The sequence below is a fragment of the Thunnus albacares genome, chromosome 20 (assembly GCF_914725855.1).
Source record: "Thunnus albacares chromosome 20, fThuAlb1.1, whole genome shotgun sequence".
NCBI lineage: Eukaryota > Metazoa > Chordata > Actinopteri > Scombriformes > Scombridae > Thunnus > Thunnus albacares.
The window spans coordinates 3,053,487-3,125,575 of record NC_058125.1 but is presented as its reverse complement, the minus strand read 5'-3'; the positions used below and the strand labels follow the sequence as shown (position 1 = coordinate 3,125,575).

General features: G+C 39.4%; 1 long non-coding RNA gene across 1 annotated transcript; it reads left to right on the top strand.

Annotated features, from left to right (window-relative positions):
* Positions 1–31,272: 31,272 nt before the first annotated feature.
* LOC122971853 lies at positions 31,273–54,184 on the top strand. Its single transcript, XR_006399575.1, has 3 exons — positions 31,273–31,287; positions 36,144–36,150; positions 53,845–54,184. It is a non-coding gene; the product is annotated as an uncharacterized LOC122971853 (long non-coding RNA).
* The last annotated feature ends 17,905 nt before the right edge of the window (positions 54,185–72,089 follow it).

Genomic DNA, 72,089 nt, shown 5'->3' with positions numbered 1-72,089 from the left:
CTAATGATATTGCCATCAGCCTCAGCTAAACATGGTGTTTACTTATTTATTTCTTCTGTCGGTGTGTAGTCTTAAACTTCTGCCTATGCTGCCCACACCAGCAGCTAACTCCTAACCACGTTTGGTAACAAATGCTGTTTGGGTCTACAATTAAAGGGGCAGGTCAGCCATGGGTTTACAAAACTAGGCTCATGAAGGACTATAGCCTCAGAATGATTTGCCCTGCAGCTAGCATCTGTTAGCAAAATTACAGTTACAGCAATAGCTGTTTTAAAAGCTATTTAATTGGGTGATAGTTTGCTGAGTTTTGCTGAGTTGGAGTCTCAACCCATTTCAACAAGGACATTTTTGCCAATGTTTTTGTTTTTACTAAAAGACCTGTGCATACCAGCTCAATAAAATAAGTGCTGGTACTCATTTGGGAAAAAATCAGAGATACTAATATGTACTGGTGAGAGCTAGTCTAATTCAAGCACTAGTTGTCAGATATTTCAATTCCAATATCACTTTTCCACATCAAAATCAGGTGTACAAGGAAAGTAGCTAGACCTTATATCATAAAAGAACATCTGACCTGTGAATTTGCATGCCTGCTGATGGTTTAATTTATGACAGACTTTTTTTTTCTGTCAAGCAGCTCCAAGTTCAAATGAAGAGGCTGAGAATAAAGGTCAAATCTGATTTAAGATAGAAGTGGTCAAAGCAGAGGAAAGTTTCCTCTGATGCTCCTTCTCTGTGTTGAAAACCTTGAGGTGACAATTACAGCCTCTTGAGGGAAATCCCATGAAATGAGATAAAGAGATACAGAGCTTTGGGGCTCTATTAGATTCTATTCAAGAGGGACGCTGATATTAGAGAGCAGCAACAAAGACCGACTAACTACAGTTGGTTTGATTTAAATTATGTCTAAAACAATGGAGTTTGACATTTTAAAATTCTTGTCTGTGACACTGCTGCTCAGCCATTTTCAAGCCAAGTATTTCAAACACAAACAGAAATCCCTCAACATTTACCACAGCCCTCGAACTTAAGTTCTGCAACTATAAAACTGTCAGAGGTGACACTATTGTTCCTTGGATGTCAGTCAGCCATCAGATAAAAGCAGCAGACATTTCCTCTCCCTGCCAGACTGGCCTCATTCTTGACCTTCACAGCAATACAGAGGCTCCCCAGCTAAGGGATGCCATATTCTCTATAGGTGCATATCAACTGCCAAGACTATTTTCAAAGGTTCCTCCCACCCTGAGCCACCTAACCTGCAAACTACAAAGAATCAGAGGTCTCAGATATAGTGGCCGTAGTATCCATTGCCCCTGGGCACTCCTGCACATGGCTGACCCTTCAGCTCAGTGGTGGGAGCAGTTCAAAGCCGAGCAGGGACGAACACATCTTTCAAGCTCTCACAAATACAATCCCTTAATGTGCAACCGCTCTCAAAGCAAAAAGCAGAAAAGCAGGCCTGAGCCACACAGGCAACTCTGAAGATGTCTGGGTAGAATAATTACCCAAATTATAAATGGTGGTGACAGTTTTAGTCAAACACTCTCTCTTTGTTGATACTCACTAATGATGATTTATGATCATAGACCGTTAATGCGCATGCAGTGATTCATCACAGCCCTAAAAGCTGCAAGACTCACTAACTCAGATTATTAGATTAATATTTTATAACAGTAATTAGGGCAGCACGGGCTGGTTGGAGAGCAAAGACTAAAACCCTGCTGAGGAAAGGCAAAGAGAAGTTACACTTCACAAAGATGAGCATCATTTGGAGGAGCTGTCCCCACTAAACAATTAAGGGGTAATTCCGATTTGTTAGGCCCTGGGTCTTATGTTATTCGTTTTGTTCATCATTTTTATGATTGAATTGTTCTCAGTAAAGTATTTGCTGAGATGTGGTGACACGTCATCTCTTTAACAAAGACTGAGGGGTTAGGAAACAAGACGATCAGTCAGGTTGTAAACAAAGCAACACTTGACAAATGATCTAAACTGTGTTATTTTGAATACATATGGATATTGCCAACCACTTTGCTGAATCAGATTGTTTTGTTTAAGTCCAAAGTCACTGACAATGACATTCATTTTTTTCTAAGCTAAGTGGAAAGACTATTGTTAAAACAAGAAGACCTCCAAATGAAACGACAAAATACATTGCTGGTCCATGCACTCCAGAACAACTCATATGGACGGTTTCTGATCTGATGCCCCTCATTTGTCTGTATCTTCCAAAACCGTTCCAAATCTCCCAATAGTCAAATTGTTCAAAAATAGATATATTTCAGGTTTAGGCACAAAAAACACTTGGTTAGGTTTAAAGAAAGATTGTGGTTGGGTTAAAATAAGTGCTGTGTTAAGGTAAGGTTAGGGAAACATTGTGGTTAGGTCACTACTTTATGGTTAGGGGACCACTGTCGTCATGGTTACAGTAAAAAAAAAAAAACACGTGGTTGAGTATATTAAAAGCCTATTGCAGCTTATTTATGATTGATGTGTTAACAGATACTTGGTGGCTGTACTTTATTCTTTTTAATTACTGAACTCTAGCACTCGTCTCTATTCTCTATCTGTGTTTTTGTGTTTTTGTGTTTGTGTCTTTCAGTAGAAGAAGAGCTGCATGTAAGACACTATGCTCATGTATCCAGTGGACACTGGCTGAAAGGCATCTGCAACGGAGCTGTAAAGCAACATGAGTAATGTCTAGTGGACATTAGCAGTGACTGTTTGTTTCTTGTCCCATTAGCATTCTTTTAGAATTGTTGCTGTGTACTCACACCTCAGCAATAAATTTGCATCATTACCGATAGCAATGATGAACAAAAAATAAGACCGGTTGTAAAACCAGAGATGTCCTTGAACTTTAAAGGATTAGTCCAAAAGTTTGAGAAATATGCTTTTTTACTTTCTTTCCAAGAGTAAGATGGTCATATCTGTGTATTTAGTACAGAGCATGGAGGCAATTAGCCTAGCTTAGCATAAAGACTGGAAGCGCCAATATATTCCATCATGTTTGTTAAATCCATACACAAGTTAGTGAGCCTTAGCAGTGTTACTGTTGTACCGATGGACAGAGCCAGGCTAGCCGTTTCCTCCTGCTTCCAGTCTTTATGCTAAGCTAGGCTAATTCCAGTCTCAAACTCCATACTTAACACACGGACATGACAGTTATATTTATCTTCACGTTACTCTCAGAAAGAAACCAAAAAAAAAAAAAAAAAAGATTTCTCAAAATGTTTAACTATTTCTTTACAGATGGGGCTTACTTCAGATACAACTTTGATCTTTTTCAGTGTATGCTAGTAGGTTATGGATTGTGGAACTGAAGGGTTAAATAAAATACCAGTTCTTTCATGTTGCAGAAGCTTGCATCTGAGCAGCTGAATCTAAAAAGCGGATTCTATACAACAAGCTGACCCAAAATAGCATATGAATTATTCTATTCCAAGGATTCAGAGCATTCAGCATATTTTTATTGCATAATTGTATTGCTGCCATATACACCCCCCCCCCAAAAAAAACCTAATTGTGCATACTTATATATACATCCCTCTCTTTTAATCTTGTTCATTTGCCATAATTATCATTGGTACGTGGCCTTATGAGGCGCTAAAGCAGGACGACATGAGGTTGTTCTCTTTTATTCCTTCACTTCCCTGGTTTTTATGGCCTAATTAGGATGGTCCCTGGGGAGATCCCTGTGCTCTGGCACACAGGAGACAGGGGGGGAGAGAGGAGGGAGAAAGAAGAAAGAAGTATGCAAGGTAGATTTGAAGTTGCGGGAGGGGCTGATACCTCAAAGACAGATAGAAGGAGACAGTCGATACATGAGACAGTGAAAGGAATGTTGGTGGAGGGAGGACAGCAGGATGCAAGGTTTTTTTTTGTGTGTTGGGGGGGGGGGTGTTACAGTGCCCTGGTTGATGTACTCTTGATTAAAGCATGAAAGAGGTAGATGGGGAGGAAAAGTGCTATTGAAACCTCCAGGGTGTGGCCGAGGATGTAAGATCATTAGCCACAGATAGACTGACAGGACCCTCTTCTAATATATAATTGTGCAGCACAGCTGAGGAGGAGGTGGACATATTATTGACATGAAAGCTGCCTGCTGCTGCTGGAAAGACAAGATTAAACCAAACATTAAAGTTGTGGGCAAAACCAAAACAATCAGCTGAAAGATGCTAAAGCACTCCATAGACCTGAGGGGAGCTGCAGGGTCAGGTTATAATTAAGATTAAAGTTAGCAGCCAACAAGTTAATCAGCAATTAAATGTAATCAAAATCTGTAACTACCTCTCTATGTAGTACTATTCAGTGTTAGTGGCAGAGTCTGCCATTCCCACACTGGATTTAAATTTTTATAATACATAAAATCCTGGGTTTTATGCATGAAGGATTCACAGGAAATAATTCATATAATCCAGAGTTATTGTTTTTAATTTTATGTCATTTATAATCAGCCTCTCTGTTTACTGTTCACTCTACTACAGCAAGAGTTATTATTACCTTACTATTAAAGCATTCAACTGGTGAAACACAGGATGATTTATTGTGAGACAGTCACAGGAAACACAATGTTTAACACAGCAGATAACACTGACAGCCATCATTCATCAAACATGCATCTACAAAACAAGAAAATGGTTATTTTCTGTATTTTTCATCAGTGGAGGAGTTTTAAACATTGTAGGAAGTATTTGAACAAGAAGGAGCTGCAGGCGACAGGCTGCACACCTACGATTCATCAACAATGTACCTTGTACTGTGTCCTGCTGTTGTGTGGGAAACTACACATCATGTGCAGAATGAAATCTGACAACAATTGTAATTATTATTGATTGACCTCTTTATCAAAACAACATGAGTTTGTTTTTCAGAAAGTAGCTGCTTTAGAAACACTTTCTGTTTCCATAGTAACTACTGGTTTTGCCCAATCAATCAGGACTGAAATCTGTTGGAGTATAACTTTAATGTGGTCAATGAGCGGTTCAGCCCTGCATGTCTCTGACTTTGTTTGGTTTGGAAATAATATGAAACTTGAATATCCAGATGTAATGTGAGGTTAGTAAACCGTACCTGCTTCTGTTTGTTTGTTTGTATGTGATGTTTCGTGCCAAAGGAAAAGTGGAAAGTGATAAAAGAAGCATAAGCTCTAAATGAGTCCAGCTTTCTCTGAATGGAATCCTTCTAGTGCTTATTTTGCTTTTCAGGAGACTTTTCCACTACGGCCCTATAATTGTAGTTTTGGCCATCATTTCTACCAGTAACAATAACATTTTACACACCAATTTTTAACTGTTAAGATCTGGGATCATGGTGACATCCCTACAAAGAAATTTGACAGGGCAAGACACACCAGACAGGTTGTTAAGAACCCAGCAGTTCATCCAGATAATCTCAAGCACATTATTTGGAGGTAAAACTACAAGTGGGCGCACCTGAAATGTCACTAATAATCCCTGACTGCACAAGAAGACAGTTTGGTATGAACAGTAGGTCAGAGTTGAATAAGGAAGTGGGTCTTTAAACTGTGATGGATGTTTACACTAGCATGGGTGATGAATTTAACATTTACCCTTGTTTTCTCTTCAAAATGAGTTTGTCTGTCCTGGGGGTTTGCTTTCACCTGTCTGATCGTTTGACTGCTTGACCCATTTTATATTCCCTTCTAGGGATTTTGTTGTTTCCCTGGATCCAAGCAATTAACTCTGAGTACAGTGTTTACCATTGTTTGTAAAACATTGTTTACAACTACAGTTACCGACCTGAGGTCAATTTAATTTTGTGCAGTACATGTAAATTTCAACAGAATTAGGCTATAATGCATTGAATAAAATAAATGTATTTTTCCTTGGCTGATCACTCCTTCAGCTATCAGAGGTGATGCATAGACATACACTTATTATTTTGAATGTACACCACAAACAACTGCTTTTATCAGACAGAGTGTTTGATGTTCAAAAGTTACACTTAGTTGGAGTATCAGTTTAAGGCGAGCAAAAAGGCAAATCCTTGATTCAGACAAAATCAGTGGCGTTGTGGACATTTTCATTCAGCTGTATCTTCTGCTTCAATGCAGAGTCCGACCACTGTGAGATCTGGTAAGGATGCACAGTGCCATTTTGCCAGTTAAAAAAGCAACAAACTTGTACTTTCAAAATGTTATCTGCCAACATACAATACTGAGATTACAGCATTTCCCAGGTTAGCAGAATTATTATGTCAATGGAGACTATGATGAAAAAAATTGGTTGACAACCTTTTTTTCCACAATGAAAATTAGACAAACTAAATGAAAAGTAACCTTTGTCAACTATGACAAAATGTGTTACATTATGTTAACGAATAAAAACTAAACCATAATGTGAAAGCTTCTCAAAAAAATCTCTTGTTCAGAAGTTGATTTAGCTGTTTGACCTAGCTGTCAGTAATGCTATCTGATGTTAGCACTTCTTGGAAGAAACAGCTGATGCTAATTCTAGGTGAGCAGGACATTTGGTTCAAACCACAGACTGTATATAAGGATGGATGTAGCGAGTTGTGACATCACCCATTGGTTTGCATTGGAGCTGGTTTGAAGGCTGGAGCTGCAGTTTATGGTTGGTGCCATCTTTCCGTTTTGAGCCAGGAGCTTCCAAATAAGGAGTGCTGGGTGTTGCCTTTCATGCTCTGCAAACACGCCCCGCTACCTCGGACCCAAGCTAACACTAGCTTACTGGGAACACCAAGTGCTGTACACTTGGGCTAACATTAGCTACTTTAGGTAAGTTGTGCTAACAGGGAAGGTATTGTTATCAAGTCACATTAAACTTAGTGAAATATTGTGACAATATTCCAACTCAGTATGAGCCCTGAAGCCGGTGAGAGCAGCAGGTGAGCCAACTGTCAATCACAGCAGTCAATCAACACCCACACAGCAGACATCAAAGCCACTATAAGTCTTCAAATCTTATTAACAGAGCACTGATTTCCAAAATGACCACCAGTAAACTTATTAGAGGGTCTGAATTTAGCGATTGAGAGTATAATGACTTGTTGAAAAAAATGACTGACTTAGCACTTCTAGAGAGAACTTCAGGCTTTATGGATGGGAGTCAGTTTGAGCATGGAGCATATTTACGCATTGGCTTTAGCGTCAAGCCGTGGCAGATGCCACTTGCTTGAACACACAGAGGGCCAAATCCAGGCGGCTTTTGCGGCCACTAAACCTGTGCAAATGAGACAAAAAGACAGTGTGTAATTCACAAAGCACCCACAAAGGGTGAAATGCACCACAAATTGCGCTGCCAAGCAATAGCAATAGCGTCCCTGTGCTCCTGTTCCATTTGCATGTATGTAAATAAGGTAATATTCATGCATTCAGCACAAAATTGGTGCCTTTCTGGGCAAATAGGCCTTGTTACAAACAGTCTAATTCACAAAGACCAGCGCTAATTGCCACACACAGTTAGGGTGGAGTTATTAGTGTCTTCAGATAGTTGGTGTTAAGTGCGCACACACTCACTCCTCACTCTCTCTCTCTCTTCAGATCTTCAAGTTTGTGAGGCTTGAATGATACTGAATTGATATTGAATGATATCAAGGGTGAAATCTTCCGTCAGACATTGAGGGGGATCAAGTGGGTATGAGGTGGTAGGCTTATCTCGGACTTTCAGCTATTAAAGATAAAAATGTCCTGACAGCTCTGGTGGAGCTCAGGATTCATCCATACAGTAAGAATCTGCTTTATTACAAACAATTCCACTGTATGAACCTGGAATCAGTGTGTAACAGCTGATCTGTGTAGATGTGTAGCAGAACACACAATATTAATTACCGTCAAATCCTGATTGATCTGGTGTTAATAAGGTTACCACTGCTCTTTCTCAGTTTGGAGACGGCGCTATTAGCGGGCCCAATCCATTCTTTGTGGATTTGGCCTTGAGTTTACTAAAGAGAGTCAGTCTGTTGGATTACAGAGGAACACAGTCACATGGACACTGTGTGTGTGAACAAGTGAACACTGACCACTAATCTTGCCATAGACAACAGCAACACCTGTAATGCACTGCAGATTAGCTGTTGTTCAATGATAAACATTGGAATGTACAGTATACTGAATGATTATGAAGCTGTTAGTGTATAAACACTGTAATTAAAGGCGACGGAGGCTGAGTAATTAGTGTGGGCACTGGGTCATTTTCTCAGTAGCGAGTCTTTGCATTCAAACAATCAATATTTATAAAACTCTGCTATAGTGGTGTCCATGCACTATCTTATTTTATTTTCTCATTTTGTGAAACCATGTGCACCTGCATTGAACTCATTGCACTCAGATGCAAATGGATATGGACAAACCTGCAGCTGGTTTGTACTGTGTAAATGTCAGGAGGGAATAACACTGTACTGATGATTTTGCTGTTCTTACAGTCTCAGCAGTAGTAGGGCTAAAATTATAAAGTTTGTCCTGACGGTGACTTTAGAGGAAAAAGTTCATCCCAGTTGTTTTTTTCTTTTGTAGTGTTCAATCAATGAACAGGAGGAATTCTGTTCATACTGACTATTAAAAGATCCCCTTCAAATGTGCTTTCAATGTAAGTGATGGAGGCCAAAATCCACATTGTCATTTTGTACAAATATGCATTTAAAAGTTTATCTGAGGCTTACATGAGGCTGCATCAGTCTGAGTTAGTCATATCAAGTGGATATCTGCCACATTTAGTCTTTTTAAGCATCAAATTTCCTCTTTGTGTTTCCTCTGACAGTGTGTCCCTGTTGAGCTGCGGTGGAAGTATAGTAACAAAAAGAGGGACTTTGGTAGGGCTGTAGTTTCCTGGTCAGACTGGTCCCACCAGGCCAAAAAAATATTTTTAATGTCAAAAATAACTCCAAATATCCATTCATTCGGAAATCAATAGTGTTTGGGAGCCTCTGTGCAGCACTGTTCCGGTACGTGAGTCAACCTCTGTGTCGTTACCTGGGAAACTATTGGTAGCGTAGCTCCATTAAGGGATATGGTATTGCATAATATGTTTGTGTAGTAATCGGGAAAGAGCAAGTGCCAGAAAAGTGATGGTGAACGCAAGCGGAGCAGAGGAAAATGTAAACAACAATGTACAGTGTGTCAATTAATAAATGCTGTAGCTTGTCAAGACCCTCAAGTGCTGCCTAAGTGAAGGGGGTTAGCTCCAAAGTTAGCAACAATGGGTTAGCCTAAACTGAAGACGCTAAACCAAGAACTAGAGAACGGAAAACTGTGTGGCTGCTGAGTTCACTCTGTCCCGTAACATCCAACAATAACCCCTCCTGACTATTGTTTAAAGAATTGACTTTTTTTCTTTGCTTTGTGCAACAGATGAATTTAGACATCTATCTGAAGTCAAACTATTAGATTTAAGCCATAGTAAAAGTCTTTTGTGAAACTTGCCCCACATTTTCAGCTAGTTTTGTTGGACTCTGAATTGGCTTGTAGAGGTGACTTGTGTCAAAATCTAGTTTTAAGACCAAGTTATTTAATTGTTCGCATATGGTGCATATTTCTAAACAAAGTTGTGTTTAATCAATAACCACAAACTGACACACACAAACCTTCAGGCCAGGTAGTATTATTCCAGTTGTATACAGAACCCACAGATGGTGGTAGGTGGAGGGTCAATAGGGCAAAACAGTCAATTTCTATCCAATTTTTAATCTGGCCATTAGCATGTTTGAATATTGTGCAATTTCCACATGAACTACTAAACGAATCAAATAACTCTGAAAGATGTATGCTATGATTGTCTATCACAATGTTCTGTAGATCATGATTGGGATTAAATATTGCTGAACATTTTCTGTTGTTAAGAAATAACAAATATAAAGGGTTTTTCACTCTGGTAGACGTGTGTGCTCTCTGAGTGCTTTCTTGTTTATATGTTTTATAGTGGTTTTAAGAGGTGTGTGTCTGTTTGCATTGCATCTGACCTCAGTTACTGATACTTACATACCTCTTCCGCATAACTGAATTTCAGTCTGTATTGGCACGGATTCAGAGAGCATATTAATAATGGATTTTTATAGAGTAACCATGCTCAGCGTCCTTTTGAAAAATTCTTCTCCCTGATTAGCGCGGATCACCACTCTCTCCATTCATTAAACGTAGCCTGCTTTTGGGGCCTTGAGTACCAAACTACAGGGACTCTTCACTGAGCATGGAAAAATTCAGATAGGATGTTGTGCATAATGAACCAAAAACAAGTCCACAAAAAAAACCAAAAAACACCCACTAATTCGCCATGCTTCCCCTCTCTTTACTACTCTGACTGTTAAATAATTCATTGCATTCCATTCAACTAGTCCTCCCTTGATAGCCATCATGTCAATCTTTAGTTAAGGCCTGAAGGTTATATTGGTCTGCTGGAGACAAGCGCTCTCAGTGGAACATCTGGGGTGTCAGGAGAAAGGTTATATGCTGTGTGTATGTGCATGCTTACATCCAGTAGGTACAGTACACTAAGAGATTCAGGCTTACAGGCTGCAGGATCAGTGCTTTTCATCATGTCCTGGGAAAACATTGATTTATTTCATGCAAAACTCCATGGACATCGACTCATATTAGGCAATTAGGGTTCAAGAGGGAAGAGGTAGTGTGAGTGCAAAAGGAAGGCACCCTAAGGCTCTGTCTTACCTCTACTAGGGCAGAACATATTGTAAAGGATGTCAGAAGATCCCACAAGGCCAAATGCATTGTAAATATTTTATGCATGCAGATGGCTAAATGTAATACCCCAGAACCCAAGTCAAGAGTACATGAACAAGTCATGTTGCAGATTACAAGCATTAAAAAACATCTGAATACGATTATTGACCTTCCATACTTCCTTTTATTTGCAACAAATACATGACATATCTTATTTAGGTCAACATTGTCATATATGCTGTATAAATGTCCATTATCATAAACTGAATTCATATTTACTACACATACACTATATGTATGGAACATGTGGTATCATGTAGATCGTTTCCAAAAAAAATTATCTAGCAAAGGCGGGAAACAGGTTTTTATCAGACCAACAGTGATTTAACTTCTTACCTTGCTGCTGTGATGTACACAGTATATATTTCTCAGAATTTCTCAGGAAGTACACCTGTTCCTGCTCCACCTATGACAGAACGCCACATTATCCGTTTATGCAAAATTTGATTTGCTGTATCGAAATAATGTCTCTATCTATGTAGACACAGAACTAACCGCATTCCATCGAATTACTGCAAAATGAGGGGGTGCCATCATGAAGCCAAAGAGTTTATACAATAAAAATGTCTTGCTTTTGGTTTCAGAGTTTTCTCTCAAAAGGAGAACACAGAACTAATGAGTTACAGTGCTTCATGTATGCAGTAGCAGACGAAGAAAAAAAAAGCAATTTATTTTCAATTGGACTTTAAGATCAGACCCCTCTGAGAGGAAGCTTGGTGTTGTGCTGTGCAGCTTTGGGGAACACTACATCAATGAAACAACAAGTTTGAGTCAAAAGACTCACCACTAGAAACAAACAAAACCAGACCAAAACCACTTACACAGCATTCACTGGGAAGAGGTCAAAGGTCATGGACCAGGAATCAGGGAATAGCCAGAGAAGGACCATGTCCACATATGATGCCAAAGACCATTGTTGAACAGAGGCAGGCGTTACCATTTTCCCCATATCTGACCATTTACTCTCATAGGACTGAAGTTTCATATGTACGTCATGTAATGACACTGAACCTAGACAACTGAGCAAACTCCATCCACTGATGAAGGCCATGAGATTCTGGAGCATTTGAAAACTCCAGATACAGCTGCTAAGTGGACCTTGAGTTATGTAAACATGTAAGACGACTCCCTGCTTTGCTATTGAACATAATATACTGAATGTTGTTTCAATAAATGATACCTTGGTATTAAATGGTGGTGCACTCTGATCTTGTGATTGACACCTCACTTGATCCAATAGCAGCCTCCATGTTCTGTCCACAGCCTACAATAGCCAATGAGAGTCTGCATTTAAAAGAATTGCCAAATCCCTTTTGTGTAATAATTCAGTGATTTCTGAACAAACCCAAGGGTTGTTCCTGTTTTTAACTCTGAATTTCTTCAAAAGGTGCATGCTTGTCTGTAATAGAATTAAATGTTTGCATAAAATAATTTAAAGCCAAATGCAGTAAACCCAATATCACCGTAGTACAAGTCACATAAAAATGCTTGCTCAGAAAGTTGTTTAGATCTATGCAGTTTTGTGTCTTGTATGCATACTGTTGGGCAATGGTCACTGAAGTCTAGAAGGAAAACACCACTGGATTTACAATGCTGAGGTCTGTTGGTTAAGATGGAATGTCTAAAAGTGTGGCCTTTCCTTTAATTTTTAGGTCCAGCCTGGTAATTGGTCGGTCTCACCAGACGTCAGGTGTTAAAAGCTTTGCAGGAGTGCGGTGTGAGTTCAATATTCATGGATAGGAGACAAGATCCTGCTTATTTTGGTTGGAGGCGATCAGGCTTGAAGAGGTCCACTCTTCTGTGTAATGCAGCGAAATTGTCCACGTATGGTATTCCTGTGTCGCAGCAGTAGCCCTTAAGCCAAATATGCAGCTGTCTAAGTCTACTAAACTTCACATCGCCAAAACAAGGGAAAGGTATTGGTCCTGAGACTATGCACTGTTTATCAGAGTTCAAAACATTATCAGTGAGGCAGACAAAATCTTCCTTAAATTTTTCAGATTGCTGCATTTTAAGATCATTAGATCCCAAATGCAACACCACAGAGGATAAAGATGGTTGACGCTGCAGCATCTGGAGAGCAGAGGTGTTAATGTCTTTAATGAGGGCACCTGGATTGCAGGAGGTGCGGTGCCTGTTGATCTGCACATGTCGGAACTTAGACGATCTCACAATAAGCACAGGGGGACAGCTGGTATGACTGCCCTGAGCAGCTGACCCGGTGGCAGGGACCTGACGCACCAAGGAATGATCCAGCGGTGCCAGAGTGACGTACGGCTTGGAGCAACAAGTACTTGGTGCAGTGGATAGGCCGGGCTTGACTTTGCAGAGGGCTGGGGGTGTTGCAGACAGTGGCGGAAAAGGTAGGTGTTGAAGTGTCAGACAGTGCTGGGAAATCATCATCATCATCATCATCATCATCATCATGTGAGGTGAGAATGCCAAATTTGTTTTCAAGTGGGATGCCACAGGTTGTGGGAGAGCAAGAGAGGGACACTCTCCTCTGTCTTGGATGACCTTTACTGACATCAGTCCAGGGCTCAGGATATAGTGGTATTGAATTAATAGGGACCTTGGGTTTAGCTAAAACTCGGAGGTCATTGTTATAGACAGAGGCCCGACCAGCAGCAGCAACAGCTGGAGGTGCATTGATGACAGCAGCCCCAGCAGCAGGTGAACCCAAGGCAGGACAGGGAACAGGAGAGTTCACATATCCAGATGTGGTGTTAGTCTGTGCAGAACCAAGAATGATGGTATCAATCATCCTCTCCACGTTCTGGATTTGAAGTGTGGATATCCTCCCCTGCAGTTCCACTATCTTCTGACTCAGACAGACACAATTCACATAGCCAGATGGAGCGGTGAGTGAAGCCATATAGAATCTCTAAGTTTGTTGTTTTTATGTTGAGGTGGTAACTAAGGAGACAGGAAAGCAGCAAAGGCCAGTACTGGGGTCCAACAACAGTATATTGCAGCTAGTAGGCAGCCAGAGACTTGTACCAGTTAGCAGAGGGACAGAGACTAACACTTACATGCAGGGGCTCCAATCCGGATATGGTTTTATCAGAGGTGTACCCCCAAGGAGAAGGACAACAAGCAGCAGACACTTGGTGACACAGGTCCAACAAGTGGACCCAGTATGTAGAGTAAGTCACGGTTGATCAGAAAGCATTATGAATGAAGAGCCGCTGCAGGGCCCTTGGTCTGGTCTCATGAAAACAACTTAAAATCTATGTCCGATGATTAAAATTGTTTATCCATTTAAAAGAAATAATTCAAAACAATCAAATGTCATAGACTGTCTTGTAAAATGCAGTCTATGCAGGTACACAAAGATGCCAACGCATGCATAGATGCCTTATAGAATGCATACATGCATCGATTGTACCTGCTATTGTGATTGTATCTTGAAATGGTTTGCATCAATCGAATCTCAAGAACTTTCCAAAGATATGTTGCATGAGTACCCACTTTAACATAAGTTGTGTTCATAGCACAGTTTGTGTATTTAACTGTCTGACTGTTAAGTGGAATGGAGCAGGTGTACCTAAATGCAGGAAAGTGCAGGCTAAGCGTGGCTGAAGAAACCTCTTTATTAAAGGCTTGCGCAGGCAAAAACAAAGCTGGCAGGTCAAAATAGAAACAGAATACAGAACAAAGCAGAGAAAATTGAACAAAGGATCCAACAAAACTGAACTGCAAACCGGGACTTAAATACAAACTGAGCTAATGAAACAAGGAACAGGTGGTAAGACACAAGGGTAAGCTGGGAGCTAATTGACTGGGGAAGACACAGGGTGCAGGGCAGGGCTAACGAGACTGAATGCAGGGCAGGTGTGGAGGGAAAAGCAAACACAGGAACACAGGAGGGAAACACAGAGCAAACAGAAAACCAAAAACCCAGAAAACACAGTAAGTAGGTTCAACAAAGCCTTAAATGCCAGCAGGCCAAATGCAAAAAACACTAAGCAGCTAAGTGGGCTGCAAGGTAATCACAGGACATACACAACCACTGATACATAGCCACTTCCTTGATAGCAATGAGACCGGGACAATACCATGACATTGATGGCCTGTTAAGAGGTTCAATGAGAATAGGAATACAGTACATGAGATAAGTGTCCTGTTTACTAGTGCATGTGCAGTTAGTGTGCTTGTAGTGTGTACAGTCCGCAATGTGTCAAATTTTTGGCTAAGAAAATAGGCAGGACAATCAATGTCACAGTAAAAAAAAGTAGAAAAAACACATAGTTGGAAATGGAAACGAACAGTGATCTCTCGTGTTAAAGTCTGATATTTTGTTGACCCCCCCCCAACTTCAGTGAGGGGCCATAGTTATATTGCAGAGCTCTGAAGTCGCACTTGTATTTGTCAAGACGGTCAGCTCTGATTAGTTTTATTACTCATTCTCACCACCTTCTTTCTCTACTTAAACATTTTATCTATTAGATAGCCGTGGGTGTGTTACCAGGTCGACTAATGTTGAAGACATTCCTCTCTTTGATACGGAAGGTCGGTATTTAATAGTTAAATATATATAGTTGTATACATATCCTTTATCATCAATAAAGGTATTTTCTTTCTAAATCTGATTATATTGTTTTTTTTGTTTTTAACTAGTTGTACCATCTACCTCTGGTGTTGAATCACCTTTGCAGAAGAGGGTGATTTTGCAGTCTCTAAATCCGCATACAAACGGTGAGCAGCATGTATATGCCGGTATTCTGTGTGAAACAGTGATTTGATACTTAATATGTCTATTTATCATGCCTTTAAAAATGTATGTGTATATTTGTGCATTTAAATCTGAATTTAAATCTTTAAATCTTTCTCTGCACACCCGGTGGCGGAGGAGCAGGACGAGGCAAAGCGTGCTGTTGAAACGCTCCTCAGAGAAGAGGGAGAGGCAAGCCTGTAGCTCGATATCCAACAAGCAGTGTCATTGCAAAGTGTGTGTGTGGACACTAGGGCAACTACAACTGATACACTGCCTACTTTGCAGCTTGGTGATTCGCTCTGTTTAGTTGATAACATAGACTTCACTGACACAACCATAGACATTTTTGAGGCATTACCTGATTGTGTGTGGCAGGGGGATGGCTTACAAGATCTTATAGCAGAACAGTTGGAAGTCCAAGGGTCACCAGAGTTGCTCGATTTGAGCAACTTTTATGATCTTTGTAACAGCAGTGATTTGGTGCGGACAGTGCAGTCAACAAATGGCCTGTGTGACGTTGTTGGTAATGGGGTGGTAAATAAATTTGATGGGGTAGAGGATCTGTGTAACAGTGTTAGTACACGCTTTGATCAATTGGGATGCGCTGTGGATGGCAAAATCTCTGAATTACAGTATTAAAGAATTAGAGGTGTACAAGTAAAAAAATTGACAAACTACAGTGAAGCAACAAAATATTATTAAACACGGTTAAAGCCCAAAGGAAATCTGCTGCTCTGTATAGAAGGATCCACGCTGCTGACACTTAGAAACTGCAAAAAAATATAGCAGTTTTGCACTGGTTGCATCATAATATAGCTGGACCTCTTACCAACCTTGTGAAAGCGTTATCAGAGTCAAAATAGTATTGTTTTTTTCATACAACAGTGACGCTGTTTTGACCTGTGTACAGTTTCCCATAATAGTAGTTTATAGTGTGCATCTTTCCGTCCAGTAACATGTAACATAATTCCCCCCCCCCCCCCCCCCCCCCCCCCCCGCCGCCAAAAAATTCAGACATGACCCTGAGACATGGTGTGATGCATGTAACAATCAGAATGATGATGTTGATACGCCGTGTGGATCTAACATGGAATATGATTATCTTGCATTGAGACGGCTGGTTTAAAAAACAAAATACAATAATACGCAGGTTTACAAGAAAGGTAAAAAAAAAATGGGCCAAGCGTATTGCTCCTGCTACTGCTGCTGATGCTAATGGCTCAAGGGCGTGTGTAAATGGCGATGATATACCATCGTCCAGTACTCACATCAAGGCTTTGATAGATAATCCAGTGGTTTTTGGTGCTAATGGCTCAAGGGTGTGTGTAAACGGCGATGATATGGCATTGTCCAGTACTGAGAACAGGGCTTTGATAAATGTAGGTGTGATTCATGTGAATAATCCTGCAGAGCTTGATGTTGGGGACTCTGCTGTGTCTGTAGCTGAGTGTGAAGTACCATTGTCAAGTCGTCCAATCAATGCTTTGATGAATGTGGGCATTCCTGTTGTCCCTGGTGCCGGGGTGTCGCTGTGGGTGCCACTGAGTCTGTATGAGTGTGAAGTGCCATTAGAGTGTGTTAGACAGTGTTCAGTAGAAATGTTGAATTTCCACAGACTGGTGGAGGAGAATCTAAGGTTGTATCTGACTCTCCTTCTACCAGTGGTGGAAGTCATGTGCATGCCAGGGACATATCTGCTTTTAATGCTTTTGAACTGCGTAAGCGCACTGATTTTAGAGACATCAATTGTGATAATATGGAGCTTGTACCTGCCGGATTTAGAAATAGTCTGTCAGGTGTAATTGAGCGTGCTTTGGGAGATTCAGCACCCGGTATTGTTTTTAGATGTTGTGTTGAGAGGCCCCTCCCTAGCTTGTGATGTACAGACTGTTTTTAAAATCTGATGATGAATACAATGTGGATTTGTTCATTGAGGAGGTTTCACAAGTTTTATAAAGTAAAATGCATGATGCATCTATAACTGATGAGTTGGAGTTTATAGTCACAGTGGCACAGGGCAGAAGTGGTGGTGGTGTGTGATTAAAGCTGGGGTCTGTTCCTTGTGATGAGATTTTATCCAAAAAGACAGTTTCTGTACAGTCCTGGCAATAGGGGAGTTTGTGTTTCTCTCTCTGCCTTGCACATTTTGCCAATGCGTGCATGTCGGAGGCTGAAAAATTGGAAGTTGCAAAACAGTTGCACAGTGCCGTTGGTTTTGATTACATGCACAAAGTCTCGTTCTCTGATGTGGCTAGATTTGAACAACACTTGGATGTAAAAATCATATTCTTCCACCACACTGCTGGACGCAAATGCCTGCAGTGTTTCCAGACCAGTGACACACCACACCCACAAACACATGCAGAGCACTACTACCTGATCAAAAATCAGACTGGCTTCCTAGGTGGCTCATAGGTCTATACGTATTGCTACAATATGTATGAAACCCCTCTGTATCACAATTGTAAGCAGCGTTGCAATGTCTGTCTTACACTGTGCCATAGTCATCCTGGCAATAGTCTAAAATGTCCTGATTGTAAATGCATCTGCAAGTCTAGAAACTGTTTTAAGCAACACAAGTTGCCAGATGCTAAACACAATATCATACCATGCCCAAGAGTAAAATACTGTGAGGCATGTGGAAAAACTTACACATCCACCAAAAAGCCACATAAATGTGCACCGGCTGCCAAAATACCATGGGTACACATTCATAGCCCATAATGCATCTGGCTTTGACAATTACATTCTGCTAGAATACTTTGAACAGGGTATCACCCCTATGGTGACGATGAGGGCTAGCATGGTTGTTTTGATGTATGACAGCACATACAGGCAGCGATGGATAGATTCGTTCGGCTTTCTACCCTTGCGTCTGACAAAAACACGTGCAGCCCTGGGCTTTCATGACCATGAGAAAGGGTACTTCCCAAACAAGTTCAACACTAGCGAGAACGAGCATTACATCGGTAAATACCCCGATCCCTCCTACTACAGCTATGACAGCATGAGTGAGAGAACGGTCCTTTTGAGTTGTTATAACACTGTGTGTGATGGTGTCTTTGATTTTCAAGCAGAGATTCAGCGTTATTGTGTTAATAATGTTGAAATTCTGCGAAAGGCTTGTCCGATTTACCGTGAGACTTTTCTGAGGTGCACACAGCTTGATCCGTTTGCATTCACCACACTAGCATCTAGCTGTATGGGGTTGTTCAAAATGTTGTTTCTGCCCAGAGACACTATAGCTCTCATGTACGAGGGGGCATACACCAGCCAGAATAAGACATATTCTGAAGTGTCTATGCAGTGGCTTGAATATGTCGCCCACATATAAAACGGCATGATAAAACATGCGCTCAAAGGCGGTGAGCAGCGTGTGGGGCCGTACTTTGTGGACGGATACAATGCCTCCACAAACACCTGTTATGAATTTGATAACAGATGTATCACATGTTCAGGGAGAAAATGGCTGCCTTAGAAACACGTCATGGTGTTCGGGTTGTGGTGATGTGGGAATGTGAATGGGCATTGCTAGTAAACTCTGACCCTGCTGTTCAAGCATTTCTGACTGGTTACAAAAAACCGGAGCGCCTTGACCCTAGACAGGCTCTCTTTGGCTGATATACAAACACCTTGAAGCTGTATCACAAGGCTGAAAACGACGGTGAAAAAATCAGATACTATGACTTCACCACTCTGTATCCAACTGTTCAAGCGAAGAAACGGTACCCAGTTGGCAACCCTCAGATTATTCATAGGGATTTTGACTGTATCGATAATTATTTTGGGTTTGTGAAACGTACTGTGCTCCCATCAAAAGGCTTGTTCCATCCTGTCCTTCCCTACAGATGTCACAACAAGCTTATGTTCCCCTTGTGCAGAATGTGTAATGAAGATATGAACCAAACGGGTGAATGTATGCATGGCGATAGTGACAGAAAGCTGTCAAGTGTGTGTGGGTGTCGTTTGAGCTTCAAAAAGCTGTTAAAAAGGGATACCAGATTGTGACCATTGACGAAGTGTGGCATTTTCCAAACAAGACAGATGCATTGTTCAAGGATTATGTTAAAACATTTCTGAAGTGTAAGCAAGAGGCGTCTGGTTACTCCAGACATGTCAAAACCCCGGCTTATCAGAAGAAAGTACATAGATGATTATTTTGAGAGGGAGGGAATTAAGCTAGATCCTGTCAAGATATGTGTCAACAAGGCTGTTAGGAGTTGCAACAAACTTCTCCTGAACTCCTTGTGGGGGCAATTCAGCATGAGGAGCAATATGCCCTCGTGTGAGTTGATCACAGAGCCAGACCGGTTTACCCAGCTGATGTTTATGACGTGCGGCAGTTCTGTTTCATTTCAGATGATGTGGTGATGGTGCAATGGCGTCATGCAGATAGTAAGGGTTCGAGGATTAAAGACTTGAATGTGTTCATAGGGGCCATGATCGCTGCCCACACCAGGCTTATGCTGTATGACTCGTTGGACAAATTACAGGAGCAGGTATTGTATTGCGACTCAGACAGTTTGGTTTTTACATCAAAAGAAGGTGACTGGGGCCATACTTGGGTGATTTGACGGATGAAATAAATGATGGTAATGTGTGTGGCCTCCCCGAGGAAGACTACATCACAGAGTTTGTATCGGGGGTCTTAAGTGTTATGCCTATTGCATACAGCTAGGCGAAACACAGGTCAAATGCAAGGGGGTGACACTGAATGCTAATAACGCTGCAGTAGTCACTCACAAGTCACTGGAGGGGCTAGTACATGCATCTGTGGCCAATCAGAATACTGATGCACACCTAATGACTGTAGCTAAAACCATCAAGCGTGATTAAAAAGAAGTTCCACCTCAAAAATGAGATGGTTTTGAAAAAAGTCCAGGTTGTGTATAACAAGCGGCGTGTGTTGTCTGATTATACCACCCTACCTTATGGATTCTAAAACAGCCATAGAGTTTAATGGCAGACTGCAACATCCATTTAGTCTGGTGGTGAGTGGTCCTTCAAATTGTGGAAAGACATTTTTTGTCAAATGTTGTTGAAAATGCAGCGACGGCTATTTCACATCGGTTTGATAATGTTGTATAAATCTACTTGTGTTGGCAGCCTTTATATGATCAACTCCTTAAGATAAGAGATATTACATTTTTTTTGTGAACGGGTTACCGGAATCATTGTGTGACAATGTACTACTACCACTGGACAAGAATAATCTACTAACCATAGATGATTTAATGAATGATGAAAGTAACAATAAAGAAGTACAGAACGTTTTTACTAAATATGTACATCATCATAATCTCTGCTGTGTATGTCTAGTAAAAATTTGTTTATTCAAGGTGAAGCCAGTTGAACTATTAGTTTAAATGCCAACTACATAGATAAATATCAGATTACACTATTAGGTGGACAGATGTTTCCTGGTAACACAAAATAATTTTTACAGGTGTTTAATGATGCCACCTCCCCCATTTACGTTTATCTCTTCATTTATTATAAAGCTAAAACACCTGATTATTTAAGACTCAGAACCAACTTGCTATCCGATGTTCTGGTTGTGTATATTCCTAAAAAGCAGAGAAGGTGTCAATGTCGTTGCGCATGCAGAGGAATCTGGTTCTGTTAGAGTTGATGTATAATTCTATGCCCCGCGTGCCAAGGGTTATTGTGGCCAGCGTGAACTCAGACTTTAACGCCCTGTGTGAAATAGCTCTCAACGTGTTGAAAGGTAACATACCGCTGTCTGACAAACTGTACAAACAGCTAAAAAAGAAGAAAACAGCCATCAGAATAGTTGCTAATAACTATACACTATGTACTATGTACTCTCTGGCTAATATTTTTTCTATTTTAAACACTTGTTTTTATCAATCACCTGTTGTAACTCTCGCTCGTAAAATGTGCCTTCCACTGCTTCGCCAGTGAGATCTGTTAGTCTATATACAGGCGGGTCTCTGGCAATGCGCACCGTTATTGTAAAAAACTCGTCTGTGTATATCTGTTCACAACCAATTGTCCAATGAGAATTTGGTCAGATATGAGAATATCGACTGGAAGACTACAGCCTAGTATTTTCATGCAGGTGCAACGACCAGCACACGCAGCGCTCCGGCTCTTGATATTTTCCTCATCTTGAAACTTGCTTTGCATGTATCTGTAATATTTGTGACCAGCACAGGCACAGACAGATGAGCAGTACATTGAAATGAAAGAGCGCAAAGAAAGTAGTTGTGTTTTGGTTTAAATTTTGTCCTAGACGTTGCACTGAAAACAGACATCTCAGAACTATGTCTATTTGTGGCACAACATCAATCCGCTGCTGCTTTGGTGATTTTATCAACAGGATCAAACTCAATACTTGCTGCAGACGCAAATTTATATTTTAAGATTAATACTTAATATATACATTTATTTCAGTCAAACACTCTGTAGCCCACCCTGTATGTGTTTATAGAGGGGAGTTTAGTTTGATTTGTTCTCTCCAAACTTTCCAAATTTCAGTCTCTGACTGAAATGTGATGTCGTCCAACATAGTTTATAGCATCCTTGGTATTTGTTTTGTAGGAAAATAATACTTTATGTAATGCTCTTCATCCTACTGAGCAGGTCAGGCTCCTTCACCCAGCCAACCAACATTTTCACATCCAACAAGATAAACCTCACAATCTACTGACCAGTGCTGCCATCCTTAGAGCCTTGCCCTCTTGCTTAGGAGAGCCAAAAGCCCTGTTTGTGAAAGGCCCCATCATTTATCCAGAAACAGGGCCATGCACAGTGCTATCAGATGTTTTTTTTTTTTTGCTCTCACACTTTAATTCATCCTTTAAAAAATCATAATGAAAATTAGACTAAAAGAAATGTGAGCTAAGTTGAACTTTAAATTGACACATTTTGAAGTGACAATAAAGAGACATAATGAATGCCACTGGTTTTATTCCATACCATGGCATGATATACACTAGGTCACTCTCTTAAAATATGTGATCTCAAAGGAATATGATGTATATTTGGGAAAAGGTCAGTGAGCAGGATCTGAGAAGAGGATGTTCTACATGGAGTAATGTTCATTTCATTGACAAAAACTATGACTGAATATGTTCATCAACAACTTTTTTTTTTCCATGACTTTAAACAAGATGATAACAAGACGGCACCAACATCACTAACTGTGACTATATCAACATGCAATGGGGGGAGGTGCGCTGTCAGTGTCGGGGCAAATTAAACTGTGGTAGCCCGACACAGTTTAATACATTAATGATAAACCCAGTTGTTGAATCGTGTTGGTTCAAAATAAACATGCAAATCAGAACATGTTCCATGTCTGGATGTATTCCTTAAATTGATACATCATACCAGACACTCTCTGCAAAGCTGCATTCTTAATCATTCAACCTGTGTTTTTCATCAGATAATGATAAAATCTAATGTGACATAAGTTGGAATGACAAGAAATTATTGGTTTTGGCTAGACTAGATTGACTGAAATGTTCGATGTCATCTGATGGCTAAAAAAAGACTAAAATGTCAAGTTTTTATTGGCTAAAACTATACTAAAATAGTTAAGGTTTTCTTTGAAAAAAAAACAGGATGAGGTTTACTAAATGTGATAAAAACTAATGAGGACATTTAACACAAGACTAGACTAAATAAAAAATAGCAGACAAAATATAAAAGAATCAGGTTTGAGAACAGAAGCTGTTGCTGCAGCTGCAGTCTGACTGATGAAACATATGAGTCATCAGGACATATCCATATGCTGATATAGAAAGGGCTCAGTTCATGGCAAATTGCCTTCAGACCATACGTTACCTGGAAGCTATGTCTCATACATACTCTTACGGACAGAGATATAGAGACTAACGCTTTGAAGGGAAGGGCCAAAACTTTAAATGGGTTAGGTTTTGATTTCTTGCAGGGTCAGCAAGCCTGTGCCTCCAAACCTTTTGATGATAAATGAGCATCCACTCACCTAAAATGGGAATCCTCTCAAAGAAATGCAGTAATTGACTCATTTTTCACAAAGCGATTGAACAGAAAGAAGTTTCCTCCTGACAGGATGGCAGATCAAACAGAACCTTCAGCCAAGGACATCTGCAGCCATTGCCAAGATTGTCACTGCCTCGGCTGACTTATACATGAACAACATGTTGTGTGGGCTGCAGGTCCTTGTTGCAGAGATGAGACATTGTTGGTCTTGTTGGTGGTGATTGTTGGGTAGTTTGAGTATTTTCCTGCCCACACAGACAAACCCAAGAAAAAAAAGCAACCAAGGTTTCTTTTCATATGAATATACAAGGTGCTTTGCATATACACGTCACAATTCACGGTACACAATTCAACTGCTGTTAATTACGGTGGACCAAGTTTTTCTTAATGTTTGAGCTTTAATTATGGCATGTGTTAGTATACATTACATTACATTATTCCTTACAGGCCACTATAATTTATAACTTGTGGATTATATTTCACATTCCTTATACTTAATTTTGCTTTGTATGTATCCAGCAGACATGAAGCAATATTAGCACTAGTCATTTTTTTGTACACCTTAGGAAGTCCAATATTCACTCTATTTTTAGCTGTTTTTCTCTCCACCAACTCCTGAGAAAAAACTGTCTGCCGTGTGGTGCTGGACAGATAGTATTCAGTGGGTTTATCAGACCTTTTTTGCTAAACACAGCTGCCTGCTTCTGCTGGAAGCAATCTAACAGCAAAACAATTAGCTAAAAGATGCTAAAAAGCTATGTAGAGCTGATAGAAACTTCAGATTGTATTGATAAAACTCCTCGGGTTTGTCAGTATGAGCAAACTGTTTCACATTACACATAGGACTGTATTTTCGTGGAGGTGCAACGACCAGCACAAGCAGCATTCCGACTGGTATTTTCCTGACCTTGAAACCCGCTTTGCCTGCCTGTGTGGTATTTTGGTAACCAGTGCACAGGTGGGAGGAGAGATGCAAACAGGTGGGAGGTTCATTCAAATGAAGCAGCGCCAAGCTAGTTGTATTTCAACTGGAATCTGGTCCTTGACGTTGCACTGAAAGCAAACGTCTGTTTCTGGCACAACACTGACACTTCAGTGATTCACACAGTCTGTGCGCCCAAGACCTGTTACTCCTGTGCTGTTGTGTTTGTTGTTGCATGCTTAAAATATGGCCCATAGTCTTTTGATTCATTATTAATACAAACATATTGATTGGTACAGCTTTAAAACCACTATGCGTACAATTTGAAATGTTCTGTCACTGGTGACTCCAGTGGGAACTTTAAGAAAGACAATGTGATTGACAGCAATGCACTCCACTCCACCATCTTTTGCATCTTAAATAAAAGAGATTTATCTCTTATTTTAAGTGTTTTACTACGGATCAAAGTACGTGTGGTCTAGTCTCACTGTTCTCATCAATCACTTCACTTCCAGCAGTAGCAAGCAGCTGTTTTCAGTTCTGATAAACCCACTGTACACTACCTGCTCAAAAAAAAAAAAAAAAACAGATGGAGAAAGTTAGATGGCAGCAGTTTTGTGCAAGTTAGTTACTACAAAACTCAGCAGGAAAAGTAACACGTGACATTACTCATGACTTAACTTCCATTACTCAGCTGTCAGCTCCGTCAAAGTTGCCTTTAAACGACAACAAGTAGGCAGGATACAGTTTGGAAGGGATTACTGACCATCCAACAGCTAGCGTTAGTGTAGCCTCAGTGACTGCACACATCACTCCAGAAGTCTCGGCCTCAGCTGCACGATTCACACACCCTCCAATTCTGAACTAAACTAGCGTCAGGTGACTCCTGAATGTAGGCGTACCCATGGCTTACATTAGCAGGCCAGCTAAGAACACACAACATGTGAATAAGACATCTTTGGAATAACCACAAATCACATCTGTCAACTGAACGCAGGGACCACACTGATATCAACCCTCCATTAATCCCAATATGACAGCGAGGAGTTGATGGAGACCAAAACAGAATCACAGGGACAGAAACATGACTCCAATGTCATGACTGAATGCTACTGTCGATCAATGTCTACTTACAGTCTCAAATTTTAAACATCATAAACTTTACAAATATTTTGAAGAGCTCTTGTATCAGATCAGATTGCACTGGTGTCCTGCCTTGCATTATCTGAGTACATAAAGATACACAGAAGATGCACAGGTGAACATAGAATAGACAATTTTGGGCATGCACACCCTGAATATTCAAATAAAAAGAACAAAAGCAGAGTGTTGAAGTGAGTTGATGGGAGTGGACCGTGACAGGGATGCCTGTGGTGACCCATGCCGTTTCTGGAAGCCTACTTGCCAGCAGCTACTTTAACTAATGACCCCTGGGCCCTTGGAGAGTGAATGGCCCCAGGATGAGCCGGTCTAGTAGTAGGGGTCTATTGGGAATCCTCAGCTCAGTGGTTTGTGGCGAGAACATCTCTGCAGCTCCAATGTAGCCGGCGGCATTCAGCAGGAAATGTAAGCTGTGTGAGTTAATTGCTTCCACCACCGTTCCCCTCTCTTAATTACTTTTAATTTGAGCAATCATTAATCTCGTTGATAATTTTTCTCCTTTTTTTATTTCATTCGTCAAGGTGGAGTGAACTCCATTACATCATACATGCTGATTTGCACATCCCATGAGGAAGTCTGTCATATGTCTTTCTTTGGCATGCCCTAACAATGCTGCAAGGGTGAAAGAAGCAGTACTGGCATCACTGATTATGTACACTGAGCCGGTGGCAGCTTTATGATAGAAAATGATATCCCCTCCATCACCCTGGGGGGCTTTCTACAGTTACTGTCCAGGGATGAGAACATGATGAATGGAGGACAGTAACAGCAAAGAATACCAAAACGGCAAATAGTGTTCATTTGAATATTTGAATAATTCTGTGGTGGACTTGCTCGTATACCCGCAAAATTTCTTTGACCTTCCATTCTCATCTTTTTAAAGTCAAACTCACATTAAAGTACATTATTAATTATTTGAAATCAAAAAAGAGGAGAGCAATCACTTCTTTGGACTTAATTATGCACACAACATTCATTTTATGAAACTACTGATCAGAGATGCAATATCGTAAAAACAGTGTTATGACTTCGATAAGTGTTTGTATTTGTCACGTACCAACAATCCTCTCTGATGATGCTTATCATATACATGCAGCCTTTATTATTATATTGAAATATGGCATAACAAACAGCTGTTGCTATATAATTAGGTATTGTAACATATGTATGGTTCCATATGTCAGGAGACGTAGTATCATACTCATCTTACACTTGAGTTGATAAAATATTATCTGCAGCTTTAAAAAAAAATACATGTGCAGGTTTTCAAGCAGTACAAGCAAGCACCACATACTCTGCATGAATGTAACATCTCTCACATCAAAACTGCACCAGGAATTTGGTCACTCAAGTTGCCAGTTAGTATTATGATTTTTCCACCTTAAAGAGAAAATCACAGCACATTTTTGAATAAACAGGAGAGAATGCCATTAGAACAGAGGGATACTGCTCATTTTTCACACCTTATTATCCACAGTTCTGGTTTTATATATTTCTAGAAATCCCACTATAAGTGTGATCTACTCTCAGGAAGTATTATATTTAACATGATGTGAAAACCTTCAACCCTAGTGGGTATTAAAAGCTGATTGCAATATATTTTTTTGATTCAATATGTTTAAATTTGACTAATTTTTGGCCAAAAAAATAATAAGTAAAGGCTTCAGCATTTCCCCTACCAGAATTTTTTTTTTCCTAGCAGTGTGGAGGCTTTGAAACACCATTTAGACCTTCATGTATGAAATGAAAATTACAGACATTATAAGTGAAGTTAACCGGAATAAAAATATGACATCTCTAAATTAAAAAAAAAAACTTTAGGGACCCCCTTTTTGGTTTCTGGTACAAATCTTTCTGAGAGGGATAATGGTGGGGACATAGAGATCCCACATATATATATATATATATATATATATATATATATATATATATATATATATATATATATATATATATATATATATATATATATATATATATATATATATATATATATAAACTACATATAGGGGTGAGGCTGATAGACAGCAGTATGGGGCAAGTATGAGCACACGTAACCAGATACTGATCAGCTTTGTAACTTATCATTTCTGACAGGGTCTGTTTATCTTTTAAAGACTTTAAGTGTTCATTATTCATTTATTAAAAATTGATATTTCCATTATCCAATAAGACATTCAAAAATCAAATGGTGCATTTATTTAAGTGTGAGTGTCTGCTGCACCAGCTGCATCATGACCCAAGATTAATATTTTTCCAGTTTGCTTTTCTCGCTAAATCAATGTCTAATTCACATGACAACCTTTGCTAATATGACTACCAACTTATAGTGACACCATGAAGCACAGAAGCACGGTGCATTCAAAACACACCGAGATTAAGAACATAGAGGCCTGCACCCAGTGACCCTCAATGCCATTGTGTCAGCAAAGATCATATTATCCAGAATTTGTTTGTATGGATCCTCCAAGGGTCAAGTGGTAGGAAAACAATAATGACTAGAATTTGTACAAACAGATTAATAAACCTCGTGTTCTCAGTTTGCACAATAGGTTGTCCCTAAAATTAACCCATTGACTCAGTTTATTAATCTATTTGCATAGATTTCCACATCATTTTTTTCTCTACCACATGACCCCAAGGGGCTTGGTGTATTTGGTTGAAACTGTCACCCATAAGCTCCCATACTGTATGTGTCGATGCAGTTTATCAGCTGTGGGGACTGAACCTAAACTCAACAACAGATGTTAATCGGTTACTTCATTTTACACTCAATGCCATAACTTTAACTTGAATTATGACTCACACTTGTAAAGCACCTCACTGAAATTTTTACCAGGACCTAATATTTAATGATCCACCTCTGTGCAAAACATCCTTCACCTCATTAGAATCCAAGGTTGATTCATTTTCCATATGACAGACCTGGGATGTTTCTTGGTGGTTCTCAGCACAATATTCATACCCCTCTACTTAAGAAGAAGTGCTCTTCATCACAGTTTACTTAACATTTTGAAACTCACTGAATTATAAACACTGCTGGCCCTCCGTAGTGTCTGATTTCCACATAACATTCTTTATTGGCCTTCCAGTAAAAAGTGGCAAAACACAAACATGGTTGTTAAAAGTATTATAGGATGTTTTGTCTAAATTATGAGTGTCAAGACACGTTAAGCGTACATATCTGCATGAAGAAATACACCACTGTAATAGTTTAATTACTGTGTACTTGCATGTGTGTGTGGTTGTTTGTTCATTGGTCCCTCAGGGTTGATTGACACTACAAGATTTCTTCAACTAATTAAGCTGCTATTGTAGCGTCTTTGTGTAGATCAAGGAGCTGGGAGACAACCCTGAAACAAAACTGCAAGGGGAGCCCCAGATCTGCTACCATTTCTGTCGACTGACTTAATTGAGTCTACATCATATCAAAGATCTTGCAGCATGCATTGCCCCTAACCTGTTGTCTGAATGTGTGGAGGTCCTTAACACAACAGATGGAGCTCCTGGGGTGTGGGTTTCCTTTTAATTACTTTGCCTCAATACGCAATTTACATTTGATAAGGTGGCTTACAAGGCCCACCAATTAATTCTCACAAATCCTTTTTAATTAATGGGAAGTGGAATTCAGGGCACATGGAGGAAATTGATTTATGGCAGCTACAACACAAAGTATTTAACCTCACAATCCATGAGGAGTTAGATCCTAACTTTCAATGATTCAGTCTAGTCTATCAATCGATCTAATAGCTGCCCAGGTTAGACTAACCTGCCTGGGGGACCTGGGTCAAAAATGAGTGGCCCCTGTTCACCCCTCCAGCCACCCATCCAGAACTCTAGAACAACACCTTGGCTTTGTGTAGGTTTGATTTGGTGATATAAAACTCATTTATGATACATTGCTGGTTCGCACAACCTGCCATAAGAACATGTTGTCTACAGCTCTTCATCTAAAAGCTCACTGCAGCTGTTCGACTATTCCTCCCTCGCAGTATTTGAAACCGATCTGCTGACAGAGTATGTCCATATTTTGTTGTGTAGAACCATTTTAGTGAACAATAGCACCTTGCAAAGCACCATACAATACATTTAGGTTAATGCATTTCTTGTGGCTGCTTCACAATAAAAGCCCCCCCATGGTTTGAGAAAATGTGTGGTTTTCAACAGCAGAACAATTCTGATTCAGCTGTAGGAAAGCAATCAGTAAACAGGGCTTCTATCAATAAGATAAAATTACTGATAGAGACAGTAATGTTGAAATACACGCATGTGTTTCTCGTGAATCCCTTTTGTATGTGAAGACAATTTCAATTTTAACTAGAAGAGTGCACTCAGTAGAGTGCAGATCTCAGAGCGCCAGGTATGTCTCCCTTACAGTCAAGATGTCAGCAAAGATAATAAAACATGGGGATTTATTCATTTTGTATTGTACCTAACTTTAGTGGATCATATCATATCAGGTACGAAATTAATCTGCTGATGCTCCGGTTCAAGATGAGACCAAACTTTTCTATGGATGTCAATTTTTGAGCCACGACAAATGCCAAAATGTGGCCTACAACAGACTAGGTAAGCCTTGTTTTTAGCCTATCCTGTTGCTGGAAATTCAAGATTCCAAAATGAAGCAGTTGTTGATCACTTGTGGCTCTCTACCGGCCAGTTAAGAGGATCTAGGAGTCTCTCAGGCTTTTCAAAAATTGTGATTCATCGCAACCACAATAGGTCCTTGTGCATACAGTCATAAATGTGCACAAAAAATATTAGGCTGATGGGTCCAGTAGTATGCAAGATTAGCTGAGGACAGATATACACATGGATACACACACACACACAACCAAATGCATGATCCCCTCCAGACCTACGCCTGGAGGAGATAATTACAGAAAAGGCTCAGCTCCACCAGTCACAGTGAAAACTACTTAATAGAGAGGCAATTACATAATTAATATACATCGAAAGGTTATTGCTGAAAAAATGTAGATCATAAATAGTATCAGAAATGAGGTTGCTACAGTGAAGATCTTAAGAATTATTACAAAGCCACATACGATTTCAGTGCTTTACTTGTGCATTTTCCATACAAATGTGCAAATAATTAAACTACCATAAACAATTTTACACACCAGTGTCTGGTCAAGACCAACAAGTCCTGAGTCCAATTCCAAGTCAAGGCCAACAAGTACCGAGTCAAGTCCTAAAACCACATACAGGCAGCTGTGCAGGCCTATATTAGCTTTATCTTCAACTGTTAATCTTTTCTGCTTTCTAACACAAAACATATTAAATCACTCTAAACCTTGCAATGGCTACACCTTTGATATTTGAATAGCTGTCTTAATAAAGAAGAGTGCAGTGCAACAGGAAAACAATTGATCAGCATTATAGTGTCAAACAAAAGCAGAAAAATGAAAATAATGGCACCTATCTATGTACAGCTGGATTTGTTTACATGTTTTTTAGAAGGTCAGAAATTAAGTGAAAGGATCCCTCCACCCCCACCCTATCCCATACATACCTCCCTTTGGAGTTATCTCTTACTCTGTGGATTGATGAGTTTTCTTCAGCCTGGTCGGCCAAGTGCAACATTCTGTGTAATACATTCCTTTTTAATTTGGGTAGCCACCAGACGCTGCATACCAATGCATTCTTGCAAGGCCTGCATGTAGTTGGCTCCTAGTCCGTCTCTGCTACATAAATCCCCCCAAAGTCTGCTGACTAACAACCCCTCTCAGCATCTGACTCAAATTTAGATTGCTCTATCAAGTCATTTCTCTGCTTCTCCATGTGGGCCTGTGCATTCGTTCAGGTTACACTGTGTTTATGCAGGTTTATATGTTCAAACTTCAGTCTATCAATAGTGAGCAATTATATATGTTATTAAATTTTCAAGCATGCATATTAATGCCCAAAGCTCTTGGTTTTGGCATTAATATGATTTGGTCTTGAATTTTCTAAACATAAAATCCATGTGTGTGTGTGTGTGTGTGTGTGTGTGTGTGTGTGTGTGTGTGTGTGTGCGTGCACATATACTCAATTCTACCACAGCTGCACAAATGTGAGCATGTGCGTGCTGGAGAGGTCAGATAAAAACATCTGGGAGAATTTGATTTATAAAATCAGCTTTTTTTGCCCTAAATGAACAAGTGAAATAATTCAATCAATACATAAGATATATTGTAAATGGGCAAGTAAATGGGCAATAGCAATGCATTTTATTTTTCTGACTTTGTATTTATTTATTTCTACATTTATTTCTGTATGTATTTCCACTTATTTATATCCCTACATTTAAAAAAAAAAAATTCCTTATTATTAATATCAACATTGATTTATTTTTGTATTTCTATTTCCTTTATGATGAAGTTAGAGCCTGACAACGGTAGCCAAGCTAGGACTTACACTGTAGCAAATGAATCTATCTCCACCTGTATTGTGAGCATGCTTTGCACACCCAATTGTTCTCAAGGAAAAAAAAAAATCAATAAAAACAACATAAAATAGATAAAGAAGTTACAGAAAAATATTTTAATTACTCAAATGTATTGAGTTTTTATTTATAGTGCATGTTTATTCATTTACCATTCATTTATTTAATTATTATTTCTTGTGTCACTTCAGGGTCTCCATACACATGCATAAAGTAAATAATATTGTCACAGCAGAGGTGTATTTACATCCATCTAATGGCTTTGAATACAGAGGCAAAGACCCGGAGCTGTGAAATGAGCTGCGATGAAGACTCCCGCTATTTACAGATCACCACAGCCCTCCTCAGCCCCGTGGCTTAATAAGAAAGAGGGACAAGCAACAGAAAAGACAAAACCCTATTTCATGCTGACAGATAACGTTCATATTTATCTGTCTCTGTTGATCTATTTACTATCCTCCCTCTCTTTCTCTGTGCTTTTATTCCCTGTCTTGCCAGAGTATAATTAGATCGATAATTGTTCAAGCTTGTTTGGCCCTGAGTGTATCGCTCACAGTTGGTGGCGATTTCAAAGCTGCAGGAATCATGCATCATACAGAGTCATACAATGAGATTTGTTTTCCGTACCAGCTGAAAATGTCCTGAAAGTTGTACTAGAGGGGAAAAGGAGAATGTTAGTTCATCATTCAATATATGGTCCGTCAACAGTTGTATTAAGTTACTGGGCCCTATTTTAATGATCTAAAGTGCATGGTCTGAAGCGCATGGTGCAAGTGCATTTAGGGTGTGTTCAAATCCACTTTTGCTATTTTAATGGCGGAAAAATGGTTGCAGTGCCAGGACCACGGTTCAAAAGGGTTGTACTTAGTCTCTTAATTAATCATGGATGTGTTCTGGGCGTAACATGAAATAATCCAATCAGAGTGTCATCTCCCATTCCCTTTAAAAGCCAGTTGTGCTTGCGCCTTGGTGGATTTCTATTATAATGGTGCATCTGCCAAGTAGTAAGAAGGAACGCTCCTCTGCAGAGGAAACAGATCTGCTTGTGTGCAAAGTGAAAGTGCACAATCCAAAACGAGCACACTGGCCCCTGCTGTTCCTGGACCCTCCCTCCCCCCAGTAACAGGTAAAACCAGCAGGGTTTTAATTGCTGAAAGTATGGAAACCTGATCACTGTAATCTCAAAAATGTTAAATATTTGTTAAATCTTGTTAAAAATGAAATCATTTATCTTAATCATGTAAAGAATCATCAACACAGTTATCAGGTCTTGATGAGCTCTCCAAGGTGCTGATCCTGCTGCTGGCAACAGCTAGAAGCTGTTCAGATTTATTTCCTTCTTTAGTTTAATCATTGTTTTCACCTCATTTATTCCCTCAAGTGTTCCTCATGTCATCATATATTGATGCAGCAGGAAAGTCAATCTGTGTCTGATCCATTGTTGAAATCTGTTTGCTGGGTCTTGACAGACACCCTCAACCTGACAAGTCTGTTTAAATACCTACATGTTTTGCCACGATTTGGTCAAATAATTAGACAATTTCATCTGTCATTACTGCGATTAGTTAATTCTGATAAATATTATGGCTAACCATTATGGGGTATTTTTCAAAATACGTTAATCTACACAATAATCTTTCACATTGTAATCCTTTTATTTGTAATCTTTTGCATATTTGTGGGCTGCTGCGCATCTGTGTGTGTGTGTGTAACAAGCAGAGTGTACGTGCATTGTGCACCCGCCTACGTAGGCACATATTACTATCTTGATAATATGCCCTAAAATAAAATAAAATAATAGTGAAACACATTTGACTTCAGACCAGGTTTTTTTGGTCAATAGTGCAATCGCTCTCTGCTGCCTCAAGATAGCAATGCACCAACAATGCGCCTGACCACACCTCATTTTAAGACCAACACACCCATGGGAGCAAGTGCATTTGCTATTTAAACAATGTGGACGCTGGACGGGAAAATGAGAACTGTGTCGGTCTTAAACTAGCAAAGACATGTGCGCTTGGCGCCGCTTTTTGTCAGGTGTAAAATTGGGCCAATTTCCTGTAAGATTTCAGTCTTGGTTGATTTGGTGACACCTGGTGGTAAAGGCAAGTAAATAACAGGCTTAAGGGTCAGAGTTCAGTTCAAAATGACAGGTATATTGACCACTGGGAGCAGCAATCATGACTTGAGCAGCTACTCACAGGCAAAGAAGAGTAACATCAGAATCAGAGTCAGATTTATTTGCCAGGTAGCAAGTACAAGGAATTCAGTGTGGACCAGATATCAACAGAAAGTGCAATAAGCACGAACAGTAAACATAAACACAAACATAACAGGGTGAGAAAGAGAGGGACAGTAATTTACAACTTGTGAATATGTTGTGAACCTCATTTACACTAAGCCAAGTGTAAATGCAACCAAGCATTAGAGATCAACGGCATTCCAGGTGTAAATGAGTCTCCTTCTGAGATGCACCTTTACTCTGCCCCAATGTCAGGAAGCATTCTGTGGAAGTAACCACTTTAGAGTCTGTCCGCTATGATAATGGCAGGTGAAGTTACACGAAAATCAATTAAACTAAGTACCATTGTTCTTGTCACATTAAGTTTTCTTGACAGCAAGAAAGCTGCCGCAGGAATTTCAACACATGCAGAAGGCAACTGTTGTAGTTTTTATCTGAACAATTATTACTGTTGTTACTAAACTGCAAGTTATTTCTCTACTGCTGTTTTTCAGTTATCAGACGAACATGATACACATATTTTTAGATTCAATGTGACTCACACTTTGAGGATATTATTATCTCAGATGTCCATCATGAATAAACGTCCATAAATCCACTTAGAAATCCTTGAAAAAAGATGCTTCTTAGAACTTACCCGAGAATCATCACATTTTTAGGTTTTCCTCAGGATCAAAGTAATCCAATGACATGGGTACACTGAAAACAGGAACTGCTAATAGCTAATTTGGCATACTTTTAATGGCACCTACTTAACAAAAATATAAAGAAATGTTGGCTCAAATTGTAGCCTACAGATGACTAACTGAGGCGTAGGGTGTCAGACTTTGAAAACCCCTGATCAAACTTGGTCACTGTGGCTCTATGTTCTTCCTCTCCATGCCTCTTGCCACATTATAAAACTGTTTAGCCAACATAAAATAGTGTGGCAGTCTCACTGTGTAAGATTTACTGCGCTTCAGTTGATTTCACTCATGGATAGGTTTTGAGATACTGCGTACAGGTGTCTAAAAGGCCTTTGGGCAAAGTGCAAGCACACTCACAAAACCAGCTGCACAATAAGATAAATAAGCAGGTGACCACAGAGTTGTAGGATTTTTTTTATTTCTTGAAGCAGAGACACAGTCACCTTCAGTGTCTGGGTTATTTCTTCAGGGTTTTAGATGGATATTTTGAGGATCTGTTCTTCAATGGAATAAATCAGTCTATGGGCTCAAATAAAGGTCAAAAAGAAAACCTCGACTCTGATATAATTTATGCACATTTTATTATGCTTATCTTTTTTCCTACAAATACAAATCTTTTCTAAACATTCACAAACATAAATTAATTGGCATACAGGAGGTGAACAAAAGTTTTTATATACAACCAGGGGTTAAATTGGGCCAGGCCTGTCATCAGGGTACACTTAACTTTGCACATCTTCAACAGTGTACATATTTTTACACTTCTCTCAGTCTTATTAATTCAAACAATGACTAAAACACATTTTTTGTAGCTGTAGAGAACATAGACCTAAATGAGGTGAGGTAAGAACTTGCGTGCATCAGAGCTTTCATGGGGATTCCCTTTTCTTTGTCAAGAGGTTTCCTTAAAAGCTACCTAGCAGATCAGTGACCTCAGTCGCTTGTCAGTCAAACAGCACAGATGGCAGATGATAGATGGATGGCAAGGTTGGGAGACAGATAGTTCAGAAACTGATACTATAACATTAATGCAAAATAGTTTGCAGCAGGTTGCCTCCAATTTATGGTAGCCAACTGTTACATTTAGCTAGCTCTAGTACAAGTAAACTGTCCAGCAAGCTAGCACGCATACGTATGACTTTGTATGACTGCTAAAGAAGGCTTTTGGATTCAGCTGATATTAAAGTTAAATAAACTAAAGTAAGATGTGTAACGTTAACGTTGCTGTTTGGCATTATGAAACACATCCACACAATTTTTATAACATGAGATCTCATCAAATCAGTGTTCTGGTGACGCATCTCTCTCGCCCTTGTTTTTGTAAAATGTCCCTTGGTGCCCACGTAGCGACCAGCCCACTAAGATTTCTCCTGGTGCTTCTGATGGCCAGTATGACTGTCGAGAAATAAACGTTATAAGTGTCTGATAACCAATAATGACGCACTGCCATTATTTATGGTTAGCCGTTCAGATAAGGCTACCTCTGCCATCTTTTGCCCTTAATATCTTAGTGTATATTGATGTGCTTGTTAAAAAATAATTATGGTGTGACAACGCTGTGGTTAAGGTCTGGTTGGGTTTAATCACAGAAAAACACTTGGTTGGGGTTAGGAAAAGATCATAGTTTGGATTAAAAGTGTGTATTTTTAGAGCACAGGAGAGAGCAGCTTGGACTGCTTACATACATCTTCAGAAGGTGTGTCAGACATCACTACTGATCACTACTACTAAGCACATGTGCTGATGCCATTTGTATCTTTTGTAATATATTCACTAGATAATCCAATCATGATTTAATATAATTTTATTGTACATTTTCAGTATTTTGTCAGATTTGTCATTATCATGTCATGCAATCAGTATTTTCACTTAATATTAAAGTTTTGCCTTTGTTTCTCCTCATTTCAATGTAGAGTTGAGCAGAACAGGGCAGGCGATGAGAGAGGAGCAGCTTGGACAGGAGAGAGAAATGAGTGAAGCAAAGAGGGGGAAGCTTACACACTTCTTTTGAAAATAGGATTCCCTGGTGTTAAGCAAAGTTATCTGGATTTTAAAGAGAATGCCAGCGTATCAATGCACAAGTCCCTTCTGAAACTTAAACATGCAGTGGAAACCATTGCTGTGAGCAGTGAAACGAATATAGTTCTGACACCGTTGTGCTCACAACTGAAAATTGAAAATGTCTCTGCTCTAATGTTCATTAAAATGGTTGAAACTCCTTTTACCTCTTGGGATGCCACAAAATACGTCAGGAAGTGGGTAGCTCCCAGAGGGTCTGCAGACAATTTAGCATGTAGACAAAGATGCACTGCCACACAGGCTTCCCTATGTCAGCACATCTGGAATCTGATGAACTAACTGGTCTTGATACTGATATTGGAAGTGAGTCCAGTCAAAACTGAGAAGCAGTGATGGTTGCTGCTTGCTTGTCATCATCTGTGCGGGTGAAAGAGTTTTGAATTTAATATATTTTCACATATTGAACTGAAAAACGAGATCATCTAAAATGACACCCCTGTCTGACCTGTGGAATGGAAGAAGCCGTTCCTGAAACCTCGCCTAATATATTATATGGACTGCAATGTTGCATTAACATGATATCATGGTTGTTTGTCTTAGGAGCTGCCTGTTTAGATATTTTCAAGTATTGACACATAATACAAGCAGCACATTTTGATGATTTCTCTGTACAAACTTGTTTTTTTGCCTTATGTCATTTTCTGTGCCATGACAATACTTGTTTGAAACTTTATTGGGAATGTAGGCCACTCTCTTTCTCCACGACAATGTATTTTTTATGGATTTCTCCTTCACCTTTTAGACCCAAAGGCACAAATTAAAAGACAAAACTGTCACAGGGAGAGTGGAGCAGGTGGACCCAAATGCAAAAGACAGCGGGCAGACGGGATCAAATGCAGAGTATTTATTGAAGAACTCAAAAGAAGCTGAGACACAAGAACACAGCAGGCTGCACAGAACAGAGCAAACTGAGCAGATGACTCAACAATGATTGAGCTGTAAATTGGACTTAAATACAAACTAAACTAATCAGACAACAAGGAACAGGTGGCAAGACACAAGGGCAGGCTGGGAGCTGATAGGCTGGGAAGACACTGGGAGCAGGGCAGGGCTAACAAACATGATGCACGGCAGGTGTGAAGGGAAAAACGGGCTGGGGAGGAGTGCAGAAACGCAGGCGGGACACAGAGCAAACAGAAAACTGAAACCCTGAAAACACAATACTTAAAATACAACCCAGCATACATTAAACTGTCCAAGGATACACATGAACACAAACCTAAGTGCACAACACTACAAGCCTTCAAACCAACAATCCAAATATTATAAACAAGCAAAACCAAATGAGCAAAAAGACTGGACAACAGAAGTGTAACAGAAAACCAAAAGAACAAAAACACAGAGTTGAAAACATGAGTCCATGACACAAACATGTCATTTGGTTTTAGTGTGCAGTAGTCTGTTTTGCACTCCACACTATCATTGTAACCACATTTGACCCGTATCATCATAATCTCTATAACATGTGTTCAAAATTATATGGACTTATATGAAGTTTGCTTACCTGAGGAACAGCCTTTAAGATATGGAAGTCAGTGGCTGACTATATTAAAATGAAATCACTTGAAATTTCATTTTCCATTTGTGTTCACATGATGTATGACAACATTAAAATTAACAATAGAATGAATTCTGGCAGTAATTATTCATTTTCAAACATGGAAGTTATGTTTTGAAGTTGTAGTTTTTGTCACAGGCACAAACAAATGAGAAAATGTCAATTTAATTATATGATTTCATCTTATTACTGGCAGCCAAACGATGTTTAAACTATCTTGGGTAAAAGGTGTTGGCAGCATGTGTATATTATATTGTAAGATGTAAATTAATTCCAATTTAACTATTAAAGGAACCATTCTATTCATATAGCTTTGTAATTTCTCCCTTAGTGGTAACAACACCATTCCTATATTTGATACAGATACACAGGAGAGTGCACTTACAATAAGATGAAGTCATCAGCTGTAGTTTTGCACACTGTCAACAGTATCTAGAATGATTTTGATCACTGTTTTAGTGTTCTGAGCAGAGGGTTGTCTCACGTTGTTATATTTTATTAACAGTTTGTCAAATAATCAGATTTTGTAGTCTATGCGCACACACGTGCACCCATGGCAACCGTGAAACCACACAGCCCCCCCCCCCCCCCCCCCCACACACACACACACACACACACAAATCCCAATGTAACCCCTGTACACAACCACATTATTTTCAATTACTGTATATTTGAGCATCATTTCACAAGCTCAAAATCTTATTGACACTTATTTGAGCCCATGAACATTGAACATGAAAGCAGGTCATTAATGCCGCAGAGCAATCTCCTTGAGTTATGTATTGTAGCATGAACATGCTGACACATCACAGCCCTCCATGTCTCTTTACTCATGGTGTCTCCTCTGCCCCTTGATGCAAAGTTATCTGGTTTCACTGCTAGTCTGGTGGAGGAGGGATCAGGACCGTACCTTCCTGCTAATCTTAGACCCCAGATAAGCAAAGAGGCAATTACCCCTTATCAGAGAGCCTCAGGGAGATATGGAGGAGGACAGTATTCACTCCGTACACAGAGGTGTTATGTTGTACAGGTGGTGATGCTGATGGCTGTTAGTCTTTTTAGCTGAGCAACAATCCACAATCTCCTCGATCAGATGTATCATCATTTTTTGTCTTGAGTGGGTGAAATTATGTAGTTTTGACAGAGGGGAGATGGAGGAAGGAGGTGCTTTTATTCTGAAAGACAAACATCTGGATATAGAGGCATGTCCGAATGCTGTTATCACCAAGAAAGCACGATCACAGTTACTCTCTTATACAGCCCTTTTTTTTTTTTTTTTACTCTTGCTCATTTGTCAAACTCCTTCACAGCTTCATGCATAAACACACTGTCACACACAAACAGATGTCTCCATTCACCACCATGCTGCCTTCATAAGAATGTGTGTGTGTGTATGTGTCATGTGCGGAGTGAAGGTTGTTGCTGAGTGTGCCGTTTTCCCCTGCTGTGCCCCCCTGCCTGCAGTGGCCACTGATGCTTGAGAAATTTGTCTTCATTCTATACCAAGGCCCCCCCAAGTCACTCTGACATGCACCATGCACACAGGAACACTGGATAGGTCCTGTCTGGATGAATGGAGCAGGGAGGATAAATCACATTACAGCAATGTCTGTGTATGTGTGAGACTGCCCTCCCAAGAAAAACAAGAGCATCAGTTGTTTCAGCAAATGCCTAAAAACGACATATGTTTATGTTCTAGTGACAAAGCTCCCTGGCATCCGGAGGAATTAAGAGTCTTGCCCGTCGGGAACACAGGAGGAAATCGGGTGTAGAGTCTGCAGAGGGAGGAGGTCGGGGTGGACTGCTGGGTCTACAAATGTCAGATCACTATTCATTTCCTATTGCCTAATGACAGTCATCATTGGTTTCCATTTAACCACATGAAGGATGCATGTGAGAAAGAAGAAACTTTAACTTAACCAAGTTTTTGTTCCTAAACCTGACTAAACTTTAACCATAGCGTTGCCAGATCACACTACAGTTTTCTTTGAAACATCGATGCCCCAGTTGATATTGGCAGTCTGTGCATGGACCAACGACATACACCACTTTATAATGAACACTTGTGCAATATAATGCAAACCAATAAAACAGCTCTGCCATAAATTCTACTTTTGCAAAGCTTATACATTTTCAGTTTTTGTTGACATTGTCAGAAAGGTGATAATTCTACGTCTAATATTTTGTCCACACCATTAACATCAAAAATTTTTTAAATCACGTTTCCGACATTGTTAACAAAAACTGAAAAGCTTTTATTGCAGAGCTGTTGGATTGGATTGCATTAGATTATACTGGTGTTCCTAATAAAGTGCTCGGTCATTTTGTTGTTTAATTTGGAGGACTTGTTGGTATGTGTGCTTTATTTAGCATATCTGTGCTTGTGTATTAATGCATGACTGATGTTATGGTGAACAGGTTATTATTAGACTGCAAAGCTTAACTTTTTCACAGAAAGCATGTTGGATTATCAACAGCTAGATGTGATTATGATGTGATGCAAAGGAAAAGGAACCAACAGTGTAAAAATACTTCTGTGATAACACTTTAGAATAAGGTACAAAAAAATATTTACAAAGAAATGAGTGAGAAACAAATCAGGAACAGCATGATAATTGATGAATAAGCAGCTCCTGAATAACTCTGAATTAGAGATTATTGAGAGACTATTTTGATGAGTCATTATGTAACAATTAGTTCACAGATATCTGATGAGAAGATCAATAGCACTCTCATATCTGCCTGTTAAATATAAGGCTACAGCCTGCAACCAGTTAGCTTACAGTAGCATAGCATAAAGACAGGAAATGTTGGGAAACAGTCTGAACCAAATGTGTATATATGTATACATGCATTTGTGTGGAAATAACAATAAAACTGAACTTGAACTTGACAATTCTCAGTTTTAATTTGAACTTATTATTCGGATCGCCCCTTGAGACGTAGCATCTCATTTTCAAGGGGGTTCTAAAAACACAAAATACAAATATAACATATACATACAAAGACATCATTACATAACAACAGATACAGACGGCTCACTCATCATCTCCCACCCACATCCCCAACCCTCAGCAGCTGTACAAAAAAATTGGATACAAGAATGACTGTAAACTGATGATGACTCTGTTTTAAAAGTCAGAAGATCACCAAACTGATAACAACACATCCTGAGGGGGACATAAATGTTATAAATGCACACACTTTCATGGACATCCATCCAATAGTTGTGGAGACATTTCACTCAAAACAACAAATGTGAATCTCATGGGGGTGCTAGAGGAAAGTCGGCAGATCACCAAAGTCAGCAGGATTCATCCATAAATGTCTGTACAAAATTTTACAGCAGTCTATCTAATAGTTGTTGATATATTTCAGTCTGGACCGAGTAGTGGACCAACCGACAAACCGCCAGACCAACATTGCCATCCCTGGAGCCATGCCGCTGGCATGGTTAAAAAGACCAGCTATACATTGCTTTTTTTCTGTACTTGACTTGAAAAGTACATTTTGTGATCAGAGTTTATAGAGTCTGCTTAGATCCCACCTGTTGTAAAATACACTGACACAATGAGACCTGCACCAACACAATGAGACTCTAGCCTGACTCAGATCCCAGGTTGGGTCTTGGATACTAGAGTCCACTTGTACAGACCTCCAGTGCTTGTCCCATCTAATTTATTTTTTAGCAATGTCACCGTTTTCCCTTATTTGTTGTGTTGTATTTATTGGGACAATGTACAGTTATAAACATAAACGTTAACATTTGATACACTGCACCAGATTTAGCTTATACTAATTTTCATCTGCAGTCCCTTACAATTAAAACATATAACAGCACAATGACAAACAGTACAAAGCAAAAAACACACAGGACACATTATACAAAATACAAAGCTACACACAATAACACATCACACACACCCACAATGTCAACTAGAAATTAATAATGTAAGCATGTCAAATTAAAAGATTATTTGAGAAGCAATTAACTTGAGTACAATGTTATTATTAGAAATAGCAATCATGGTCAAAATTATGAAAATAAGAAGCAAGTTGAACAAATTTTCCTTCAGTAGATTAAGGGTTAGGGTCTAGGTTAGGGTTAGGGTCTAGGTTAGGGTTAGGGTCTGGGTAAGAGTCAGGGTCTCCGTTTACTGTCTCAACCAATGGACCTAATTCATCCCTTTGTCCATATGTGGCATTCTGTACTTTTTCTTCTTCTATGTATGTACAGTATTTGCTGTATATACACAAAAAATAAGTCTTACTGTAGATTCATCATCCTTGCATACATAAGGGCAACTATTTATAATTTACTGCCAGACTGATCTTGAGTCAGGACCCTTGATAAAACTTGTTAACTGAAATAATGTTAATCCAGCCCTGAAATATATAAATTATTGACACCTAAGCTTTTATTTTGTTTAAATCAGAAAAAAACAAAGGAAAAAATCTGCTGATGAGAATATTTACAGACAGATTACAAACAAATTAACTTGCTTCAAGAGTGGTTTGAATCTGAAAACTTTGTGAGAACAAGTAGAATCATCTCACCTGGCTGATATAATAATTTCATGTTTAAGAAAAATAAAGTTTTGAAAACTGAATTTGAGACCAAATGACTTGTTAAGATGGTAGTGTTTTGCAGTGATATGTGAGAAATTCTATTAAATCACAGACTATTTCCTTGTTATCACCAGATGGTGGGCTCCCCTGCCGATTCCATCTATTACTTTTAAATGAGAGAATGTATATTGTATTACAAATGACTTAATGGATACAAGTGGCAAGCCAGACAGATGAAATTGGAGTGTCTGTTATCAGGGAGAAACAGGCGTACACACTGTTGGAGAACTGAGACGATGCTCTTTGCAAGCAAATAGTATGAGCACTGCTGATGAGTCCATCTGAGTTTTACATACATGTGGGTGACATAGTGGACTTGCTGTCCTGTGTTCTAATATGAGCTTGTTATTCTTTGTGCTTCAAAGGTCTTTAAAAAAAAAAAAAATTCAATCAATCTTTGCTCAGTTGCTGTGCTACAAGCGCTATTTGCTACAGCAGTCATAGCTGCTCTGGAGCAAGGAGTGAAAATAAAGCTGGAACAATTCATTGAATAATTGTTTGATCATCAGAAATTTACTGACAACTATTTTGATTATGGACAAATAGTCATTTTTCCAGTAATAATGCCAAAATGTCCCTGTCAAATGTGACTATTTGATGCTTTTGTTTGTCATATATGATAATAAAGAGAATATTAAAGCTGCAACCAGCGTTGGTCAGGACCTCGCACTCTGGCCCGTTGGGATCAGATCATTTTGCTTTTTAAAAATGAGGGATCTTTCTCACAAGTGTGGTGTGCTTTTATTTTGAGAGTTTGATTGACAGGATGAGAATTTTCTGCAGGGTGAGACATGTCTGTCTTGCTCACACCTGTGTCATCAAAATCATGCAAGTTTTGGGCCCTTTCACTTGAATTTCAATTAGTAAATTGAAAACTCTTAATGAGTTTGTGTGTAAAACAAATTAATTTCCTAATTTTCATCAAGTCTATTTTTAGAAAAGTAAAGACTTTTAACTCACATGACCTGGTCAGAGCTTGATTGAAATGTGTACTGTCAGGTGTGTAGAGACAATAAGTAACTGCAGCTGGACATAGAAAAATACTCATATATTTGAATGGAGAGTGTGAGCGAACCCACATCTTTTTGAACATTTACTGCTTCCACATAGTTTTAGATACAAACTTCATTTGAACTTTAAATGAGTCACGAGACTTTGACCTACAAATCTTGAATTTACATGTGTTTTCTATCTTTTACTGCTTTTGAGATATTACTGTGTGAGTTTTAGAGTCTTTTCTTGCTCCTCCTGTGATTTTATAATGAGTGTGTATTGCGGAATGTTTCACTGCACTGTGGGAGTGACATCACCAGGAGCAGTTGGAGAGGAGTACTCTTCTTGTGAAATCTCCAAATCTTACATTAAAAATCATATCTTTTAATAGGAAATTTTGTGGCGAATCCATTGATACAGGTTTGAAAGTGGTCAGACTGATAGTTTAGACGTCAGAAGCTTCTGTTTGACACATAGTTCATGCCCATAGATTGCCTCCCCATTGTTTTACATTGTAAGGGTGATGTGGCAATGCAACTTTCAGGGCTTATATAATCCAAATCGTTTGAGTTATTACGTTTTTAACAACTTTTTCTCAGCATAGTGTCATAAGTCACCTATTTAAGTTTGAAGCCGATACCATTAACGCCCTCGGAGGAGACAGCGTTTATCTGTAAGTTTGTCTGGAAGTTTATCTGTAAATCTGAGACCATTTCATTTCATTTCATCACAGTCTGTCAAAGAACGAAGAACGAAGGCCATCCTTCACACACAACTACCGTCTACCACTACAGTCTACAACAGACATCTTACTGTTTACTACCTCTGGACATTGTTTTTGTTAAAATGATGAACAGAGGAGATAACCCAAGACGTCAGGGCAGATTTGCTGATGCTGCACCACATCAGCGTCCTAATCAGCGCCAGGATCAGCGTCCAGATCAGCGTCCGAACCGGTAGAGATAACCAGCTGGAAGGCCTCCCTGCCGCAACTGCGGATATCTGCAAAGTCGCCTCAACATTGCTTACAGGCAGACTGCTGAATGGAACGACTGGCCCCAAACTGTAAACCAGAGGTTTCATGCCAGTAAGGCGACCATAAGAAGGCTTTGAGGAACGTCTGGAGTCCAAGGAGAGGGAACTCACAGAGGTGTTCCAGAAGAGCAGAGAGGACATCTCTGAGAGAGATTCACTCATCTCCTCCCTCAGAGAAATTGTCCAAAATAAGAGCATGCAGGCCGACACCACTGAACGCTTCTGGAAGGACAAGTGTATCAAGGTCACAGCCAGATGTGAGGCAGAAAAAGCCGTTAGCTTCTGCCCAGCTGAGAGAGGAGACACTTCTACACAGCCAGAAGACGGAACAGAAAGAACACGAAAACGAGGGGAAGAAAGATGAGAAGCAACACAAAAACGAGGGGAAGACAGATGAGAAACCACAAGAAAATGTGGAAGAAAGAAGAGAAACAAGAAGAAATTGAGGGGAAGACAGAAGAGAAACCACAAGAAAATGAGGACAAGAAACAAAAGAAAGCAAGACAAAAACGGGAGAAGGAGGAAAAGAAACAAGGAGCAAAAGAAGAGAAGAAGAAACAAAAAGAGGAGAAAATGGAAAAAAGAAAAAGAGGAGAAGATGGAAAAGAAAAAGCAAGACAAAGAAGAGAAGATGGCACAAAACAGAAAGAAAACAATGAGAAGAAAACAGGTTTTTGGAGCTGGATACGCAAGAAGAAGAGCGACAGCGACAGAAAGGTGCACTGATTTCTATGTAAAAGACTCGGGATGGTGATGTTTATGCACGTTCCGGAGTGCCTTCCCTCTCTACCGCCCCCCCTACAGTGCCAACAGGGTCTAACACTAGCTAACGTTAGCTTAGAAATGGAGTCTGCTAAAAGTCAACAAAGGACCGGCACCCACCACAACACAGAGTTCAATACAAGTCAAGTTCAAGAGGAGCAACAGCGACAGAAAGGTGGAGGAATCCCTTCTCCTCTCCACCCTCCCTCCCTCTCTCCATCCTCCCTCCTCTCCTCCATCTTTCTCACCCCCATCCTCCCTGCTTTCCTCGCCTTCCTTTACCCCCAACTCCTCTTCCTACTCCGCTCTACCTTTCCTCCCTCTGCGCCAACCTCTCTCCTCTCCCCCTTTACCTCTCCTCCCTCTCCCCTCTCCCCCCCCACCTTTCCTAACCTCCTTCCTTCCCTCTTCAGGGCGGCACGCGGGCTCAGTGATCAGCACTGCAGCCTCACAGAAACACCTCCACCTGCCTGTTTCTGCTTGTTTCTGTGTGGAGTTTGCATGTTCTCCTCGTGTCTGCGTGGGTTTTCTCCCGGCTCTCGGGTTTCCTCCCACAACACAAAGACATGCAGGTCAGGCTGATTGGAAACTACTAAATTACACCTCAATTGATCAAATATACCTGATGAAAATACAAATACAAAAATAAAAAAATAAAAAACAACAACTGTATGACTTTATACTGTGAATGTTAGAAAGTAGAAGCTCTGCTGTCAAATATTATGTTATGATTTAAACAAGAGTAAAGTTCCATTCAGACAGGATGAACATTACAGGAGGAGGTGGGGAATCAAATATTCTCCTTGCTCCTCTGTAAGTCAACTCATAGTTCCTGACGCCATTTTAACCGTGAAGAAATGACAGGATGTGGTCTGTAATAGACATGAATATCCAGCTGGACAAAGCCTAAGCATGAATATCAACACATGTTTCAGACATAAACACTAGATTGTTATTACTCAGTGTGACTTTTTCTGCCCTCACTATGTGTGTAGTGAGTTAAACACACTTCAAATAAATTACTGGAAGCAAATGTGAAACTGTGCAAAAAGTTCAATTATGGTGATTACAAATAAAAGATACCACAATCATTCAGACTAACATTATAGTATAAGTATAAGCTGGCTTTCAAATCCCAGCTGTTATTCATGCTGGGAAGAAACACAGTATTATCTGTGAGGATCAACATTAAGTCTTCATAGGAAGCAGCTACATGTAAACATACACACAACAAGGGTGCAATGCAAACAGGAACTGCTAATAGAGAACTCAGCATACATTTAATGGTGTTAAATTAGCCAAAATGTAAACTAATATTGGCTGAAAACTGGGTGCAAAGACAATACCAGTCCAGACCTGTAACTGATGTTACAACAGCCCATTTCATGAGCTTTTATTGGGTCTTTCTTTTCTGATGGTTTTATGTTTTTCAGGCCGATACAGTATGTTGGTGTTGGCATTTTTCCATGTCATTGTTCCAACAGTGATTTAAAAGACATGTTTCTGACCTTTCACCCACATTACAAGTGGAGGTGAACTTATATTCAAGTTTCAAGATCCAACACTGAATTATTATTATTATCATCATCATTATTATTATTATTAGCATATTTTATTTCACAATGTTTGGGATAATGACAGACCAAGACATCAGATTCTTTCATCTCATTTGCATAAATTGGTTGTTTGAATCTCATTTTTGGTTTTTATAATTTACTTTTATCACTTTCCTTCTGTGTCTTATCACTGTAGGTATAAAGTACAGTACTTGAAACAGCTGATAATGAGCTATAATAACCAATAGATGACACAGATTGAGAAAATGTGATCAAATGTGTGTCTAGAATGGGATAAAAACAGAAAAAAAAACTTCAAAATTACAAATTATTTCATAAAGCAGATATGATCAAAGTCTGCTGAAAAGTGTAACAAAAGAGTGGTTTTTAAGTTAATTAGTCAACTTTTTTGGTTGCCTATAACAACCTGTGCACTGATTTCTATGTAAAAGACTCGGGATGGTGATGTTTATGCACGCTCCGGAGTGCCTTGCCTCTCTCCCGCCCCCCCTACAGTGCCAACGGGGTCTAACACTAGCTAACGTTAGCTTAGAAATGGAGTCTGCTAAAAGTCAACAAAGGACCGGCACCCACCACAACACAGAGTTCAATACAAGTCAAGTTCAATAAAAGTCAACCTCAGCACAACAACAACAACAAAAAAGTTTTATCTAGTGAAGCCCATCTGGCCAAACGGCAATGTGACTGATTTCAAGGGAAAACGAGAGTCAACATCGGCTCTGCATTCGAGACATAGAGGGACTTTCATTGGTTTTGGGGATCAAAACTGACCCAGAGCTGGCCTTCTTCCTATTGGACAGATAAGCTAATGTTACTCTAAAGAATGTGAAATATATTGTGACATTGTGGGTTTAGCTGGCTAATGTTAGCTAACATTAGCTTGCTTGCTAACGTGGACAAATTGCTATCTAGCTAACGTAAAGTACCGTCTTGAGTGGATAATGTCAGCTAATTCATCAAGACTCCCGGGGCTGATCTGGCTGGTAAATTGGCTAGCTTGCTGTTTGCAAATTACTTTATCAGCTAACGTTTCAAAACAACCAACATATCCAAGTAGCTAAGTTACACCTAGCTTGCTAACCTTAGCTTGCTTGCTCGCTAATGTTATCAGCATTCTAAATATGACTGTATTTTTTCCCAGCTATCAGAAGACTAATAACTACAATAACACCAAGTAAGTGACCAGGTTTTTTGCACTATCCAGCAACAGCAATTCAATTTCTAATTTTGAAGATGAGTCACTGCCATTGTCAACATTACCAATATGTACACACAACAGTGTAAAAAATTATAATATCAGATCACATGAAATGCCCATAATTTGTCTGCTCATGATATTCCATTCAATAGCTGGATTATGTGTATAGTCCTGCTGCGCACACACAGGATTCATTGGTGACACTGAAATGTTATCTCAGCAGGAAAGATTTTCTAATGGCAGGAGTCTGACCACTGGCTGAGGACTATGCTTTGGAGGTTTTGCAAGAAAAGTAGATGTGTCTTATAATGACTAGACAGAACCCCACTGTAGCCACAATGAATCCCCTTTTGTGATTCTGAATGGTCCCATTGTCTTTATGTATTATGTTATATGGACTCTTACTTGTTTTGTGTGTCGCATCAATTGTTGTTGATTGTTGGTCGAATAAAACACAACTTTTGGATATGTTAACTTACTGTAGATTTTGGGAAATTGTGATGGGCATTTTTCATTTTCTTTTCTGACATCTTATAGACAAAATGACTAATGGATTAATTGAGGAAATTGGCAGATGAAGCGGTAACGAAAATAATTGTTTGTTGCAGCCATAAATGCAAATACTTGAGTTAAAGCTCAGAGGACAGAGGTAAAGGAAGTATTTCTTTAAATAATTTAATTTCTTTAACCTCATAAAGAAATAACAAAGAGAGCATCAAGTATTATGTATAACATACATTTACAAAATGCAAGTCAAAACATAAAAGTACAAAATATCACTCATCTCAACATTAAAAAGGTCATGATCTTATTATAAAATTTATCCCAAGATTTCATGGAATTCCCATGAACATTATTGACGTTTGATAAAATAGTCTCAACTCAAGGTGTACTAACTTTCTTATTCCAGCGCTTTCAACCATGTCAATTCTCCATCAGCAGAAGGAATTTGCTCCATTGTCATTTCATTGAATTCTACATGACTGTATAACGTACTAAAAGTTCCCAGAATAATGGAATGTTTGAACATCTACAGTTCCATGACAATTTATCAAACTCCATCTGCTGATGAAGACTGTAGATCAAAAGCTCCAGATTACGGGTAAGTGCATATTGTGTTGGGATTGTTTCTTCAACTGCTCTTTATGGAATCAAGAATAAATTGTCAAACCTAATTGTTGCTATTATGTCACAATACATAACAATCAGTCTACTTCACATCTGGAGATACAGGGCTTCTCCACAGCCCAAATCTCTATGGCCTACTACTAATAAGACATACCAACTTTTGGACCCAACTATTTCTCAGCATTATACAAATGCTTTTCTCAGAATCAATGAACAGGAATGCCTGCCCACATAATTTGTATAAATGTTTCTGTCCTGAGCTTTTTGATCCATATAAGCGGTTGATCACTGTAATTGTGATTATATAAGCGGATGCCACTGTATAATGTTAGTGTTATATAGCCTATCCTCTTGTCTTTTCCTCACTTAAACCTAAGGTTAGCTAACGTTAAGCAAGTAACAAATGAGTAACAACTTGATAGCTCGCTACATTGACCATCATTTGCCACAAATTCATATTGGAGCTTGTTATCCTCACGCTGTAACTACTTACTATTTCACTCTGTATATTATGTTTATCTTGGTAAAGTTTTAGCCAACATCTTGTCACAACTTCAGTGGTTTCCGACTGCCGTCACAGTCTCGACCAAAGATGGTACAGGAATTGCGGAGCGGGCAGCAGAGCCAATGGCAATGCTGGATTAGAGCAGCAGCAGTAGCCTCTCCCACGTCCTTGTGCCCGGCGACTTAGGTACATTGTGAATTTGGAGACGCAATGGCACAATTTCGATTGATTTTAATGAAAAATGAATGAGAAAAAACTATTGATGATTTAAACTAATAATGTACATTTATTGTGGGGGGGCTAAAGAAATTTATGGGGGGCTAAAGCCCCCCTAAAATAGGCCTAGCGACACCCCTGAATCAACCTGACCATCAACATACCTAAAGTTTGAACTAAATCAGACCCTTCAGCACCGGCATTGACTACCAAAAAGGCCAGCAGCTATCATAATCTAGTTCACATGGATTTGAACTGAATAATTTTTACAGGGTGACGTGTGAAATAATCAATCAATCAGTCAATCAACACCTTTATTGACTGAGCTAGATGGCATATTAATTTACAGACAGTGTAACAGGAGAAGCCTCAGCAAAATAGGGTTTGCCTACACTACACAGGACTCTGCATGTGGAAGGTTAACGTATTTGTCTGAGCAAAAAAGTGAGTGAAACTAAACCTCTGCTATTAGACATGAAGTTACACCATAATTAATCAGTCCAGCAGGGTGTACATATAGATTCACACTAGCTGCTTCCACTCCTCCATCATCCACATCCCACTGCTGCACTCTGTCCAATACTAAAGTCCCTTTGGAGCAGTTCCAAATCAATCACATCGGCAGAACAATTATCCTGCTCAATCACATCATCCAGCTGATCATCTCAACACATCTGAGAGCTAAATCACACACTGGTTCACACATTTACACACATATACATAACCTCGCTCTGGCAGGTGTGTGGTGAAATTAGACATAATTATTTTTTATACTCCTATCAATTAAATCTGTTTAACATGAAACACATGAGATGCAGGTCTCTTTTCCAGCTCTTTTGCCTATGGCACTGGGGTTGTGATAATCAGCACTAATGTGTTGGTTGCCGAGGAAACCAAGAAGGAAGTTAACAATTGCTGGACACATTCAGACACAGCTACTGGGTTGTTCTCTACAGGTGAGCACACGGATGAAGACAGTCATGCAACAATGTTTATTAGGTCAAACCAGTAAGGATCAAACACTTAAAATCTTCAAATAAAAATAGGTATTCCACATGTTAAGCTACTCACATGTTAGGCTACTGTTGATAAAACACTTTCTGTAGATGTTTCACATTAAAAGCCAACTAGAATCAATCAATCAAGTTTATTTGTCATATGTAATCATGTGACAAGAAGTACAGCAGGGGGCTCAGAGAATTGTAGCTCTCTTTTGGGCAGTTAAACTGAGTGGGGCGTGTGTCTTTGTCCTGCTCAGCAAGTCAGAGCCCAGAAGCCCCACCCTGCTGTGATGTGACAGTGTTTATATCGAACAGCCCCTATATCCAATAGCCCCCACTGCACTCTGACACAGAGCTGAGCAACTCGCTGTTCACTTGTTTATTCAAATCTTATTAATACTGAACCTGTCGTGTGTCCAAATTGCACCAAAGTCGACACTGCACGTTCTTAAGTTCTCAGCAGTGCACCCGCCAAGTGTTAAGTTGATCAGATGAACCGTTCTCGAGATATGTGAAGGACAATGTCTTGAATATACATGCCAAGTTTCGTTCACAGTACACAGTTTAATAGTTGAGCTTAAGTCTCATATACTTTTTCAAGTCATTATCACTACGGATGTAATCCCACCTCTGACCACAATGTGGGTTGCAATGGCAGAGTGGCACTGTCCATATTTCCGTACGTTGACTCCACAGGCAGAAGAAGAAGCAAATCAACATTGTTTATGAGGTATTTTTATGTATTTCTCAAGAACCACTCATCCAAACAACTTCACACTCAACACTGCACTTCCTTGGGTTCCCAGCAATACATCCCCCAGGTATGAAGTAGATCAGATGAACGGTTTTCAAGATATGCAAAGGACAAACATACAGACAGACAGACAGACAGACAGAGACTCCTTGCTTTATATAGAGAAATGGAACAGAACCCCTTAACGTTCCAATGGCCCGTCCACGGGCCGTCACACTGTTAAGTACAAATGTATGCTATGTATGCAACTCTTGTCTTTAAGTGGGTACTCATGCGACACATCTTTGGAAAGCTAAGATTCTTGTGATTCAATTGATGCAAACCATTTCAAGATACAATCACAACAGCAGGTAACATCAATGCCTTTGTCAGACCACCAACAAACAAACAATTACAAAATTCACACTACTCACCTATGAAGCCTCATTTTGCTCCACTGATACAACTCCAACAAAAACGGTCTTGTTACAATGACAAAGGTCCAGTCAATCCACTCTAGTTAAATATTTAGTCTGAAACACATTATTACATCAATAAATATCCACAAACGGCTATTGCATCATTTCAAATTAGTTGACAGATGTCCTAATCATCCAACGTATTCTCCATTATAACTCGTGTTAGCATTAGCATTAGCCACATCTCCAATTGACACCTCACTTGACCCAATAGGAGCTTCCATGTCCTGTCCACAGCCTACATTAGTCAACGAGAGTCCATGTTGAAAGGATGCACTGCCCCTCTTCTTTTGTGGAAAGACTGAGGAAATAGAAACATTCTGCCAATGACTGGCATCTCAAATATCCAGTGAAATTTGGAAAATGGCCATTTGCTTTATTGCTTTTTATAAAGCCACAACATGGAAATTATGTAAATATAAATAGTTTGCTGTGATTTACTTTTTATATGAACTGCATTTCCACAATAGCACTTGTTTTGATTCTTTTATTATGCACAAAATTTGGTTTCAACAGGGGAACAAAGCAATATGGTGTGTTTATGCTTCAGTTACTCTGAGGCAGGTATTATTTGGTGTATAAGTGTTTTTTTTGTTGGAAGACGCCTAGACATACCCTTGAAAATCATGTGTAAAATATTCATTTTCTGTGGTATTGTTATTAAATTTGAACTTTGACTAGGTAAGGCTTCATGCTGTGGTCCCATTGTGTTTTCCAGCTAATAAGTCACATCTATATTATATTAAATATTCAGGCAGAAATAAAAACCTTCTACTTCAGCGTGTTCAAACTTTTTTCAAAGTATGTACAGTTATGGTTACCGACTCTCTTTCCACCTCCCTACACACATATTTTGACTGAAATTCATTTGCCAGAAAAGAGGCAAAACACACAATAAACAAAGTTAAAGATGATTTGACTGATAGCATTTTTTTTTTCAAATTTTCTATTCATATTGTGATAATATCATTATCGTGAATTCTTTTGGCCACAATAATTGTTTGTGAAAATCTGATCTCTTGACAGTCCTAGTTTGTATTTGAGTCCTGGTTTGCAGTCCAGTTTTGTTGGATCATTTGTTTTGTTCAGTTAGTTCAGCTCTGCGTTGTTCAGTTTTGCTTTTGACCTGCCAGCTTTGTTTTTGCCTTCACAAGCCCAGAATAAATAAGTTAATCTTCAGCCTTTCTCTGCCTGATGTCTCCTGCATTTGGGTGCACCTGCTCCGCTCCACATATCACCATCAGAATGCAAACATATAGGCTAAGCTAACTGTGATCACTGTCTCCATGGCAACATTATAGGATGCCAAATACCATTGATCAAAGACAGGGTTTACAATCTCAACCCATATATTAATACCTGTACCTAAGTACATCAGCTACATGATAACCAACCCAGTCTCCGTTTACTCATACGTTCAGCATCAGTGTTTTTGTGAATTGCCAAATGCGTTAATTAACAACATTTCCACATTATGTTGACATTGAAGTATCAAGGCACACAACGTCCCATGAGCATGGTTCTTATATTATGATAGTTATGTAATCTGTGGACATACAGGCCAAAAAAGTTGAAATAATTTTAAATTCAGAAAAAAAAGTGTCCTAGAGCATGTATAGTGCCACTGGCATGCCAGCTGATGGCATTCTGTAGGCTAACTTAATCTGAAAATAACAATATGACTTTTGATTTGATGCAGTATTTCATTGTCTGCTGAGGCTCCAAAACTACCAGACCTAAAAATATATGAAACACATAACAAAGTGTGTGGAATGACTCAGTGACATAAACATCATTATAATCACCAGAATCAGGTCATGTGGGAAGACAGGTTTTTGATTACTAAGCTCTTTCTTTGTCACAGCGGGAGAGAGACAGGGGTGACTAAGTAGATTTTTTTAAAAATATCAACATCCCTCAGGAAAGGATTTCTGCTTTAGCACCTCAATACTAAATTCATGAAGACCAACTTTATGCATTCTAAATATCCAATTTCTTGAAGACATCTGCGACAGGTCATTCTCTGCCTTGCTTTTGTTGCCAGCAGAATTCTAATGTGATATTTTGCAAGCCCACGAGCTGGCTCACTATCTGTGAACTGCCTGGGCTCAACAATGGCGGAGCAATGCCCTAAAGGGGCTGGATACTAGGATGGGGATACTCCGGTCAAAGCTCTGAACAACAGGGAGAGTGCAGAAACTGAAGCCAATAAAACATTGTAAGACTTGCTGAACATGGCCTTTGGGGCACATGGGAAAGAATGGGTCATGGTAAAGACAGCTCACAGGGGAACAATGCTGCAGAAATCATTGTGTTTTTGAATGCACATACATGCGGCTCTTTTGTTCTGTTTTTCGACCTTTCCATGTATAGTGTGTCTTTGCTCTCTTTATATGTGCACCCTCATTACCAAGACAACAACTCATATGGAAGCATGGCGCGTTCTCAACGCTATTACCCCAACAAAGGCGAGTACAGGCTGACCTATGGCTCTCACTGATTGCCTGTTATCAGTTCTGTGTTCTCCACTGGCCCCATGATGCTTTTCTCTTCTGCTGCTCTGACGCCTGAGTCTAATCAAAAGGAAATCTGACGATGAGTTGTCCTCTGTTAGGGCTGATTTGATATGTATCAGGTCACCTCACCTCTTCTGTCCTCAAAGTCCCTCTACCCCCCTTCCTCCCCCCCCTTGCTGAAGAAAGAGGAGGAAAACTAATAATTGAAAGTAAGATAGCAGGGGAGAACCAAAGGGCAGAGGATGGTAGCTGTGAGCACTTCACTTGGAAATAAGGTGCATCCAATCCTGGTGGAATCAGGAGAGCCCGTGCAGTATTCTCCTCAGTCCTCCCTCTCAATTTGTATTCAGAGACTTGAGTTGTTGCTCAGACGAGAGTAAATTCAGTTTCTCATACAGAGTCTCTACTCTGATGCATTTGTACCAGCCATGAAATGACCCTTATTTCTTACTCTCCATATTGCATTCAAAAAGCCAATTCAACAAAGAGTTCTGTTTGAGTTCCACATATTGTGGACTCAACAGAGTTTTGTTGAATTGGCCAACAAAAAAAGCACAGAATGCAATGCAAGTTGAAGAAACTTTTTCTTTTTTTGTCACTTTGCTTTTGGTGTAGTAATAATATCTTTTAAAGGATAAGACTGATGGTGTCAATCTTACATAGTGGCATCCTAGTATTTAAAATGTATACTATGTGACTGCATCATCTCCGGCTCAATTTCCAAAACTAATTCTCACCATATTTCCTGTCTTTATCTACACTGTAAACAGTGGTGTTTATACATGATCAAATCAGATGATCAAAATATCAGAAATATGAATCACTTCGATCACTCCCTGCTCTCTTTCTTTGTAACTCACTTTCTAGCCAAAATTATTGAGCTTAGCCAATGCTGATGCTGGTCTGGTTTGGTTTAGATTATGAGAAAATAAACAAAGCTGCTGAAGATACTGCAAAGTCCAAGTGGATTTTAGTTCAGATTTTAGTTATTCTATTTTAGAGAAAATTACTGTAAGAAATTTAATATCTTTATTTAAGTTTGTTGCCTAGAAATTTTGAGTTCTTTCAGCTTTTCCATTTTTGCAGTGAATGCATCAGTTTGCTCTAAATACGCTCTGACTTCAATTAGTTCTTGAAGACAGAATATTTTAAAAACATATCACAAATATATGGTTTCATTTTTATGAAAGGCTCAGTCATTTCCTAAAACAGCTGCACACTATAGATTTTATTAAACTTTACTTAAAAAGGAGGAAATAGTACATTTTTTGGGGACTATTTTCAGTGGCAGATTAATCCACATTTGGTGGTTAGCTCTAGTTTGCTCTGGTTAGTATTTCTGGCAGCAGGAGATATGTGGGATTGAGTTAAAATAAACTACAGTGTGTGTGTTCATGGTAATGAAGGAGCAGAGTGCAACAGTGTAGATCATTGATGTGTTTTTAATAGTTTTTGGACAACAATGGATAGATATAGATAGTTTATATCAGTAGTTATAGTTATAGATAGTTATATATCAGTTTTTGATATACACACACAATACTTGTTGGTAGATCAATTCATTGTTGGTTTGGCTCTGCATATGGGATTTGTTGGCAATAAGAAAAATATAGAACATCACCAGATTTATCCTTTGAAATATAAATGGGAATGAAGTAAAAGGTATTCAGTCCTTAAAATATGTACTAACTGATCCACTTCTCAGAACAGGATCTCTGAACCAGCAGCTCTGCCAATATTGGCACTGAGGCACTGCCTCAGAGTACAGAAGAAGTCATCACAAATAATCCACCATTTGTAATCACTCTTAGTGGGAAATACATCAACTCAGGTCACCTGTGACCTACGGAGAAACCCTCCAATAGGGGCTGAGAAGTGGGGGGTATCAGTGGGGGTGGGGTCATGGGGGATGAGGGGTATCACTGAGGAACAGTGTTGGGATTTGGGCAGAAGGCTGAAAGATGAAAGTACTATTACAGTTCAATTATGACTCATTTGAGATTGCCGCAGCCGTCAGTGGCATTACACAGCCGATTGCACAGATGATGGCTGTAATATGAAATAAGTGGCAGTGAAGGAGGCAGGGGTTGCCTCTGTGTCACCTAAAGACCCTGTGGACGAAAGAAAGCCAACGAAAGAGGGCAAAACATAAGGAGAAATGCCACCTGTGGTGATATTGGGCACAGTTCTTTCTATGAGGGTATTTCTCCATCTGTCATGGACCTGAACACCTGTACAACTGAAATACTGCAGCTTAGATTAAACCAATAAAATATTGAGCTTGTTCATGAACTCACTATGTGGCATGGTTTTGTCAATGACATCCATATCTCATATGATGGATAAAATTTAATATATATTATATATTTAACTAATTTGTGTTAAATATTTGTGTTTGTCTTAAATGAGGCAGAATGTACTGGAGTGAAGCTATCTTGCCACAACTGTTCACAATGTAAAATGTGTTTCCACATTGTATCTGTTGGTAGGTTGACCAACTAAGCCGCTCTTCAAGATATCCTTTGGAGGAGTTCTTCCTTTTCTCTTGCCGCTGGGCAACATTATATATTTTTTCTCAGTATAGAATAATAAAAAATCTGAAATACATCCTGAGAACTTCAATTTAAGTTGAGTTATCTATGTTCAACATGATAAAAGACAGAATTTATCTTTTGCACTCTTTTGATTTTATACAACATACTGCTGGGCCAACTCACAACTGTGGCCACACACTAGACCTAGTGATCTCTTGAGGGCAGAATACTGTGGTCGATAGGATTGCTAATATAAATATATCAGCTCACTACTGCTCATTTTTCAAATTACTATCGCAGGGTTAGTAAATAATGATATTGAGTGCCTCATTAAAAGATGCCTTTTTAGTCCATCTTCAGCTGCTAACTTCGTGAACCACGTGTAGTCAGCCTCTCTCTAATGAAATCACATCAATTCATGAAAAAGTAAACCACTTTGACTGCAAATTATGATCAAGTCTCGACATAGTGGCACCGAGAGAATCAAAAAGAAATCGCAGGTTAAGGAAGCGCCTTGGAAAAATGAGCAAACATGTCTGTTGAAGAGGGAATGTCGTAGAGCCGAGCGAATGTGGAGGAAAATCAAATTAACAATCCACTGAGAGATTCTTATAAAATCCATTTGTGTTTACAACAAAGCTTTACTGATGCTATTGATGATAAAGAGGCCTTAAATCTCTTAATAGATTGCCTCTCTAGCATTGTACAGTGGATGAGTGGTAACTTCCTTAAATTAAATGAAGACAAAACAGAAGTTCTTATAATTGGCACAGATGCACAGAGAGAAGAACTTTCAAGCAGGCTTGGAATTCTGACTCTACAGATTAAGCTCAAAGTAAAAAACTTGGGTGCTATCCTCGACCGTGAATTGAATTTTAAAAGTCATATCCGCAACCTTACAAAGATAGCTTTTTATCATTTAAGAAACATCGCAAAAGTCAGACCCTACCTTACTCTGGAAGATGCTAAGAAACTGACTCATGCGTTTGTTTTTCCGTGCTTAGATTATTGTAATGCACATTCTACTGATTTGCCTAATAAAACCGTTGACTCCTTCAAAACTCAGCAGCAAGAATATTAACCAAAACTAGGAAAAGGGAACATATTACACCAGTATTAGCGTCATTGAACTGGCTACCTGTAATGTTGAGGATAGATTATAAAATTCTTTTACTTGTTTTTAAAGCCCAAAAAGGCCTAGCACTTTCATATCTTTCATATCTTTCAGATTGCTTGTCGGAGTATGTTCCAAACCATTTGCTTAGGTCGCTTAACGCTGGCTTGTTAAATGTGCCACAAATAAAATGCAAAAAGTATGATGAGGCAGCTTTTTGTAGCCATGCACCAAAGATTTGGAACAAACTCCCACCACATATTAGACAAGCATCCTCTTCATCCATTTTAATTAACTCAAGCGTTTATTTGCTTTTTACTGTTATCAGCTGTTTTTACTACTTGCATCATCTTTCTTATCGCCTGATGATTTTACCTCTTTTTATCTTCTTAGTTTTTTATTGTTTATAGTTTTTTATTTCTTTTGTTTTATTGTCTTTTTCTTGGTTGTTTTAATGTTTCCTACTTACTACTTAATTATTATTATTATTATTATTATTATTATCATCATCATCTCACCTCTTTAAATTAGTGTTTAATCAGTGCTTATGGCTTTCTTTCAAAAGCATTATACTGATTCTAGCACCTCAGTAGAGACAGTACAGGCATGTGGTCATCCATTTTGATGTGTAGGGATGATGGAAAATGTACAGGGACAGAGGAGTTTTCTGTTGCCTCAGAATAATGGAGTGATATTAACATGCATATATTGATGTTTATATATAGTGAGTGGGCTGACAGATGAACTGATGGTTGATCAGATATGAAGGAGTGATTGACACCAGCCTGTTAGCAGGTAGGAGGTGAGGCCTCCTCTGCAGTGTGTTATTACACAACTAGAAGTGGAGCTGTCTGCAGATGATGAGCAATACTGACGAAGGAAGAGGACACCTCTAACAAGCCCTCATTTTCTCAGCTTGAGACTGGAATTGGTAGTCAAGAGTCACTTTTGTCTGTGTTTGTCTGTGCCAGTTCAAGTAGGTCAGTCATGTCTACACACATGTGGAGGAAGTGAACATTTGCTTGAGGAGGACAGAACCAAAGGAACTTGTTTTAGAGCACAAGTTAGTAACTACCTACATGAACAAACAAGGCCTCTGGCCAACACATGTACCAGTCCCAGATGTGTGTTACAAAAGAGCATCATTCTACTCTTTATCATTTATATGTGCATGCATATTTATAAAATCACTGGATTAGAATGAAATAAGAAACGAGTGTGCACTTATTAACTTGGCTTTTTAGTATGAAATTCCCTCTGTGTGTTTCCCCGGACAGTGTGTCCTTGCTGAACTGCAGTGGAGGGACAGAAACACAAGAAAGAATTTTAATACTAAAAGATTTGTCTAACTCAGACTGCTGAAACTTCTAATTAGCTTCAGACAAACTTCGGAATACATTTTATCAAAGAACAAGGACTGTGGATTTTGTCCCCTATCACTTAAACTGGAGGTGCATTAGGAAAGGATCTTGTTATGGCTGGTATGAACAAGAGGAATGATTACAGCCAACAGTTTCACACTGTCAACACTGTTTCAGTGTTCATACAGGTGCCTGACTCCAGCTTTAATACACACTTGAAAAATTATGAACCTCTTACCACAGTATTTTCCATATGCACAGTATTGCACTATCATGGCTTCCTGCTTTCTTACAGTCCAGATGCTTTGCTGCTTGCTCTTGCCTCTGCTTGCATTTTTCTGCTGATATTCTTGTTTTTCTTCTGTGATAAACTATGAACAGCGGCTCCTGGATACTTATAAATCACTGGGACTAATTTTTTGTAGATATAGTAGGCTATTGCTGTACTTCAACATTTTATGACCTCCTCAGTACTACGTGAGTGAGGCCTACCAGCAGTACAAGCCTGTACTGCAGTGACTGGAAACATGGCAGGCAGAGCCCACCACCCTGAGATTTGTGATGCAACTGGCTGGCCTGCATTATCATCCAGGCAGAGCTCCTCCTCAACCCCTGTTCTTAGTAGGACACAGCCATGGACAGCTGTAAAAGGGAGAACTAACAACAAACCTCCCCAACCGGAGTGCAACCACAGAATAGATTTGCTCCACTGCTGCAGGACCCTGGATCTCCGTCTGATAACCTCTCGTCTTCACACAGCAGGGTAAGGACTGAGAGTAAATCAGAAAGTAAAAGGCTAAAGGGAAAGCTGACGCCTGGGCCTCAAACTCTGATTTTGGGTGAGTATGCTGTAAAAGATTTAAGAAGCATGTGCAGTAACAACACCAAAATACTCTGCTTTCCCAAGGATATGGTCTCCGATATGACTGAGAGGATCCTGCATATCATGGCTGAGCATCCAATTGTGAAAAACATCATATGCACATAGGGACCAATGATGTTGTGAAACAACAGTCTGAAGTGCTGAAATGAGACTTTATTGATCTGTTGAACACAGTCAGCTCTGATAGTTGAGGTGTTTATCAGTGGCCCTCTACCGCCAATCAGAAAAGGAGTTGAGAGTTTCAGCAGATTATTGGCACCGAACACATGACTCTTGTACGCATGTACTGTCCATTCGCTGCACTTTATTGACAAATTCAACTTTTTCTGGGACCGCAGACATCTTTTTAAGGCAGATGGATTTTGCCTTAACAAGTCAGGAGTAAAATTGTTCACCTCTAACTTATTTTACTTTCTGTGTCACCTATCTGTTCCCTCTGCCAAGGACAAGAGACAAGAGGAATCAAAACAAGAAGACAACAAAACGAGACAGAAACCTTGAAAAAGAGCCGCCTCAGCCTACTCCTGAAGAGAGCTTTTAACATGATAATCATCAGAGCTGAGAGGAGGCGTCTCCACTCCCCTCACCAACTTCCACTTTTGAGGATTCAACCCCTTCACCCATCCCAAACCCTATCCAAGTCACTCTCCTCTCCAGTCACCCTTTCCCCGTCTTCCCCCCTCTTGGAGTTCACTGACCAGATGAGAGAGCTGGTCGCTGCTGGGACCAAACTTACACCCTGCCCTACTCCCATTTTCTCTCCGCAAAACCCCCCTCAGCTTCCACTCCCACCAATGGCTTTAAGTCCTCAGCCAGTTTTGACACACTCGTCACAGTTACGGTGCCCTTCCACTCCCTCCACGAAGGCTTCAGAATCATCCTCTCTCTCCCAAGCCTGATAAAAGCACAGCATGTCCAGTTATTTGTGTAAAAAATACAGCAAGCTATAACTGATATGTGCTAGGTCCAGGCTGCAAGGCTGATGGTTCTTATGACTCTTCCCAAGAAAAGCTGGGGCCCAGTGTGCCAGTAGCTTGCTCAATTCCTGTCTTGATAGGTAACAGGGAAAGAATGGTGTATCTACTGAGAAACAGGAAGGTCAGCAGTCTCTGCAAATTTATCAAATTTAACATCCATTCAGCCACAGCTTGTTCCAAAAAATTGGTCAGATAATGCTTTTAATACACTAAATTTAGCTTTATTAAACGTCAGGTCTTTGTCAGGAAAAACATTTTAAATCAATAATGTTATCATCAAGCTCAACCTTGATTTTATGTTTTTAACTGAAACTTGGTTAGACCAAGATAAAAGTGCAGCTGTTCTTATCGAGTCAACCCCTCCCAACTTCAGTTTTATGAGTGAAGCTAGAGTGCATAAGAAAAGAGGTGGTGTTGCCATTATGTCTAATGATTCCCTCAAATGCAAGAAGATGTCTTATGGAAATTTTGATTCTTTTGAATATGTGGCTCTTCAGTTGAATTCCTCCTCTCCAGCTGTGTTCGTAAATATCTACAGGCCACCTAAATACTGTGCAACCTTTTTTGATGACTTTGCTTGAACTGCTGTCTATTGTCTGTATTGACTTTGACTGTGTAGTTATTGTTGGTGATTTTGACATCCATGTTGACAACCCCCAAGATAGACGGACTAAAGAATTGTGTTGTGTTCTTGATAACTATGGACTGACCCAGCATGTGATGGAGCCCACACACAACAAGGGGGACACTCTGGACTTAATCATCTCTAAGGGTCTGAACATTTCTAAGGTTGTGGTGACTGATGTTGCTCTCTCTGATCACTCCTGTGTTTTCTCTGAGAGTGCTATCTCCAGAGGTAATCACAAAACGGTATATCACTGAAAACACCAGTGAAATATTTATTCAGGCTTTCTCTTCCATACCTGCCCTCTCTTGGGTCTCAGTCAATGAGCATGTAGATAATTTCAATTCAAAAATTACAAATGTTATTGATGCCATTGCACCTACTGAGGTGAAGGCTGTCTCTGGTAAGAAAAGATCTCAATGGAGAAATGCCACACTGGTCAGAATAGAAAACAGAGAGTGTCAAAAAGAAGGCAGGTGGCGAAAAACAAATCTCCAGGTTCATTATGACATCTATAAGAGAGATAATAATATAATTTGGAACTGAGAAATGCAAGGTGGTCCTTCTTCTCTGACATCATTGCCAAAAACAATAATAATGCACATGCCTTATTTGCTACTTTCGACAGACTAACAAACCCTCCTGTGTCAGTAGCCCCTGAACTTCTATCCATCAAGGCCTACAATGAATTGAAAACAATGAAAATTCAGAAAATTAGACAAGCAGTCAGTGCCTCCATATCAGGTGCAGGATATGTGTTGTACCTGTGTCCACTTAAAATCAATTCAAGTAGTATGAAACAATTTTATCCGATCAACCATAAAAACCTGGATGACATTATACAACATCTGAAATCCTCCTCTTGCTGCCTTGATATTCTGCCTACAGGCTTTTTCAAAATTGTTTCGATCTTCTACAAATTGTCAACATATCTCTTCTCTCAGGTGTCTTCCCACAGGCCCTGTAAACTGCCGTCATCAAGCCACTCTAAAAAAAGTGCAATCTAGACACATCACTAATGAGCAACTATAGGCTTATATCAAACCTCCCATTTTTAAGTAAAATCATTGAAAAAGCTGTTTTTCAACAGCTGAACAACTTTGAAGCACTAAACAACCGTTTTGATGTCTTCCAGTCAGGATTGCAACCATACCACAGCACTGAGACTACTCTTGTTAAGGTCTTCAATGACATACACTTTAACACTGACAGTGGCAGAATTTCAGTCTTAGTATTATTGGATCTCAGTGCTGCATTTGACACGGTTGACCACAACATATTACTAGACAGACTGGAAAACTGGGTGGAACTTTCGGCACAGTACTGAACTGGTTTGAATCCTACTTAAAGGACAGGGACTACTTTGTGTCTATACGTAATTACACATCTGAGCGGACAAAAATGACATATGGAGTTCCCCAAGGCTCCATTCTGGGTCCTCTTCTGTTCAACACCTACATGCTCCCACTAGCTCAGATTATAGAAAACAACAAAATATGTTACCACAGTTGACACAGAAATGATGACACAGAAATTTACATAACCATATCACCAGGGGACTATGGTCCAAAACAAGTAAGTGCATTGAACAAATCAACGATTGAATGTGCCATAATTTTCTTCAGTTAAACAAAGATAAAACTGAAGTAATTGTTTTTGGAGCAAAGGAAGGACGATTAAAAGTCAGCACTCAGCTTCAGTCGATAATGTTACAAATCACAAACCAAGCCAGAAATCTTGGTGTAGTCATGGACTCAAACCAGAATTTCAACAGCCACATTAAGACAATTACAAAGTCAGCCTACTATCACCTGAAGAATATATCAAGAATTAAAGGACTTATGTCTCAGCAGGATTTGGAAAAAGTTGTCCATGCATTTATCTTCAGTAGACTTGACTACTGTAACGCTGTCTTCACAGGTCTCCCTAAAAAAATCGATCAGACAGCTGCAGCTGATTCAGAATGCTGCTGCTCGAGTCCTCACTAAGACTAAGAAAGTAGATCACTCCAGTTCTCAGATCTTTACACTGGCTACCTGTCTGTCAAAGAACTGTTTTTAAAATACTGCTGCTGGTTTATAAAGCACTGAATGGTTTATGGCCAAAATATATTGATTAGAAACTTATTATATATCAGATACATCTGATATGAGATATATTTTATACCCTTGAGATGTATCATCTCATTTTCAAGGGGGTTCCGAACAACACTCACAAAACAAATGGAAAAGGTACAAGACACAATGATATATAACACAGCAATAACACAACAACCAACATACCACAAACAAACAAACAAATCGGATAACAAAGAAGGAAAAAAATTTAAAAAAACAAAACAAAACAACAAAAATGAAAAGAAAAGTGTTACAACCTTGTAAAAGTGAAAAAATTCATCAGTCTAAAATTACTGGAAATAAAGGAAATAAAGGAACAGTGATGGCATTACTGAAAACATCTGAGGATCTGATCAGAGTGTATTAGTGAATAATTTGACATATAAGGAGCAAAAAATTGTTTTAGACAATAAGGATAGTTAAAGTTAATACATTTAGAAATAAATTGGTACCAGTGAAATTGACGCTTAATCTCAAGAGGGAGCCATCTGAGTGTGTCTAACATTGTGCAATGGTGTGTAAAAAAAGAACAACCTAGTACAAATCTGCAGTCTGTTATATATATATAACACTGAGGGGATAAAAAATTGTTTTAGAGGCATTCTGGTAAACAATGTCAGCGTAGTAGATTATTGGTAATATAAGTTGTGATTTCTGATCTGCTGCTACGTTATGAACCATCCAGACATCTCAGGTCATCTGGGACACGTCTTCTTTCTGTCCCCAGAGTCAGAACTAAACATGGAGAAGCAGTGTTCAGTTTTTATGCTCCACATATCTGGAACAAACTCCCAGAAAACTGCAGGTCTGTTGCAACTCTCAGTTCTTTTAAATCACAACTGAAGAGTTTTCTGTTTGCCGTTGCCTTTTATAAATCAAATTTGAAGGTTTATATCTTACACTGCACTGTAACTTTTATTCTCCTGTTTTATCTGTCTTACTCTATTTTAGCTTCTTTTTATTTCCAAATTCAACACTTTTTAATTCTATTTAAATGTCTTTTTATATTGCCTTGTGTTGCTTTTATATTCTGTTTTAATGCCTTTTATGCTCAATGTAAAGCACTTTGAATTGCCTTGTTGTTGAAATGTGCTATACAAATAAACTTGCCTTGCCTATTGTGCACATTTCAACGTATGTAGACAACATTAACCGTCTAGGCTCTGACCTCATCACTCCCCACAAGAAAACACCAAAGTCAGTGCAACAGCGACAGTGTTGACAGTGCATCTTTCTCTCCCCTCATTTCCTGTCATGTCTTTACTGTCAACTGTCTAACAAAAGCCTAAAGTGTTCCAATACATATACTATATAGGGATGACATTACTGGCCAATCTTGAAGTTCAACCACCTCCACTTCCTTCTAATGATGCATTCACTCCCCTCTACGTTCCTTTTTACATTGTGCGTCATGAGTTGATGCTAGAAATGACATTTGTGCCCAGTTTCTAGAACTTAAATGCCAGTCAGTCTTCTTTGCCAGCCAACTAGAGGTGCCTGTTATTTTTTGGTTCCGTCCAGTGACAGTCAATGCAGCCAGTAAGCTAAAATTTGCCTGCACTCATAAAAGCACATGACTCATGGCGCTGAGCTCTGGATTGCTTTGATGATGAGGAGAATTTCACTTCACTTCATTAGCTCAACTTGAAGAGCAGAGGGAGCCCCCATCCATGTATCCTCACATCCTGTCCTTATTTAGTTATGATTTATATAGCATGTAAGTGTAACTCATGGTTTCAATATGCAAAATTTAGCCCAGATGTGAGATAGACTCAGAGAACTGGGTCACCCACTTCCATAGCTCCAATAAATAGTAAGAGTGCATCAGATCTCTGTAAAGCATAAGTCATACTTCACATATGTGTCAGAGTGGATGGTGGAGGGTATCCTCCTGGAGACAGAGTGGTTCTTTCAGTCCGGACAAAAATCTGCGCTGATACTCTATTAAATTAGAGGTCAATCCATTATATACTACAGATCTGATCATTTTTATATTCACAGAATCAGAAAAATGATGCACTTGAAAGTCCTTTACTATATGACAGTGAGTACAAATACATACATCCATCTGTATTCTTGGCAAGTGTCATAAACTTGAAGCACTATACCATTGAGAAGAGATGAGTGAAAGATCCTGTACTCTCATGTAACAACACTGTGTGAATACCAATATGTATAACCAAAGTAAGATGTACTCATTTCATTATTCAGTCATATTCATAATGATCTAGGGCTTACTATTTAGTTTTTTTTTACTTAAACAAAAATAAAATCCAAAACAAAGCTTCAGAGACTTTCTGTTGGTGCATGGTATATGACTCATTTGTGTCGTTTTAGGACAATGTTAAGAAAGACTTGCAGATAATCCTGTTGCACAGAGACACTGACATGACATGCAGGACATGAAACAAAAAAAAAACAACTTTTTAATTGTTAGGGTATAATTTATTATTTAAAATTAACATTCAAGGAAATTACAATGAAAAAAACAAGACTGAAAGACAGCGGTAGCAGTCATCTAACACGGTGGGAAAGTCCCTTGTGTGTGTGTGTGTGTGTGTGTGTGTGTGTGTGTGTTTGTCTCCTGAGGCCTGCAAACAGGTACGCTTGCAGCAGTGAACTATTGTGACAAAGTCATCGCTCATTCCGTGCTGTTTGAGCCCTGTGCCCATTCCCCCTGCCAGAGATGATGTCTTTGTTAAAGGGCAGGTTTCATTAATATTGGAACAAAGTCATTGCTGGCAAAGATTAAAAACCCAAGGAAAGGATAAATAAAGCTTTGTTGAATAATGCAGCAAATGAATAATTCAGCTCATGGAAGGGGTGGGCTGTGTGAAACAGGAGGCTATCTAATGTGGAAAATTATGAATGTCTTTATTTGTCTATTTTCAAAATCAGGCAGCAGGTTTTCCTGCTCAACGTCCTGCTCGACATGGAATGATTTCATTATGTAACTCGGAGTAAAAGCTTGTGTTTTTGAAGCTGAGGCATCAAAACAGTCATAGCAGTCAGGGAGGGATTGCCTAATTAACCCAGAGGCTGCAGTTGCGGTGGATGGTTTCTTGGAGAGCGACGTGGGTGGAGGCAAGATCACCAAATACGCCCTACTTTTTTTTTTTTTCACCACATGAGCTGTCTATTTATACGACTTTGAACTCTGAACACTGATTTTGAAAAGGAGAATTGTGTATTAAAAAGGAGGATAAGGGTGAGGTTGATGAAAAGCCGCTGTGTAAACAGATCTCAGCTTCCTACTGTCACATGTGATCATAATTTATCATGAGAAGTCTGCGGATGTGTGTTCGGGAAGTTGTTGAGCCGCTGTGCATGTCACGCAACTGACACTGGAATATAGGTTACATCTAACATAACTTGGTTACAGCAAAAGGCTGGGATAATAAGGCAGTTGCCATGGAAACCATTGTCTCTGTCATGCCAGTATTATTGTACTGTATGTTAGTTCATGATAGGAATGTTCCACCGAAAAGCCACATTATCAAAGCAGACTGCGGTTAGATCAGTGAGTTCGTTTGCTGGTATTTGACTTCTATTAAAAAGACAGATCAACCTGTGTTGTGGAGGTTCAGTTTGGGTTATTTTCATAGTTTTGTCCATCATTTCTCTAAGTTATGATAAGACTGTGAGATCTGGGGTTACCATTACACTACACTACAGTCAGACGATCACATTCTACACATAATACACAAGCCAGCACTTTATCCTGATGATCTAAACCACTTTATGTGGAGGTCAAACTGGTGGGTGAGGTGAGGTAAAGTGAGTGCACACAAAGAAAACTGTGTGCAGGTACAACTACAGCAAGTGTGACAGGTCAGATTTTAACCAGACAATTTCTACTATACTGTACTGGCCTGAATATAAGACAACTCCATCCCTTTCCCAACAGCTGTTTTTGGAAAAAGACTTTTTGAAGATACAACACGCTTCCACACAACTGAAGAGAGTTGTTATCTTTGAAGACTTTCCTACATTTGTGTATTTTGTCCATCAGTCACACTCTTCTGTCAGGTTCAGGCAGTTCTGGAGTTCATGGTCAAACAACGTATTCGGTTGTTTGCACTCAGTAGTCCGACTGTTTTTTCATTGACTGAATAACATGCACAGTGCAGAAGAGGTTCACGCCTGCCAGCTGCAAACCAATGAAAATCAGACAAACCTGAGAGCAGGAAAATCACAATCAAATAGGCAAAAGGGATAAAAGAAGCGGGGCACATTGTGTTTACCTGTATGAAGTTGTCAAAATGGCAGCAGACAGAGGATATCGAAGATTCTTGATGCTGCGGTAAAGGTCTGTAATAGCTGGGTGGAAGGAATTAGCTGCTTAAATGTCATCTCTGGGGAGCATTAGGAATGTTGTTGTTGACAAGTATTCCTTCAGCTGAGTATCTCCTCCATCCTCAGAGGAAAATCACCATCTCAACACCCCCGTGTTGATTAGCACTCTGTGGACTCCACAGTGAGACACCTCTGACTAGAACATATGACACAACAGTGTTTAGAAAAAGCTTCTTGACAAACATGTAGGAGTTTGTATGTGCATCGACATGCATAATCACGTTCGCACTTCTCCCAAGCTATCACACACACACACACACAAACACAAACACACACACACACACACATCCAGAAGGCTGCAGTGGTCAGGCCCTCACAGCTTGCATCAAAGCCTCAGCCCAAAGCCTCCTGGAAGCATGCCTGGGGCTACACTGGCTGCAGAAATCCCTCCTCAGCCCCCGCAGAAAGAAAAAAGGAGGCATGTGTGGCTCTGGAGGACCCAGATACCTTCTCTTAAAGATGTGTCATCTAATGTACATCGATCCACTTTGTCGTGCATGAAGATTAAATATATCAGAATCTCATTATTGGAAATTGGATACAAGATTTTTCCGTAATGGTTGACTATATGATGAATCGCAAAAATATGAGGAATGTTGTGTTAATGAATACATGTAGTCTGCTGCTATGAAATGGATACTAAGTGGGCTATATAGATATGGAACTCTAAAGTGGCCAAAACTACATGAATAAATAAGACATTATGAAATAAATCATGACATGATGAAAAAGGGTTAATCAAAGCATTGTGAGATTCAACTCACTGTTATGAAATGTTAATAGAGCCAGAGCACCGAGTGCTGTAAAGGCTTGTGCAGCACTTCCTTTGATTTATATGAAATTAAAGTGTGTGGTCTATATTTGATATGCAGCAACATCATGTACATTTAGTGCATGTTTTCTAGCAACACATAGAGGACACAGGAAGTGATAGTTATCTCTTACATGCAATGTCAAATCAGGAAAATGCATCCATGTCTGTTGCTCTCTGGTAAATGTATTGTCAATGTCATCAAGTTCAATTATTTTTAAATAATTGGGTTTTACTGAAATTTTATTATCATTTCATTCAAAAAGTGTCCTGTAAATGCAATTTTTCTTGGGGTTGGGGTCACGTGATTGGCTGAAACATCAGTAGGAATTGGTGATAACAACTCTATCATAAAAATTGGCATCAAAATATGGAATAAACACTACATTTGTACATATGTTTAAAAATAAAACAATGGACCAAATGTTCAAACCGCTCATATGAACAGATACTTTCTTAAATGGCATGTATGTTATTTAATTTGCGGCTTTCTCTGAAGTATAAATGAAATTCACAATCCAGATTTGTCATATGTCATATACAGGTCCCCTTAGTGGGAAAAAACATTTGTTTGACCTGAAATCATCTTAATCTCAATGAATTTGGAGTGCCAATTTACTGTTTTTTTTTGTTTTGTTTTTTTTTTTTTAATTTCAGTAGTAGTAAACAGTTGCCTCAGGGTGTATCTGCAGGTCTCTGTCCAGTATCATTTGTGTTGCAGATGACAGTGTAACATCACCTACTTACTAGGCTGTAATATTCTCTCCTCCAATAGTCATGAAGCACTTTGCTTTAGAAAGATGTTTTCTAACATCCATTTTCACATCAAAGCATTCTGTCTTTATTTCTGTCAAAGTACAGCGCTGCTCTGCTCTCATCTTGTTGGCAGTTGGATTTATATTTTCTTATTGTTTCAGGTCCAATAATACTATTAGGCTGGGTTCAGGGGGAAAACTGCCCAGCATTAAAACAGTACAAGTGCTGCGGTGGTGGGGGCATATTGTTTGAGGTACTGGTGAGCCAGTGAAATACAATCCAGGAAGTCAAGTTGGAGTTACAGTTTAATGCATTTAAAGGCTTATCAGAAGCTCAAACACTGCACAGCAGTTTGTAAAACTCACAGACAGGATTTTACAACTCTGGAAAGTTATCACGGCAGCAAGTGTTCCATCTTTTGTCATGACAATCATGAAGTAAACACTTGAATTCGCCGTTCACATTACAAAATAATCCCCCAGAAATGTGCACATGCATGTATGTGATTGGCCAACACGCTGCGTTGACGTTGGGTTGTGTTGCAGCAAAATTAAAGTCTGGTTCAACTTTTTGCCGGATGCGGTTTTTGCAAAGCCATGTGCGGTGGCACCCCTGCTGCATTAACGCAATGCCCCCATTCAAATGAATGGAAGGCTTTGTTCTTTCATGCAGAATTGATGTTGAACGCCCCCTGTACTGACACGGCTTAAGCTCTGCGCTGTCACATTGTTCTTCTCACTCTTTGGTAACTACAGGTCCGAACATGTAGCTTTATATGGCAATTTTAGAGGCGTTGATTATGCTAATGATCAATGCTGCACGCACACCTACTCATGAACAGGTGACATCCATCAATTTTCTTGCCAATTTATAATGAAATAAAAATAAATTCCAAAAACAGTACTACAGTACTATGAAAGCAAGAATGATAAATAAATTAGAATGTTTTTCATTAGAACACCTTTGTAGATACTGTAGATACTTTTATGTAAAGACTCTTTACGTCACAAATTATTAAAATAAATAATAATTAATAATTTATGTCTCCTTATAATATTGGTCATGAGGTATTGCCATGATGGTTACCAGACACATTTAAGACAAATCACAATCTAAGGAGGCTTGCTTCTGTTAATTGTTCTTCTTCTTGCAAAGTGTTGCAAGTGTAGGTAAAATGGTCTTCTACACACTTGATGCAGTTGTGAGGAGCTCCAGCTCAGCTACCTGTGAGCGGGTGAAGGGGAGGCCGAGGATGAATTTTAATTAACCAAGAGAGGAACGACTGCTG